Genomic DNA, 72,089 nt, shown 5'->3' with positions numbered 1-72,089 from the left:
GTCTCCATGGAGTTTCTTTTTCAGCACAAGAACACACAACACAATCATTCCCAGTCCTGGGAGCTTGTGGAGGTTAAGGGAAGACCAACATGCCCTTTGCAGCTGCCTGGTTTGTGAAGTAACAGCTATGGAGCATGGGAATAGTGGCTCCTCTTCTCCCAGGTGCAGGTTGTGGTGATGCTAAACAAACATTTTTCTATCTTCTAGCAGTGAATGGAGCTTGGAGTGTATTATTTGGGCTTTAATTTGGGGGAAGTCAGATTTCCTCTGAGGACAAGTACATTTTCCAGCTTTGCCTTGAGAGACACTTTCCTCACATATTTTTATTCCTGAGAAGTGCCAAGAAGGGAACCAAAGGCAAGGGCAAAAATGAGGACCTGGAACCAGCTTGCCCAAATACACTGGCACTCAGCTCAGCTGGTGATGAAGGATGATCTGAGACGTGGCTAAAGAACTTAAATGATTTTTGTCTTATCTGCGCTGGTTCATTTGCCCCCCACAGCACAGGGCAAATATCCATCACAGTTTGCATCCAGGTACTCCATTCACAAATTTCCAGTAGCCATTATAAAATAGAGTGGATTTGGTTTGGGGTTTTCCTGGAAAATCTCTTTTGGCACTCTACAAATGATACAGTAAGAGCAGGTATTTAAATAGAGAACCACAATAAAACATAAATCTTCTTAATGAGTTGTACTCAACCAAAAAGCTAATGGGGTTGGGGCAGTTCTTGTGAGTGTCTGAGGAGTCTCAGGCCTGCACAGCAGGCTTTGCATCCACATGGTAAAATCCTTGGGAACCAGGAATTCACGTTGCTTTCATTCCCCTTCAGACAAACCTGGTAAGGTTTCTTTGCTTTTGTAATGATGTACTTCAAATATCTTTTCAATATCTCATTGCTGACTCTAAGGGTTGTATTCTTTGTTTTAATTCAGCCATTTAGGATCCTAAGCATTAACATTCAGTTGATTTATATTTCTGTGCTTACTAATTGATAATTCCTTAAAATTTATGGGCTTCTTTTTCATCAGATTCAAGGTATGAAGGGAAACATGGCTACAGGGAATGCAAACTTTGTTACTTGAGCTGCTATTCCCTCTTTACCTTTCCATTCTCTCTTCTGGTTTTCACCACTGTCTTTTGTTTTCCAGGGAAACTGTCTTTAAGCTGTATGTTCTAAGAAACATGTACTTTTCTGTTTTCTGCTGTTTAATTAATACCTCACCAACTTTGGCTGAGGCTGTGAAATGAGACATAACCTGTCCTTGTTTGACTATAACCAGGTCTTTTTTTATATTACCAAAATAATGGGTGCTAGGAAACTGCATAATCCTCAAGGAATCTCAGCAAGCCTGCAAAAGAATCTGCCACCTCACACCTTGAGCTCTGCTAAAGGCTGGCTTTAGTGTCAAAGCATGAGATCAAAAATCCTTTCCAAGCTTTGAGGTGCACATTGTAGTAAATCTGGGTGCTCTAAATCCATTACAATGGTGGCATCTCCTATGAGCTCATTATGTATAAGGTATTGCCTTTTTAACCCCTATGGAGTCTCTTTTCTTTCCATTCCATTATATGATCTATTATACCCTTTTAAAAATTTATTTATTTTTATGAGAAATCAGTGATTTCTTATCTTCCTTCTCTTTCCATGCATAACTTAAGATAATTTATTTTGTTCTTTTTTTTTTTTTCTATAGTAAATAGCTCTGCTTTTTAGGTATTGGTGCTTCAGCTCTATATAATTTTTGTCTCCCTTCTCTAGGGTTACACTGCAAGGAGTTTCTTTCTCTGAAGATGGAGTAATCAACAATATTCTGCAAATGTCTACAGAGTTTCTTGCAAGGTAACATAGATTAGACAGATGTAGATAAACCAGAGCTGTCCTATATTTACTCATTCTACACACCAGTATTTGGAAGTTACAAAAAAAAGCTCCTGCATGTTGAAGAGAAGTTTTTAATTAAGCTATACACAGTGGCATGCTCATTGAATAATAACAGTTTTTTTAAAGAATAATAAACATGGAACCCTGTAAGATTTGTAGGTAATTCAGTTGTTCCTTTGGCTGACTGAGTACTCCCAGCTGAACAGTTTGCTCCATAGGTTTGTCTAACTGGAAGGCAGAATGAAAGCATTTTCCTCAAAGTGCTTCCCATTTAGCTATGGCCAAACCTCATGAGAACTGTGGCTCTTAAAAAGCAGCACTAAATTATTCCACATTGGGTGGTTCTGACTACTTCTAGAACATGGAAATGTCTTGAATGTAAAACCAGATTTGCATAGGTCAGATTTGTGCAAACAATGTGTTATTACATTTTTTTAAGTCATGTAATAGTTTTAAATACTGCACTTGAGTTTACTGAGGAGATAATTAGAATTCTAAAAACTTCTATCAGGGACATCCCTTAAATATAAATCAACGGTGGATAAGAACCCAAAATTTTTCAAAGACAAGGTTTTATTTCCTCAAGAAGATCTGAAATGTACTTTTCCTCACAGGGTAAAAGTAAAATGTAACATTATTTTTACTACTACCCAGTGGTGTATCATGCAGACAGCGTATACACCACCACCTGTGATTTTGCCTGCTGCATGCTCAGTGTTCAGGAAATAAGCCAGAATAAATTTATTTTCCATCTGCTGTATGCTTGAGTGTGGGAGCAGCATGCCTATATTTAAAGAAAATTCATGAGGAAAAAGAAGTGTTTCAGAGCCTAAATAAACAGACTTTGTTCACTTGACTGATGCTCAGTGATGACTTTTGGAATTGGCTGAGAACCTTCCAAAATGGCTTTTCATGGCTGTAGGACTGAGCTTGGGGGGTTTTGATTTTGGGGAGAAGGGTGGGGTATGGATACAATTGCAGTGCAATGGTATCATCATCTATGTGCCAATGTAAACATTTCTAACGCCATCAAATTCACTGCAGGGGGGAGCACAAAACCTTGCTTGTAGTTTTCTCCTAGGGAGAACTGAGAAGCTGTATCAATACCCAAAAGGATGCAGACAGCTTTTCACTAAATTCTTTATTCATGCCTGTAATACAGACAGAGTCCAAATCAGAGATATCATAATATGAAGTGGCTTTCTCCTTTCTAAAGATGAAATAACAGTATACTTGAAGCATGGTAAAGGTACAAGAAAGTCACAATGCTGGTTGTAGAGATCAAATCTTGTGTGCAGTTCTGTTCTTTAAGAAGCACATACACAAAGCCATGAGTAAATACCAATAAAACCTGGCAAAATATCACAGAAGACAAAATATTCCAAAGGCGATGTTATCAAAATCCTTTAAAAGTGAATTAAAAGATCATATGGACTTGCAAAAGCTGTGTGGATCAGGGCCCAAGAGAAGTCAACTCTAGACTTTAGTTTCCAGTGTCCTTTGCCCTTTTGCATCAAGCAGGAGCTTCTTCCAAAAATAATTTCCTGAATGCAAATGACCTGTTATAGCCCTTATTACTTGGGGTATAATGTTCGAAGCAGGAGTGACCCTTAAATTAGTTGAGGAACACGTATGAAACTTGCAACTTCTAATAATAGTGAGGCAAGTCTTCCATATGTTGTTATAAATTTCAGTCCAAGATGATTAACGTGGCTCACAGGCTACTCTTGTAAGATGATAGAAGAGATATTTTTGCTGCCTCTCCTGAGAGGGCTAGTGTTTCAAATTATTTCCAAACAAGCTTCTTCCAAGTGAGAGATGGTTCTCATTTTTTTGTCACCTTAATAAAAAGGTGATGAACACTCTCTTCTTAACTGTGCCCTTATATGAACATCAAACAAATATTATGACAGTATGATGTGATAGCAGCGTGTATGTGCCAGCCATGAAATATTGTTATATTCATAAATACAAGTCATTAATTTATTGTGCCTGTCAGTATGTTTGGAGTGGAGTGCTTGTATTGTAAGCCTGCAGGAAATCTCAGAAGTGAATTCAGCAGCTACATCTTTGTTCAAAATTATTTTTACTTATAGTAGGTCTCTATCTAGTATATTTTACATCAATTCTGTCCAAAGACTTCTGAAGAAAAAAATCTTATTAATTCCTTTATTAATTAAAATCAAGGCAATAATAAATAGGTATGAAATTGTTCACAGCCACAAACAAGATGAAATGGCCCAGGATCTTTTTCTGGTATAGAAAAGGTGACTGATGAAGCTCAAAGGATCATATTTTGTAATTTATTTATTTATTTGTGGATTAGTTATTTATTTATTTACTAATACTATGTGATACTGTTCCTAGATGAGATACATAAAACCTCTAAATGTTCTTGTTTGGCTGAAACTATCCATCCTGATTTATCCTGTCTGATTCAGAAGAAGTGAGGCTTGAAATGCCTGTCTGTCTGTGGATACTGTTGACGCTGGGTGAAAAGAATTTGTCAGACTGTGTGTGTTTGTGAGCTCTTAGCCGAACAATTCCTTTAGTTCACTAAATGCAGGCTTTTTTTGAAGCTAAATGACACAAGTTTTGCTGTGGAAACTGCATCCAATTGTTGGCCTCTCATCACAAAGCCTGTATTTGAGTAAAGTTTTCCAGCTAGTAAGAGGTCATGCCACATACGAGCAGGATCTTGAACTTCGAACTGTGTGAGATGAACAATCTTTCATTCAGACATCAAAAAGCAGACTTCTGACTTGAGGGAAGGGGGAAGAAGGGACAGCCAGAAAGAGAGTGAGAAGTTATTCGAGATAATATTAAGCTTTAGGGTTGTTGGGAGATCACCTGGGATCAAATGGCCTTCCTGGGTTTTTTGTAAATTTGTCTCTCAGAGATTATTTTATTTTCCTATATTAACTACTTTATTAAAACATAACTATATAATCCTACTGAAAACCCCTGCAAGGCATGTTCTAGTTTTAGGAGCTATTGGATTATAGATTATTAGGCTACAAAACTCCATGTGTGTGCATGTGTTTGTCTGTGCATATCTGTCCTCATTAAAACTCAGAGCCACATCCCAAACCAATGTGATACAGGATATCTGCACCCTTAAATAGCCAGAGGCTTATCCAAAGAGGTTTCATTCTCATGTAATACTCATGACATTTTTCTCAAATATACTTCTGCTTGGATAACAAAACCAGGCATCAGTTCATACTGCCCAAGGTATGCTCTTTTGTAAGCCAGACCTGGCTGGAAAATGGATAGAGATTGGAGCTCCCGCCATTAAACTTCCACAGATAAATTTTGGAGCCTTGGTGGTTTTTTGGCAGGCTTCTGTAGACAAGATTTTGCCTTAGATCCAAGTTTTCTTGCAGCCTAAACCCTATTTGTCTTTGCCTAACCCAGTGCTTAGGCATCACTTCTCAGGGCACATTGGCCGTGTACTTGTGGATGTTTGTTTTTACTGTACGTCTGACCTGCCCCTAGCTCCAGCCCTGGCTCAGCTCAGCAGCCTCTGCCACTCCCAAAGCTGTAGGTGCACCCACCTCCTGTCAAAGGTGAACACTGTATCTCAATTAACACTAAAACTGAGGTATTCATCCTGCTGTTATTCCATCCCAAAGCTTATGCCATAAACCCTTTACTATTCAAATCATGCTTTCTCAATTTTTAGATCTTTTTAACAGTAGATGATCTTAAGCTTCAATTGCCTGTTTAGAATGATGCATATTAACAGATCAAATACTTTGAGCCTTTTTAGTGGTAAATTTTTTTTACATGCACTCAAGATTAGCTTTTCTTCAAAGCCCTGCCTTAATGAAGTAAATGTGTAGCAATCTTATGCCATCTAACTCCATATTCCAGCTGAAATATTCTTTCCACTGCTATATTTAACATAGGAATGGGTATCATAAAATTAATGAGAAATTGGGAAAAAATGAGACTTGAAGCAGAACTCTAGTTCCAAAAGGGCTCCTGAAGTATGAGCTCTGTGGAATCTCTGAGCATTGAGTAAGTGTTACACAGACCATCCATAACTAACATTATTTCAGCAGAGTTGTTCTATTGCTTATGTTGTCCTCAAGACAGCTGTGTCCCCCCAAATAGATGACTTTTCCCCTGTTAAAAGTTATTTTTTTCTCTTGAAATCAGATTGCAAAGTTATGTGTATGGGCATCTACCGATAGCATGAATTAAATTTGTTACTTTCTTCTTTGCCATTATGTGGTTAGAGGTAATATTTCTAGTTATGACCTCTAAAAACTATTATTGTATCTTTCTAGTTGATCTATATAATGTCATAAATTTCCCTGTGTACAAGAGTTCTGATTTGAAGATGATGCAGCTGAAAAACCTAATGATAGAGTGGTAAGGACATTTAATATTGGATGCTATCTCAGATAAGATCATTTGGGTATTGAATAATGTCTAGAGATATCAAATTATTTATTATGTGAGGTAATAATGATGACATTGTTGGTAAATTAGACTCTTCTAAAAATTAATTTCAAATTTATCTTTTCATTTCAGTGACAGTTGAAGTAATTTTGTGACTTTATAAAGGAATTTATTTGCCATTAGCGCTGCAAAAGGTGATGTTGGTGTATGAGAAACAGTACAGAGGGCTTGAGTTCAGCCAGCAAGGCAATTTAAGGAAATGGAAGTTTTCAACAGCAGCAATAGCTCAGATTCAGTCACCCATAAATCTCCCCAAGGGTTGCAATTCCTCAGCATCTGTATCCTTCAGTCCCCTGTCTTTGCTTTAATGTATCCTCTGAGGGAGTCACTACCCCAGCTTCTTTCTAAGGCATCCTCTGGCTCATTTCTTCTGGCTAATTTGAAAATCCATTTGTCCTGTGCTCAAAGGGAGCCAGTTTTATTGCCCACCTCCTGAGCACACTGACCAGTTCTGCATGGCAGAACAGAGTTCTTTGGTGCTCTCTCCATGGGCTGCCTGTGATATCCCTGAAAGCCAGGGGGATGCAGGCCTGCCCTCAAGGAGCATTGACAGAAGTGGTCCAGGCTCTTAAAGCAGCAAAAGCCATCACCACTGCTCTCGTGGCAGCAAGAGTTCACCCTTTCACATATTTGTACTGCTTAATCTTTCAAGGTGGAGAAACTGATCTGATAGAGAAAGCCCCTGGTTTGGGGGCTTACTGTAGGTACTAGGAAAAACTCTGCATTTCACACCCGTTCATCTTCTTTGGCCTTGTCCCTAAAAACACATGAAGAACTGGTTCCTAGGGGCAGGATGTGCCTCACTCTGAACAAAGCTGGGATAAAATAATGTGGTGGGTTAAGGTCAGTTAACAGCCACACACCCACCTGGCTGCTCATGCCCTCCCCTCTCCTGCTGGATCTGAAGAAAGGAGGAGGAAGGAAAGATTTATGGATGGACATAAAGATAGGCAGGTGCAGCCAAAGCAAGCTGTGAAAGCAAAGCAGAGGAGGAGGAAAAGGGAGGAGTTGTTGCTCATAATAATGTTGATCTCAGTGTGAAAATTTGGAGACGCAGACGTGGGTACAACATTGCTCTGAAACACATGACTTCCCTACATTAAGTACATTAATGTCCACAGATGTCACAAAATTGGTAGGAGCAGGGTTTTAGTGTGTCACTGCTCTGCTGATCCACAACCTTGCCTGCAGTGATGTCTGTCTTTATCTCTGCTGGGAGGCAATTTCCTGTTTAATAATTAATTTTAATATCATTTTGGAGTGGGAACACCAACAGTGACTTTTATTTTGTAGAAGGAAATGTTGTGGCAAGATTAGGCCCTAAGTTCCTCTTACTTCTCTGCGTTGTTTCCTTTTGTATGGCAGTTTTTGTACAGCAACTGCTTTGTTGCTGCCCTCAGGGCTCTTTGTTTTAGGCATGCCAGCGACCATATTTCAATGTGGTTCTTGCTTTTTTCCAGCTAATATCTGACTGTCACAAAGCTATGATTTTCAGTGTAGAAAGAAAGTGGCTTTGTTTGCATCTCCATGCCACAGGGAAGCCTGATCTGGTGTTGTATTGCAGTGCACATCCTGAAGTTGAAGTTTATTCTAGCAGACATCTAAATGCAAAACATTTACCCACTTTCTCTCAGTCCAGCTTCTCAGCTGACTGTAATTCTGGTGGGTGGCTTTTCAGTCACAAATCTCTTTTGATCCTCTTTGCAATATTCTAATGCCTCATGTTTGGTTAATCCTCTTGCTGTGCTGCTGCCTGGGTTTTCCAGGGCTGCAGTTTGCATGTCTGCCTAGGCTTCATGCCTTAGTGCTGTTAGGTACTGATAAAAAATGAAGTAAAAGAGGACTTGCATATAAATTAGGAATATTCTGTGGCTGGTATGCTGCCTTATTTGAAAAAAATGTGAATAAGATTTGGTATTTATTATATCTAATTATGTTTTCCAGCCCTGCACATGGGATAGGGATGGCCTCTGCTCAGCAGGAGGTAAGTGCCTGAGAGCACAGGCTGGTGCAAACCACATCAGGGCTGCTGCTGGACCCTGGGCGTGCACTTTGCCTCTCCCAGTCAGTGTGTGCTCAGACTCACTGTGCCCTCCTGCCAAACACAATCTTCAGTTTCATAAACAGACTGAACAAAAGCTAGAGCTGCCTCTTCCCCGGACAGAGCTCCCAGGGAGAGGGGGGTTATTGCTGCTGTTTCTGTTTTGCTCCTCCATGAATGTGCGGTGCTGCTGTGGTGATTTAGCACCCGGCTTCTGTGGACGCCACGGAAGGAGCCCTCATGCAGAAAGGTTTCTTAGGGAAAACAACCCTAGTTCTTGCTATGGCCTCCAGATCAGCCCTGGACCCGAGGTCAGTGTGAGCAGGGGAGCAGGCTGCACTCCTCTGGCAGTGCAGAGCCCAGGTCGGGCTCACTGCAATCTCCCCCTGCTGGAAGAAATTCCCCTCTTCTGGAAAACTGTCATCTCCAGTCAGAATTAATACTCAATTTCTTGTCTGCTTCTGAATTCCTTGGGTGTCTTTGCTCTGTGGTTACTCAGAGACATTGTCCTTACTGACCCTGGGGAGAGTTTGGAGAGACCCAGGGGAGTCAGCACCACTGTCCATTCCAGGACACAAAACCTGGAAAGCCCCAGGAGCAAAAATTTCATTTTAAAGATTCCTAAATTTGCCCAAATAATTTCCATTAAAATTTTTCTAATAATTTCTGGGTTAATTACACAAATTGAAACAACAGGATCTAACAACTATTACATTCAGTTGGATAAACATTTGTGCTGTGTAGAAACAGCACAAATTTATTTTAATCCTCTTCTTGATTAGCTTAGAAGCTTCTCAGACTAAATAATTCTGTGATTCTGGTTTCTTCTTTTTTACTTTAATGCTAAGTATAGGTTGTTCTATGGGAGGAAAAAATCCCACATATTCTATCTCATATTTTTGAGCAGAGTGCCTTTATAGTATAACTTTGTCATAATTATCTTCTTAGTACATTTTCAAGCATCTAAGTAGATAATGTTGGGTTTTTTTCCTGGAAATTTTTGCAAATTCGGTGACTTAAGCAGTTCTAAATATCTTTGCACAGGTGTTGCTGACTGGATGAAATGAATTTCTGCAACTCAGCCCCTATCCAATGAATCCTGCAGGACACACTGAAGTGTAAGTACATGGGTGAAACTGAGCATGTTCTTTAAATTCTGCTGCTAAATGAGGCCTTTTATCATAAACCACCCCCCCGCCAAAAAAACAAGTCCTTCCCAAATGTCTCACTGTGATAATCACAAAGGGCTGGGATTTCTTTAATGGGTACAGAGTTCAGTGCACACACTGATTTTGTGTTTTTCCTTTGAGTTTTAGCAGTATATGCACATCCAGCTAACACCAAAAGAAGTAAAACTAATAGCAACATGTTAAAACTATTTTAAATATTCAGGATCTCTTCATACAAGAAGGTGGAATTAGGCTTTACATCTATATTCTATTGTATTTTAACTTAAATGTAAAAGCTATCAAGCCTTTTTTTGAGAGCAGGAGGATGGGACATTCCAAAAATAATCATGATCTAGAAATCAATGTTGTGCCCTAAGGTTTGGAGCAGTCGTGCAATCCCCACTGTCATGTACTTTTGGTAGTAACAGAGTTGAAAACTAGGGCAGCACTGAGGGACTGCCATGGCATGTGCTGGGGCATCCTGCAATCATATTTGGCCTTACTTTTAATCAACGTGGTTGCAAACACCAAGGAAATATTTTAAGAGAATAAAAGCTCTGAGAAATGGCTTTGGTAAATCTTGGTTTTGTGTAGAACAGCAAGAGCAGCTGAGAACAGTGTATAATGAAAGAAGAATTAGGTAAACAAAAGAAAAATCCATAGCTGAGGAAAACAACACCTTTCCCATGCACAAAGCTTTTAAAAATAGAGCCTTTATTTAGATGGTGGTTCCTTAGTCTATAAAGCTGTGTTGCAGTGACCTTCTTTGCATCATGGGCTTAATTCTGAAACTCTACTGAAGTACATATTAGAAGGTATTCACAGCATATCAGGTACAACTTGAAGGCTTTTAGATTACTAGGAGGTTTCAGTCAATAACAAAAATTTTCAGGGCTTTATACCTCTTTAGACTTTATATTGGTTCTTCTCAGACTGTGCAACATTTTCCAACCCGTGCAGTTAGTGGATTACTGCACGTATGAATAGATTTGGTAAAGTCACCCTGTGGCTGTGGGCATGCTGGGGGGAGCTCCTGGGGCAGAGAGTGCTTGTCATGGCTTCCCTTTAATTCTTCAGCTGAATTAGAAATATGTGCCTCAGTGAAGCCCTCCCTAATACCAGGGTCTGTTTGTGCAGTTAAAAATGAATTGAGAAACAGAGCAAGTGTTTCAGCCTGTGACCTCTGACTAGGGATTGAATTGCTGGTTGGATTTGGATAAATTCATAGGGTCTTGTAGTCCTTTTTTGAATGCCACATCAGTGACTTGTCAGTGGGTTCTTAAATGAACTTAAGCACTGCTTGGGAAAAATGATTGTGTTTTCTCTGCTTTCTGTTGGAAAGGCAAGGCAGGGGGAATCTCACCCAGCATCTGTGGTGAGCAGGGTGGATGGACTGAGCATCTGAGCAGCACCTTGACAAAACCTGAGCAGGTGCTACTGCTGCCAACCACACAGCTCAGGTCAGAAGATGTGGAAGAAAGCTGGGGTTACTGGAAATTGGGCACTATTTACAGGTGAAATGGGAGGGAGCTGAGCCAGAAGTGCATGTGAGTAGTCCAGAAATGAGAGTAGGATATTGTGGGTGTGTGAGACAGAGAAGAGGAATTGAAGGCTTGGAGGGGGGTTCACAGACGTGGAGGAACTAAGAAGGGTAGCAAGGGCAGGAACTGTGAAATTGTGTCAGAGGGAGGGAGAAACCAGATTTCATTTATTCTGTTACCCTTGGACAACCTCATTAAAACTTTGCCATCTGGTGCAGAGGTTGTTAAGTTACAAATTTTAACCCAAAAGAAGTAGGTTAGCAGTTTCTTAGCCAGGTTCCTCTGAAGTTTTAGCATAGCTGAGCCATTCTGTCTGGGTACCATTCCAGCAGTTCCAGTGCTAACACCATTCCCTGACTTCTGTGGTTCAGTTTGCACCAGTTTTCCCCATTGCAGCTGGATTGATGCTGCATCCACATCACTCTGAGGTGAACACGTGCACACAGAGCAGGGCATGCCAAGAATTTAGAGGGTTTGGGCTACATTATAGGAAGAACTAGCAAACTCCAATAAGCAAATAATGAACAAAAATAGCTAATAAAATAAATACCAGGTCTTATGACAACAAAAAGTCAAACTTGCTTTAAAGCTATTTCTTCTGGAGGGGAGAGTGCTTTCCTTACCCCTACAGGAAAATGCTTTCAGACACTGAAATCTGGGAGAAGGGTGCAAGAGGCAGCATTATCCAGCAAGTGTAGTTGCAGGAAAGGCTTTGATGCCTGTGCCCTCCCAAACTAGTCCGTGTCCAACAAGGGCTCCTGCACCCTGGTACGGGGGGGGGACCTTGAAGCCCCATAGCCCCACTCCCTGGGAGACCTCTGAGGCCTCCATGTTGAGGGCTGGGGCACCTCAGATTTGGGTATTGTGGTTTTCAACATTACAGCACCCATGTCTGGCCCCAGCCTTGCAGGCTGAAATACTTTACAAGCTAAATATTTCATTGACTGCCTAGCCCATGCCTGGCTGTAGTCATTTCAAATGGATGCTCTGCATTTAAAAACACTGACTGCTTTGCCTCAGCTCAGCATAATCAGCTGTCTTACAAACTCCACAGCTAATAAAATATTAAATCTGTTTTGGCACCTAGAAATAAATATGGGCTCGAGATTCTTGTCACATGTATCACCCTCTCCTTAGCTCCCTGTCCCTGCCACATCACACTGAGGTGCTGCTCAGGACAAACTTGTTGTTGGGTGGTGGCACAGGAGATGAGCAGTGCACTAGACCAGACTGTTATCTCTTGGGATGCAGTGAAGTGATCCAGTCAGGCACCAGCTGTGCTTGCAGCCTGTGGAATGTCTGCCCCACGGCACCAAGTTGCTCAGTGGGAGCTGCATTCATTTAAAAGCTGAAGATAAAAGTAGAAACTTGCATTAGAAACCAGGCTAGAATAATAAAGAGCACAGTAGGCATAAGCCTATACAAAGATATTTATAATTTAGTCACAAAATTCTTGTTTAAAAACAGGATGTAGTTTAAAAGTCACTGTTGTAGCAATACCACTGTGTTAATGCAAGGTAACCATGCCTTTCCAGTACTTCATCTTGTTTTAATTCTCAGGGCTAGGAGTTTATTTGATTTTCTCCTCTGGCCACCTACAGATGAGCTAAAACAGTAATAAAACATTTGCACAAGATCTGCCCAGGTCAGCAGGTCCCAAGTCAAAGCTCCTTGAAACCAGAGGGCCAAGTGTCACCAGCTTTAAGAGGTTTTGGGTCGAGCTCCTCAGACCTACCCTTGCAGCATGTGCTGAGTGCCCAAGGGCATTAATCCTGCCTGGGGTCCTTGTCACTTAAAAATCACACTTGCGAGGACCTGAGGTTGCCTGCCCTGGCTACTGTTGCTAAGGATTGAGCTTTGGTCTCCTGTTGCACCCCAGTCCCAGAAATTCTGCCTTTGGTCTCTAAGGGAGCAGGGGGTCCCATTAGAGCAGGATGAAATGACACAGCACACACAGTGTGTACAAACCCTGCACCCAGCACTTGGCAGCACAATGCTTTCTCCAGGCCCCAAGGCAATAATTAGTGACAGATGTGGGGTTTTTAATTCACAGGTGGACTGTTTGCAAGTAATGAGTGTAATATCTTGTGCTGTTGTTGGGTGGTCACAACAGCTCTAGCAGCAGTCGTTTCATACAAGGAGCTGCTGGATTTTGTTGGTGCTGTGTGCAGGGGTGTCTGCCTGCTCCCTGTTTCGCAGCTTTCCAGGCTAGGGAAGGTTTCCCAGCCACTGGAGGAGCCAGAGGGATGTTGTTCTTATTTTTGTGTACCTGTCCATCCCCTGGCTCTGCCTGCCCTGCACAGCCCCTCCAGCACATGGATAATCTGTGACCAGCAGCTACAGTTACAGTGGTGCTTCCCTTGATGAATGTTACCAGTGCAGTGTTTTCTTTGGCTTTGAAAGCACTGCAAGAAATTCCTTGGCAAGTCAATGACTGACTGGAAGTGTGTTAGAAACCTACTTGACAACTGGAGGCTTGCTTGGAAATAAGGTGCTGCAGTTGTGCCCAGGAGCAGGCAGTAGAGCTGGGTGAAGGGATTAGGGAGTCAGTCATGTAAGGAGGGGCTGAGGGAGCTGGGGGTGTCCAGTCTGGAGAAAAGCAAGCTCAGGGGAGACCTTACTGTTCCCTAGAACTACCTGAAAGGAGGCTGTAGTGAGATGGCTTGGCCTCTTCTCCCAAACAACAGCAACAGATCCAGGGGAAAATACCTCAGGTTGTGCCAGGAGAGGTTTAGGTTGAATATTAGAAAAAAATCCTTCATCAAAGGGATGGCCAAGCATTGTAACAATCTGCACAGGGCAGTGGTGGAGTCACCATCCCTGGAGGTATTGAAAAGCTGTGTAGGTGTGGCACGAAGGGACATGTTTTTGGGGTGTGGTGGACTTGGCAGTGCCAGGTTATCAGCTGGACTTGATGACCTCGGAGGTCTTTTCCAATCTAAATGATTCTCTGATTCTATAAAACCTGCCTAAATAGATGGGAGACTTAGCCAGAGCTCAGCACAGGCACTGAAAGTGAGTGCTGACTGCAGTGAGGGGCACGAGCACAGTGCCCAGCCCTGCAGCACCCCTGGCTTTTAGCCTGCTGCTGTAGGACAAGCCAGGGCCAGCATGAGCCTTGTGTCCCCAGGCCTGTCCCCATCAGGGCCAGGAGACTCCTGCGAGTCCTGGGGTGCTGTTTGCCAGCCCCAGCCAGGCGTGAGCTCTGTGACAGCCTCACAGAGGGGATGCCCAGGCATGCTTGTGTCTATTGTACAGTAGTTTGGGTGTCAAGAACTCCCCAAAAGCAGGAATGCTTTACCCAGGGTGTCTGTTTGCAGCCTCTCTTACGAAGCCTCTCAGTTTTAGCATAGCTTTTATTTTTGAAAAATTGAAAATGCTATTTTAGTTGGCTCAGCTATCATTCTGGAATCTTTCCTTTGGAATGGGGGTGTTTCCTAAAAAGCTTTGGTATAATTAATACTTCTCTGTGGTTGTACATGATTTGATGCTGCCTGACAGGATAAAATCAGAGAAGCATCACCCAGGTCTCTCCCCCAGTCTTTTCCACTGTTTTCTTTGCTTTAAAGCTCACCAGTCCTTGTGTGCTCAAATGTGTTCTGGCACCTCAGTGCTGTCCCAGGGCTGAGGAGAACACGCAATGGTGATGGCCCTAAGCTTTTATATGGCAACTCCATTCTTTAAACATCTTTTCCACATTTCACAGAATTGTTAGGGTTGTTGGAAGGGGCCTCTGGAGAGCATCCAGCCTCCTGCCAAGGCAGGGTCACCTGGAGCAGGGGCACAGGAATGCACCCAGGTGGGTTTGGAATGTCTCTGGAGAAGCAGACTCCGTGACCTCACTGGGAAACTGTTCCAGTGCTCTGGCACCCTCAGTGTAAAGTTCTTCCTCATGTTGAGGTGGAATTTGTGTTTTAGTTTGTGGCTGGGCATCACTGAAAAGAGTCTGGCACCATCCTCTTGGCAGCTGCCTTTGAGATATTTATATGCATTAATGACATTTCCTCTCCATCTCTTCTTCTCTGGAGTAAACAGGTCCAGCTCCCGCACTTTCTGCTTGTAAGAGAGTGCTCCAGATCCCTCATCATCTTTCTGCCCTCGGCTGGACCCCCTCCAGTAGCTCCTCGTGTTTTGTACCGAGGAGCCCAGACCTGGACACAGCACTCCAGATGTGCCTCACTAGGGCCGAGTAGAGAGGGAGGAGGATTTAAAGGAGGAGAAGCCAATGAGAGGCGGCTTTCCTGCCTGGGTGATTTTTTTCCCCTTTTCCCCTTATTTTAAATGGCAGGGCCGGTGCCGCGCTGAGGCGCCGCTGTGCCCGGGCGGGGCAGGAGCGCCGGGGCCGGGGGCGCTCGGGGATGCGGGGCGGCCGCAGGTGCCGGCGGGGGGCTGGGGGGGGACAGCTCGGGGCCGCGGCGGCGCTCCCGGGTTCGGCGGCGCTCCCGCCCCCCGGCCCCGCCCGGCCCCGCCGCCCCCGCCCCGGGGAGGGCGGGGAGCGCCCGGCGGAGCGGCGGGAGCGGCGTGAGCGGCGGCGGGCGCGGGGCCCCTCCCGGCGCTACCTGTGCGAGCGCCGCGGGGCCGGGCGGGGGGCCGGGAGGCGCTCCCAGCATGGACTTTGACGGTGGGTTTGCGTCTTTGCCGTTCAGGAGCCTGGAGGAGGCGGCGGCGTCGGTGGGACGAGGGCCGGATCCCGCGGGCACCGCCGGAGGAAGGGGCAGCCCGGCGGCCGGGGACCGTGCGCGGCGGGGCCACGCTTCCAGCATGCTGCTCGCACGGACACCGCCCCGCCGCGCCGGTATGTGCCCGGCTCCATCGCCCCGAGCCGCGCCCGGGCCGGGAGGGAGCGGGGATGCGCGGCCGCACCCGCGGGGCCAGCCCGGCCGTGGGCAGCACTGGCCTTCGGGCGCCTCGGGCTGCTGTCGTGCCGGAGAGCGGGGAGAAGGAGCCGTGCTCTGAGGTGGGGTTTGGCAGGACGGCCGGCGGTGCTGCCTTACTCCTCCCATCATCTCGCAGCCAGGTTGCCGGCCACGGACTCCTCCGAACTGAGCAAAGCGGAGGTGCCGTTCCCGCTGGGCACCCTGAGGAAAGGTGGTGCTGCGGACAGCAGTGAGAGCGATGCGGAGTGGGAAGGTGAACGGCGTGGCTGGTTCTCTCCAGGCGCTGTTCCTGCTGTGGGGAAGACGTGAGGCTACTGTATTTGCCGGCCGAGGTGATGTGAGGGTCTGTCAGCCCCTGCTTTGCCATCAGCCCCTTTCCAGGCTTCCAAACTGACCCTTATACAGAGCAGGTTACCTTCATCTGCCATGTTACAAAATACAGATTTAATAATGCAAGACCCGTCATGGCAAAGATTCTGAAATATTTTATGCTTTCTCATAGTTCAGTAAGTAGCAGTCCAAATTAGTTTTCTAAATATAGTAATTTTAAAAAAGGAAAAAATGCGGGGATTTATCCTATAGGCTTAACAAAGCAGCATTTTTAACCTTCAAGTACATACAAATTAGTTTTCTTCCGAGCATCGCGTTCTGCTGGGAACGTTCTCGCTTTAAAATCACCCTGGTTTGTACAAGTTGCCCAAGGGGTTGGGCAGAGCCTCAGGACGCTCCTGTCCCTGGGGCAAGGTGTTTCCGTGGGCAGGGTCCTGGGGGACAGGGCTGGCAGCGGTGCCAGGCTGTGCGGGCACGGCTGCCTCACCTGGCTGCCGGCCTTCCCGCTTCCCAGGCGCGAAGGCGGCAACTGCTGGAAGCAGGAGCTGGCACGTCAGGAGTGATGGAATTCAAGAAACAAATACCGGGGGAGAGCTGTGAGACAGAGTGATTTTTAAGGCTGACATAGTTCTGTGTTGCAATTCGGGGCAGTTTTTGTACAGCTGGAGCATCTGGTTGTTAACTCCTCGCTTTGTCCTCTTACACCTCAGTTTGTGTGAATCAGTAGTAAGATAGTTGTGATTTTAAAATGTGGGGCTGTGTTTTCCTGTGCCTTCCTGAGATGTGGGAAAATGGCTTTCCTGGTGCATTCCTAATTCCCATTTCTCTTTTTATAATGGGCTTCTGGAGATTAAATGGGGTTGTGTGCTGCCTTTATTGTGCTCTTCTGTGATTCATCTTGGGCAGATCTCGACCGTCTCCTTCCTTCTGACTTTCATTTGTGTTAATCCAGTGGAGCCTTCAGCTTCCTGAGGGTGTCACAAAGGCAGGCAGTGTCCCTCATTCATACCTTCTGCTCTGCAGCTCCATATGCTCGTCGTTGAATATTGTGACAGCCACTACAATAAAACCCGACCCCGTCAGCCTGAGCCACCGATCCGCTGCTCTAGCTGCTGCTGCTGCTCCTCAGTTCCTGCTGGCAGGATCCCCAGGCTGGGCAGCAGCCAGCAATAGCTGCAGGAGGGGCTTTTCTTGCTCGTAAAGATTTGTGCATCCCTTTTCATTGTCTGCAGCTCTGTCTCTGCCAGGCACCTGTGGAGGACAGTAATGCACCTTTACAAACCTGAGCCTTAATGTGAGAGCTAGTAGCTTAATGCTTCAATGTATTCCTGAAGAGGACTGTTAGTAGGAAGGCTGTGACTCCATAATTGAGTTGTTGGGATGAAGTTTTGTGGTATATGTAGGAAAATTTCCTGTTTCCACTCTAGTTCATTACAGTGTTGGAGCATTGAAATAAACCAAGAGGCTGCTCTGTCTGGGCCCAGTGCTGTGCCTTAGAGCAGTCTAAACTCAGTGCAGGACTTGGCCAGTGTCTCTGACACCTTTGCTCATGTGCTTTGTGTTTTCCCCTGCTCTGGGGATGGACTCCAGGCCATGGATTTGCAGCTAGTATAGATGGGAGGGGTTGATAATTACAAGACCTGTGGGCTTTGCTGAAAGAAATGTTGAACCTGCATGTGTTACACAGGGCAAGGAAACAGCTGTACATATAGGTCAAAAACATTATATCTGTTTCTGGTATTTTGTTTCTGTTCACTCACCAGTTTTGAGCATTGTTTTGTATTTGGGGTCTTGGAGAATTTTGGATCTCCTCATTCACTATTAGCTTTCCCTTCCACAGGCATTCATCGATAGTTTCTATAGTTAGGTTCCTTAAGTCTTGGCTAAACTTCCTGCAGATGGAGTTTCTGAGAAGTCCTGATCTTCTTCATGCCCTTTCTTCTCCAGCCTCACTCCAAGGCCTTAATTGCTAAGGAAATCCATTGGTTCACTGTTACCCGCCTAGAAAACAGGCTTCCATCAATGGTAGGTGTCCTTCTCTTGTTCCTGTGGGGGTAGGAAATTAATTAAATTAATGTTTCCTTTTGTCCATGGTTTGGCAGTCTGTACTGGTGCATGCATGTGTTCTGAGACACTGGGGGAAAAACCATCAATACATTGTAAGCATTTCTGTCCAAATTTGGGCTATACATCTGTACATCTGTTTGGACAAGCAGCTGAGATAAAATATGAACAGAACCTTTAAGAGGTTTTTAGCATCCTGTTCTCCAATGGCCTTTGGGCTGCTCCCTGAGCTGTGTTGTTGAACAGGGGCACTCCACACTGTGTGTGCAGCTCTGGTGAATAAACTGCTGCACAGGAGGGAGGATTTCAGGACAGGCCGACTGGGTACAGTTTTACTTTCATGAAATTAGACAGCTACCAAGCACACAGTGTTCTTAGCTTTTAACAAGACTACTTCTTCCTGGATGAAGAATAACACTGTGGCTGCTGAGGGCTGTACCTACTGGCATTGCTGTTCTCTGAACTATTGGTATTTTCACCCAAAGATTTCTTTTGGTATTTCATCTTGGTTTGCTGCTCCCAAAGTTTGGGTAAGATTGCTAGAATAGTGCAAAAAGCGATTGTTTTTATCCCTGGCTTTTGGTTGTGTCTTGGGGAGGGGCCAGACTGTTTCTTGATTTTATGGGGGCTTTTGCCTTTTTTATTTATTATTTTAAATCAGGGCTAGTTTTAGAGTTCCAGATTTTGTCAGCATAAAAGCTCACATCGATACAGCTGTACTATTTAGCAGCAAAAACACCCCACTTGCACTGAGCATGTAAATCATAGAGTGAAGTAAGAAGAAACATTTTCTTCTTTCTTGTTTTTCCCTCTAGTTTGAAGATTTTTATGTTCCTTAACTACATTGCTAAATTGCTTGAGAGATGAAATTTGACATGGAAATTGCTTCCATTAAGTAACTCAGTGCTCTTACAAAGGAGTTTGTAGGCAGGTGGGGCTCAGTCTCTTCTCTCAGGTAACAAGCAATAGATCCTGAGGAAAATACCTCAGGTTGTGCCAGGAGAGGTTTAGGTTGGATATTAGCGAAGATTCTTCACTGCAAGGGTGATCCAAGATTGGAACAGGCTGCCCAGAATGTGGAGATGTGGCCCTTAGGGACAGGTTTTAGCTGTGGACGTGGCAGTGCTGGGATAATGGTAGGACTTGATCTGAAAGGCCTTTTCTAAACAAACCAAATTTATGATTCTGTGACCAGCTATGCTCTTGTTGAACAACCTGTTAAAGTAAACTAGAGGTGTGCCTGGTTTGGAAAAGGAAATGTATAATTCCCCCATTCAGTTAGAAACTGGCTTAGGAGCCTGGAAAAGCTTTATCAATTCTGGCCATGGAGGGGAAAAACCCAAGCCTTTGAAATTCCAGGACGTTCCTTGAGACAGATAACCAGGAGACTTTCCCTTCCATGCTAATCCTGCACAGCAGTTGTTTGCAGTTGCTGCATCCAGCCTTTTCCAATCTGTAGCTCTTATCTCTTGTTGGCACTAAGCGACAGGAGAGGGAGGGGATAGCTCTGAGAGGAATGAGAGCTCCATTTTTGCTTTTCATGTCCTGAGCTGTTTTGGGATATTTGGGTATCAGTGATTGCCTGAGGCAGCAGAATCTTTGATATTGTACTTGTCTTAAAGTAACTGTAGCTGTTTAAAACTTCCTTTTCCTACAATTAGGACGAGTTTTTATAATAAATGTTGTGCCGTGCATCTCCCCTGTAGGATTTGCAGGGAGCTGGATGTTCAGGAGAGCAGAACTGAAGGCCTGGTGGGTTGGACTGCTCTGGGAGCCCCTGCCTGGGGCTGCTTTGCACAGGGATGGAGGGGATGCTGTGCACTGAGTGAATGATTCATCCCGCTGCCAGTTGTGTGCTGCTGCTCTGCTCACAGCTGCAGAGGATCCCAAGGCCAGTGCCACGAGTGCTCCTGAATTACAGCCCTCCTTGGCAGGGAGAGGGGGTGCTCTGGGTTTCCTCTCTGTTATTACATGGAGGGTGTGAATATTTTAAGTGATTGGGTGCAGTTCAGAGGGGCGGATGTCTGAGTGCTGTTTGGTAGGTCACCTGCCCGAACTCCAGCTTTGAATAGCTTTGTTCCAGAGTTTTTTATTTCCATGATAATGGTAGCACTGGGATTGTCTGACTGTTCTCCCTGTGCCCTTGGATGATCCAGGTCTCAGCAGAAGCTTTGAGAGGGAGAAGGGAAAACGGGAGAGAACTTTTGAGGTCAAGCAACAGATGGGCACAACACCTTCCCCATATCCTTCCTGAAATCCTCCTGACCTGGACTTGCTGTGGGAAGAGGTTGGCATCCTAAAGATGGTCAGGAGCCACTTGCCCAAGCAGTGGCCCCACTCTGAGCCCAGCATTAGGTGCTGTGTATAAATTGTTGCAGCCTGTCATTCAATCTAATTTATTAAGTGCTGTATCATCCTTTTACCTCTGTCAAAGTCAAGTTCTGTGTGGGAGAAAAGGCAGGCAGCCTTGTGCAAGGCCAGCACTACAGATCCATCACCTTGGTGGTGGATATTGTGCACCTCTGACATCCTGGAGAGTGCTAAGCTCTGTTCCTGGGTTCCCTTTGCAGAGTCCCAGATGTGAAGCTCTCTGTGCTCTCCTGGGGACGAGGTGACAACCTGTTACAAGCCGATGTGGTTCTGGTAAGTGGCACTCTGAGCTTCTCCTGCAGATACCCAGGGGAAAACTGAAAGCCTCCCTGCTGGAGGAGGAGTCATATTTGAATCAAAAAGTTTGGCCCTGTCACAGCAGGAATTAGTTGCTGCCTTCAGCTGGGCAAAGCTGCACATGTTAAAGCTATTTTGAAAACTTTGACTTATTTTTAATCTGGTGACTGTTGTAACATAAAGTGTTGCAGAAAGCAGTTTCTTATAGCAGTATATTGAACTTCAAGGTTTTTTCCTGAGGTTCTCATGGATGGAAAACATATAGATGATAGCAGGAATTCACCTGCTTATGATGGCTACAGATGTTGCATAACAGCAAAATGCTTGCTTTTCTGCCTGTTTTCATCATATGCTGGTGTATTCCAGAGGCCAGTGAAACTCTTAATTTTTGATATCACATGTTTACCTTTCTGCAATTATTTTTATTGATTATTTTAATGCTTTAAAAAATCCTGTTTGTTTTTTTTTTAAATAGCAGTTATGTGATTAATGGTTTTTTTTCTTCTATCTTAGATTGTCTAATAGTGAATTGCAGATCCTTTCATCATCTTTTTGTTTCCTTCAGTAGTTAGAAATGAACTTACCTTGGCAGGAAACACTTTGCCAGGCTGGCAAAGAGACTGCTTAGCCCTAGTGTGCCTGCTGAGTTCAGCTACCACCCCCTCAATATTTTCTCTCTCCTAGTATTACCACAGTAAATAAAGTATTGGGTGAAAAAACATCTGAACTTAACCTTGGAAACTTCCAATTCCAATATGGAATTGATTGTTTTAAAGTCTTCCATTAAAGTCATGCACAGTATTGTGTGAAGTTAAATGAAGCATTTAAAAACATTTTGACTGTACATCCAGTAAAATTGAGCACAACTAGTAGCCTATATTATTCAGATTAATAAATCAACATTTCACCTACTGTAAAAGAAGATGAGTCTCTGTCTCTAAAAGGAGATGAGTTCTGGTTTCACATGGTGCTGCTTTAGCTCCTGGTCGAGAGTGAGCAGAGCAGCAGAGCTCGCTGACCCCTGGCTCCAGCTAAGCCCAGCGGCTTTGTCACGTGAGGAACTGCAGAGCTCTTGGCCTGCAGCGATGGCTGAGGCACAACTGGCCACAGAGCAGAGCTTGGGCACTGACACAAGCAGGCTCCTATCACACAGGTTTGCCTTGTGCAGTTACAGGGTGCAGCATCGTGCTGGGAGTAAAATGAGCAGGATTAATTTGTTGGGTTTTTCCCTCTCAGGGTATGAGCGTTGTGAGGAAAAGTAGAGACGTTAAAATCTGTCAGAACTTAACACTCTGGAGATGAGTTAGGCAGAGAAGACTTAAACAGCATTTCACCATGTGTGTGCAGGCAAGGGCTGTCAGCAAAACAAGGAAGCAGGCAGAAGGTTGAGGGCAGCTTCATTTGCAATTATTTCTGTGCCAACAATTATTAACTCCAGTAGACCAGGCAAACTGTAACACTCACTGCAGTGGCTTGGAAAGTACTGAGCTCTGTAAAGAATGAAATGAGCAACAGGCAAGAATTTAAACTAGGGTGCAGAACTTGGCTTTGAAGCTCAACTGATTTGGAACAGTTTAATTGTATTGTGAATTGCCTTGCTGTCTGCAAGCTTTAGAGCCACCCTGTCCTCTGTGTAAGACAGTCCCAGGAACATTAGACTTGGCCCAGCTGAAGAAGTAGAGGTGGTGAGTTTGCAGAGGAAGATGCTGACCTTAGGGAATTTCTCCCTACCTGCTTTAAGGAGAAGTTTATCCTCCCTCTACTCACATTCTGTCCTTTCCATTGGACAGTGACTCATCTGCTGGTATCCCCTAACAGAAATCTCCAGCTGCACGAGGGAAACATTAAAGCAGTGATAAAATCCTAACTAAAGATAGCTTCTGTTTAACAGTCCTTCATAAAGAAAGCTTAAAAAAAAAAAAGAAAAAAAAAAGGAAAACTACAGCTCCAGACTTGGATTAAAAAATCCAAATCTGAATAGTCTTTTTTAAGGAAAGTGTCAAGGATAAACTCTGATAAAAATACACTGCAGCTGTGCATTACCTTGGCTGGATCAAGACTGCAGCTTTCAGGCATCAGCAGTGCTGGGTGGTACCTGCTGTCAGTGATTCTTTACCATGTACTGAGATCTACATATTTGTCCAGAAGAGCAAGTGGAAGTGATTAGTATTAATGTTTTATTGATGGTAAATATTGAAATTAGACAGCACAAGATATTACTATTAAAGCTTTGAATTATTCAGCTGCCTGAATTGCTTTCAGGCCTCTCCTTGGCCTCTGGTCTGGAGGCAGGTTAAGTTTGATGAGTGTATGTGATGGAAGATGGGTACAGACATAGGGATAAATGTAGTTTTTTGTGCAGTGAAGGGAATCCTGCTGTTTACTTATCTCATGGCAAGTTATCCATCCAGTCTTTACTCATTTAATGATGAGTTATTGATATAAAAATCTGACAGCTTGGCTCTCCTCTGCGTTGGGTAAAACTGCTAGTAGAGGTCAGCCCTTGGCAGCAGGGTTTGTGTTACAGGCCTGTCTGTGGACTACAGTGCCTGTCCCAAAGCTCTGGGCATGTGCAGCACAGGTCAGTGTGCACAGAGAGACTCACTGAACTTCACTGAGGTGGTCTACAAGCATTCCTCTACAATGCTGAAATGTCCTGCTACAAAGCTAAAGGTATGGCATTGTTTGTGTGGAAGTGGTGGTTTCTGGAGCCCTTTAGGACTGACTGCCTGCCAGGAGATCCAGCCACTCCTTCTGTGCTGCACTTCAGCCCTACAAACAGGTAGTAATGGTTTTTATGAAGTAGCAAAGAGAGGACAGGAGTTCATCCCAGGAATCTGGTTCTCCTGAGAGAGAACTGGGGAAGTCCCATCCTACCTATGAAGCACCATTTGCCTGCAAATTGGATTGATTTCCTCTGCAAATATTTGCCTGTGATCAGGTTACTGGACAGGAGCCCCTATTTCCTCCACTGTATAAAGGAAATAAATAAGGCTTAACATCTTTGCCACGATTGTGTTTTCAAAGGCTATTTACAAAAAATCTTTAACTTTGGCTGACCTTAGTACAACGTCATTGGGTGAAGCTGCAGGGAACAGTTGGTTTCTGTGCTGTGCAGCCTTTATTTTGGCTGGCAGTCTGTTAACTCTGATAAGTGGGTAAGCGCATGCCAGGCAAAGTCAGGCATATCGTGAGACTCTGCTTTGCCTGAGAGGAAGTAGCCCCAGAAACAGCTTTGTAGGCCAGTAAACAAAACCCATATTTGGAGCTGACCAGTTCTGGATCTTGAGGACTTGAACAGGACTCTGCCAGGTGTTTTGTTGGTCACTTTCCCTTCTCTGGGTGTAAAGTTGTCCTGCTCTAGTGAGAATGGTGCTCTGGCTCTGTTGGAACTGCCTTGATCACAGCAGGCTGCTGCTGCTTTCTCTATCCTCTCCAGGGAAAAAACAAAACCAGCTCTTGTTCCTTGTGAATACCTTCTGGTGGTTGCCCTGCTCCAGCCTCTTTGAGCAACAGCAGAGTGACACTGGGAATTAGTGTCATTGTGCCCAGAGGGCGTGTGACAGCCATGACACGGGACTCTGGCTATGGTGGTTGTGTGGTGCCGTTGTGGGGTGGTTTTGGTGTTTATTTCCAGCAGCACCAGTCCCTGGAGCTAAGCAGCATTTGTTTGCAGTTTCAGGAGAAGCATGACGCATTGTCAGCTTGGAAGAAACAGACTTTATTTTTTTTTAAGACTTTTACATTCCTAGATGGCCTACATCCCGTACTGGGAATTGCATTCAAAGGCAGCGTGAATTCAGGTCAAACTTTGCCTACTTGTAGTAGATGGATGTTACCGATAAAAACATTTTACGCACGCTGGGCAGAGATTTACTTAAGCCGCTTCTCCAAGCGCCTGTAGTGAACTGAGGTTTCCTTTGAGCTCACTGAGAATGGTAACGTATTTATTGCCTTTGTATGAAACACTGTTTTGACAGATTTCCTCAGAAGAAGCACAAAAGGAGATGTTCTGTTCTTTGAAAATAACTGGAGCCACTGGCAAGAAGCAGCAACACCGCATCGAACAAGGGAACCACTTCCAGGTTATCACAACATGCTGCTGAACTGACTTTTGCGGCTGCATTTTCCAATGTACCATGGGATGCATCAAATCCAAGGCTGCCTTCCAAGGTTCCAACGCTGTCCAGGATGAGAGGATCGGGGGAGGCGGCGAGGGCTGCGCTGGGGAGAAGTCGTCGCTGCTGGCGGTGCAGGCGGAGGAGAAGGGCCCCTCGAGCGCCATCGTGCTGGACTACGCGCACCGGCTGTCACGGGAGATCCTGGAGCAGGCGGTCAAGCAGTGGGCGGTGACCGAGAGCAAGTACAGCGACATCCCCTTCATCGAGAGCGACGTGCCCTGAGCCTCCTGCCAGCGCAGAGAACGCAGCCCCTGCTGTCCCCTGAGCATCACCGTGGGGAGGTGTCTGCAGGGGGAGCCTGAGAAAATCTGCCTTTTAGCCTAGATTGCTAACAAACTACTTGGATCGCAGTAGAACCTGTTCGTCAAGTGTCATTCGTTGTCAGCCACGTGTTGAGTATACTCTGTCTTTGTACGTGTTGGATGTGAGCAGAAATCGGCGTTAAAAGGAGGATGAGAAGACTGTGGCTGCCCTGCACCTCTACAAGCACTGCCACAGAGGAAAAAACGTGGATTATTTCTATGTTCTGCATAAAAGATCAGTGGTCTGTCTGTAGGTGAGATCAACTCTCTGTGCTTGGTGAATCTGTCTGCGTTTTGCTAAAGTGAAATCAAGGTCTGCATCTAGCAAAGGTTACTGCTATCATAAATTTTACTTTTGATTCTGTGACCTAACTAAATCTGTAAAATCACAAAACGATGAAGGTGATGGGAGGCGCTTTGCAAACCCCAGTGGTATTCAGGGAGCCATTTGGATGATGATGCTATTCACCTTCCATGGAAGTGGACCAGTGAGAAACGTGCCAGTGTCGATAAGCAGTGCATTATCATTAACAGATGCTTCTGTAAATGCATGAGAGCTTGTCTCTAAAACCCTGCAGTAAGATAGGTTAATGACATCTGGTGCTGTGTTCAGACCTAAGCTGTTTGGTTTTTTGGTTTTGTTTGGGGTTTTTTGTGTTAGGGTGCCGGTTTGGGAGGATTTGGTTTTGTTGTTTTACTGTAACCCAGAGAGATGTGCAAAAACTACTGATGGTAACTAGTGAAAGGAACCTTCAGAGGTGTGGCAGTGCTTTAGGACAGTTTGCTTCGTGGCAGCTGTGGCTGCATCACACTGAAATTCCACTCTGTAGCACCACCCTTGGGACAGGACGTCTTCCTTCAGCTTCTGTAGGCTGCTGCTAACCATGGGAAACTCTGTTGATGGCAATGCCAGCAGGAGCCACAGGAGCCCCAGCCCTGAGCAGTGCCCACAGTGCAGAGTTAGGGACCAAGCCTTAGAGCCAAAGCTCAGGGGCTGTGTCTCTCCCCCAGTGCATCCACACACAGCTCCCTGCTAGCCCAGGACTCACAGCCTGATCCACCGCACTCACAGCTGCTGTTTGACGCATCAGGACACCCACGGATTGTTTCATTCATCCCAAAGGTACAACGCTGCTGATGTTTTATACAAAGTGAAGGCCTTCTAACAGCTTGGCCTTTACACCTGTTTGTTCCTTTCTCTGAGATGCCCAGTTTAAAAGACATCGTTCTTTTTCCTAGATCAAAATGTTTTCCATTTTGTTTTCATTTTACAGAGAAATGCTTTCCATACTGGCTAAAGCTGTTACTATTTTTAAAAGGTACACATAGTTCTAGTAAATGATCCAAAGCATGATCTTTCAAGCAATGGGAAGCAAGCAGAAAGAGGACCATGTCAAATGCTGTAGAAAGAGAGTCTATGGATTGAGCTGTTTTGCAAATGTTGTGACACAAACTTAGGTATTTGAAATTCACCTATATGGGGAAGTGGTTTTATCAGGAATGAAGGGTGAAAAATGCTTCTCTGTGACACAGCACGAGGCTGCCATTAAATCCCAGTGACCAGACTAGATTCCCAGTGACCTGCTATTAAGGCTGTTCTCAGGCTTTTGCTGGAAAAGGGAACAAAATCAGCTTATGCTGTAATGTTGTCCTCTTTGAAGTTACGTAGTTGTCCTCAAAGCCATTTGCAAAGTGGGACTAAGGTTTTATGGTTCACTTAAATTCTTCTGGTAAGTGACATTCCTTCAAGTTCTACAGCACATATTTGATCATACTCTGTTTGCTTTAAAATACTTCCATATATTAGTGTGAGTTGGAAAGCAAAGCCAAAACACTGATCAGGTCAGTACATATCAATTGGATATTGCTTTACCACAGTATTAAAGAATATTAATAATCTTATTCTAGCTGAAATAAAGCTTTATTACAAAAAAGAAAAAAAGGGCCAACCTTTCTCACATGAGTGTGGGCTTGAGAATGTGAACGCTGCTTACCACAGTAATTAAAATTAAAAAGCCAAAGCTGCACAGCCATTGTTGGCCAGGCAGGTGAGGAGCAGGTAGAAAACTGCACTCACTGCCAGAGCACCTCGAGGTGGATCTGCCCTGGCCCCTGTACAAGGCACTTACAGGCAGTGAAGTGCTGCAGTGCTTCCTGTTGCCACGTCTCAAATCCTTCCTCTGGATGTAGCCTTAGCACCTGACACTCTTCAGGAATATCAGATGCCCTTTTGAGAGCAGTTCCCTGCTGGCAGGCAGCCACTGCACGGTCCAACAGCAGGCAGAGTTACAGCACAGCTGAGGTTGCACCAGAGCATCCCCTGTGATCTGCACTCGGCATTTCCCTGGAGCGGGGGTCACCAGGCATCCTGACCGTGCCCCTGGGATCGCTCCCCTGTGGGGTGGCTGCCCTGCCTGCCCCAGGGCTGCCCATGGGGGGACTCAGCACCAGCTGCTTGGTGGCCCAGCCAGTCCCACACCTGCAGCCACCAACCTTTGCCCTCGCTGGTGCCTGAAGGTTCCAGCAGCTCCAGAGTGGCCCCAAGTGCAATTCCAGCTGCTTTAGGATGCTTTCCATGACACTGGCACTTCAGGGAAGGCACGCAGCAAATGGAAAGCAAACAACAGGGAGACTGCTTCTCACCAGGAAAATCATCTCTTTTACAGGATGCTGTCCTTATAAATAATGCACTTACCCTTAATAGAAAATAAATCTGTTCAGTGCTACAGTCTGGTAAGAGATGGAGGGAGATCTCTCTCCAGAGCTCTGCTGTACATTTAATAGGCACAATACTAATACATTGTAAAAATAAAGACTTCTTCACCAAAATAAATTTATGCTAAGCTGTGCTAGAGTTTTAGAGCCACTGACAGTGGGTTTCCAGCTAAGTTACCATTGATTTTTTGACTTCATTTTGTGTAATAAAGGCACTCCTGTTTGGGACTGGCATACTCTGCAAAACTGTTTACTTCTATTTAGGAGTTAAAAATACATTTGCTTTATATTTTCTCCAGGAAACAAGATTAATCTGAGTGGGTATGATGTGACTGACTTGATATTCTAATAATGGTTCAAAATACATTAACTGCAGCACAACTTTGTAAAGTTGACGTTTCTGGACTAAGGCACATCAGTATTCCCAAATGAAACACACTACAATATATTTTTACAATATTTTTTGTGGAAAATATTTTCTTGTGGACCAAATAAAATTCAACTTACCATCTGCTTGTATGCCTTTTATTTGAAAAAAACACAAGATTGCAAAGATTGGACAGGATCTCGTTACCTCGAGCTTGGGATAATTCCTGTTCACATAAATTCTGGAAGCAACTGAACATGCAAGTCAGTTTATTAATTCAAAAGTATGTTCTTCCTAAGATCTTGTACAATCAGAGGAGGCATGATCCCTACTCCCTGGGAATTACTGTGTTTTTTCTTTAACACAGTTGGCTGAATATTGCTCCTTTTATACAAAAATAATGGCATTATTAAGATAAAAAATCTTGAAAAAATAAATTTAAAACAGCAATTGGGTATGAATGTAAAACATAAGAATTTTAAATAACACAGGGGGAGGTTTGCACTTCTTATGGGACCAGCTTGAGGTAGGAAGTCATGTGACACTTTCAGAATTACCCTAGAGGTTTTAATGAAATCTCAATTACTTTTGGAACTAAACTCAAGGGCAGTCCCATAACAAATATGTCCACAGTAACATAAACTCACAGCTGAAATTTTAATAATTTTATCTTACAAGACTCTAGTGCCAAAGCAAGGTGCCATTTTTTTTTTATTTAGCTCTCCATTGGCTCACCTCTGATTTTTTGAAAGTCACTCTTGGAAGTTCACCTTGATGCCTGAATTTCCTGGACTTTGTTTCCAGGCAACAGCTCTTGGAAAGGAAGGAGCCTTAAGCCATTGCAGACCATTGCTGTTGGTCATAAAAACTGCCCAACATTGAAAACTCCACAATGGTTTTGCTGCAGCTCTGACTTTTTCATTCCCCACTGCTGACTATGGCATTTAAACAGAAGTTTTCTTCCTTTGGTCTTCGAGGAAGCCAAGATTTGTACCTGTGACCTGCATGTAAGTGCAGAAGTAAGCAGAAAGAAACACTGCTACGTGCTTTGATCAAGCATAAAAAAGAAGGCATAATGTTGAAGAAAGATTGGTAGCTGTTTGTATACAAAAGAAAAAATAATTTCCCTCCCACAAATACTTGTATCAAGGGGTTCTGGTTATATTGTGTAACTTCATGTATTATCAGCATCAGAACCCCACCACCTTGAATGCACTAGAAATTGCTGCTTGGTGTTCACAGCACGGTTTGAGGCACTTGTTTCTTCACCACTGTAAGACTAAGAAAAACCAGCAATTTTGTGAAATCGTGAAATACTGATTATGCAGCTGAATCAGACATAATGACATTTTAAAAAGTGGGCTATGTGAGCAAAGAGAAGCATGCTTCAGGCTCTGGCAAGATTATTACATTTGAAACAATGTTTACATCACACAGCAAGGCTGAAAACTGACAAACGTTTAATCAATAGAACAACTTCTTATTCTAAGACTAATAATGTATCAGTCTGAGCTTTTATTTAAAAGGATATTTAACACCATGGATTCTGTCTTGCATTTTCCTCTGTAGCTCTGACTGCATTAAAGGTTTAACCATATTTTATTTTCATTGTACACAGAAGAATCTGTGGCACAATCCCAATTTACCAGATCAGTGACAAAACCAAGAACACAAAAGGTCTCTTGACTTTTTGCTTATTAGGTCACCCCTTAAACTGTGCTCTTTTCCCCAAGGGCTCCTCCTAAACTAAGAGTTGATGCAAAAAATTAAATGTTAATCACTATGTAAAGCAGTAAAAATAACAATTTGCCTTGAAGTGATTTTTCCCATTATTAACCAGAGATACAATTATTTTCTCATTACAGAGAATGTTCCTGAATGCAAAAAAAAAAAAAGAAAAATAGACTTGTGAATCTCAGGCTAGCTAAAAATGCCTTGTCCAAATGGATCACACTGCAGTTAATTTTTGTATCACAGAACTAAGCAGATAGATAAGATGTCAATAGGTTTGATCTTTACAGCTTGAGATCATCATTTCCCAGTGGTTTAAAACAATTGTCCACAAATTCATCGCTGACTTCTTCCAGAGCAGCTGGCTTCCATTTGGGGGACTGGTCTTTGTCAATCAGCACTGCCAGGTGAACAGAGAAACACCAAAGTTACTCATAAACTTCCTCTAAATAAAATTACTTAAGATGGCATCAAGACAGATCACTGCAGTGATTCCATGGGGGAGACAAGTCTCTGTGCTCTGGAGAAGGCAGAGTTTCTGTAACACAGATGTTTCTACACTAACAGAAGTTCCTGAGTTGTGACCTGCCCAGAGATGTCTCTGGAGTTGCTGGATGACACAAAGAATAGTGAATCATTTCAGAGCAGCCCAAGATTTGAAGGAACAGACCTGAATTGAGTGGTTTAGTCAGACCTGCCACTCTTGGCTGACTTACACTTCATGGGAGCCTGTGAACGGCACTTCACGGTGTTGCTTTTGGACAAGGCTTTCACACCTCTGTGCAAAATCTGACTCTTGGGAGAGTACAGGAGATGACTCAGTGGTGCTAAGTGCCTAAAGCTAATTTAAACACATCACATTAATAATGAAATAACTCAGGAGGAGAGAGTAAAGCAGGGTATCTTTGTGGGAACTGAGGGTGTTTATTTGTAAATACTGACAGCTGCTGAGGCCTGGGTAGATTTAACTGTGACAATCTGTATAGCCTTATTACACAAACTTTATGCTGCAGCCTGGGAAATACATCACTGAAGATAAAAACTGCCACTGAATGAATCACATGTAAAAGGCTAACAAGAAAATGCCAATTCCCAAAGAACATTCCCTGTGTCACAGGAATGTTGAAGGCATGTCAGCAATGGCTGCATTAGCAAACAATAAAGAGGGAGTTAATTTGTGTGTAAAAATTACCAGTATGAATGGAATTCCAGAGCATCCTTCCAAGCACCTTTCAGGCTTTAAGAAACCCATAAAGGTGCTACTGAAAATGTGACATTTTTGTAAGAACTGCAGCTCTCTAGGGTGCACTGATTGCCAACAACCCTCACAACACACATTCCCTTGGGATGAGTGAGATCAGCACCTGATCTGGAGATGCACCTGTGGCCTGGGGGAACCTCCTGACCAACACAGCCCACAGCATATAACAGAGGATGGGCAGGAAGAGGGAGCACGTTTCCAATTTCTCTCCTGAGAATGGCTTGTATTTGTTTGTTTTCTGACAAAGAGTTTAGAGGAGAATGTTTCTAAAGGCAGGTGAACTATGACACTCACAGAGACCAGATATTTCCAAGAATAACAGCTATTTTTGGGTAAGTTGTTATGTTTTCCTAAACTGATTTTGTTCTTATTGAGTGAACTAGAAATACCCAAGATGAAGAATGTTTAAGGGGGTGGAATGTTATGTTTAGTGAAAAGAATACCTACCTAGAGACTGTCCTTATCAAAAAAACAGGCATTATGGTCTGCCTACCAACTTGTAGTAAGAAAATATGTGACCTGAAAACTTCTCTTTAACTTTTCTGTCTTTAACCAATGGTTGAGAGTGGCTACAAAATACAAACCAATCAAATGACAACTTCAGTAATTAATATTTGTGTAGCTGAAGATACACAGGCATATGTCCCCACAGAGAAAGGCAAATCAGAGCCCTACACCTATTTACTTGTAAATAGGGAACTAAGGACTCCTTAGAAACAAATTAGTTGTAAAAGCTAACCCATTATATGGGAAATTGCAATTCCACTGAAAACAGAATCCATGAGGACAATTCTTTAGAAGAAAAGTCCTGTAAAAGAGTGCTTTTACTATGATGTTCAACTGGGTAACTTACTGAAAAGCTGTGATCTTGCAGGGTATTTCTGAACACAGTGAAACCACTGGTTTGCTTGGGTGAAAAGATGTAACTATCCCAAATCAACTATATTTATTCCATTAGAATAGTAGTTATTTACACATTTTCTTCAATTTTAGTTGAAGTTCACGGTTTAACTGTTATCCAGTAAAGTCACCAGTGACTAGAGATGGTTTAAATTAAAGAGGAAAAAGTGTCCATATGTATGTTAGTACAGCTTCCCCTCTGCCATGCTGCCAGTTCTCCACTCCAGGGTACTGCTGTCTATTCAAGATCATTTTTCTGTTTGGATGTGTGGCCAGTTTTACTCTGGAGGATAAACTCAATGCTCCTAATGGTCTCTCCAGTAGAGTCTTTAATCTTGTATGAGTCCAAATATTTGTTTTCTAGTAGAAACATGAAAATATTCCCTTTCTGCATTGACTTCTTTGCATTTTGTATCTCTCCAGCTTGAGATCAATCATTAAGAAAACAGAAATTCTGAAGACTTCTAAGGTAGGCTATGAGAATTCATTATGATAAAAGTAACCGAGCACAAATATCATGTTAAGGGTTTGTTCTTGTGTTTCACCTTTTTTAATCAAAATCCCAAACCTCTCTGTTCAGTAGCAGTGACTTTACCAGACTTCAGTTAGTGCTCTGTTCCTGAGCTTCCTCCAGCACAGTCAAAACTCTGGTATTTCCAAGCCCCTGACATTCTGTTTGCTGCCATAAAATCTCTCAGCTCATGCAGGGCCCTGGGGTGCCCAGGGTACAGCTCACATCTGCCAGCCCTGCAGGGGAGGTGGCAGAAGCTGCACAGAAATATCATCTTTGCAGCATCAGCAAGATGTAGAAGACCTTTACAGTTCCATTTCAAGTGCACATTCCTGCATCAAGAGTTAGGAGGGTGAGTTAACAGGTATTTGCTGCTGAGATTGTATCCTACCTGGATGTGATTGAGCACTGACTCCAAAAGGGACCACTTTTCTTAGCAGTAAGATTTGAAAAACAATTCTTGGCAACTACCCAGACCTATGCATTTCTTAGTTGACATATTATTCTATTAATCAAGGTGAATAATTGATACCTAATGTGTTCCAAGTCCACATTTACCATTTTATAGGAAAATGCTGATGAAATATGATCCGTGTGTTTTACGCCTTAAGAGTTTTGGCTTTTCTTTAATCACTCCAATCACAGGAATCATAAACAGGGAAGACTGCCACAGCAGATTTTCAGGTTGAAAGAAAACTGGCTAAAAAAAAAAGAAATTTTGACCTCAGGTCAAAGCAGGTTTAAAAAGCTTTAAAACTACTCCCTAGAAAGCCTTTTAAAATTATGGTTTGAAGCAGATGAAAGGTATTAGTAAAACCTGACCTGTGGCCATTGGCTGCCGAGAAACATTCTTAAACTAAAATTTGATTGTTGTAACTCAACTTCTTTTGATGGCAGATCTTTTGTGGTACAGAGGGTCAAACAACTGGCTCTTAAATGCTTGTAATGTAAGGCTTTAAGAAAGAGAAAGCTAATACGTAACACTTTTATCAATTTTATTTACAATGGTTGGTCCTGTGATGTACTTAATAAACTCCCATCCTGTTAAAAAGGATGCTCAGCACATTGATGGATAATGATTTTTATGAAATTAGACCAAACTACAAAAGTGATCTTGAGTCAGATTCTACACTCCTCTGCAACAAGAGGAAACAATGCTAAGACTGAAAATTTGAGAACAAGATCTATGCAGTAAGCGGAGAATAAAAGTGCTTCAGGAACAAATTATTATTATAAGCAATCTCCTCAGTGCAGTTGGATCTTTGGTGGGTTTTTTTTTTCCCTTCCCCTGATACAGTTACACTTTTGCTACATCACCCTGTATAAAAGAGAAGTTTCCCAACTGCTGTTCTTGCAGCCTCTCTCTTTACAAGCAGTTTGTGTATTTCCTGGCCATACTGATGAGGGATTTGCCTTTGTACTGTACTGCAGTCCCAGATGGTTTCATGACCTTGTGCCTTGGAAGGAGAAATTCAGTTGGTGCTCCTCTGACTCTCAGACTTAGAGTTTGTCACTTTCTGAATAACTACATTTCAGCAGCTTACTTGCTGATCTAGACTATATACCAGGAACAGTATTTTTAAGATATCCTTGTCCTCATTACCAACATAATGAAAACCACTTCTCAACATGTGTGGTAAATTCTTCAAAGGAGTGTCTGCTAATAAGTGCTAAAGACTAATTAATTGAAGTCAGAAACCTTCCCCATGCTGTATGAATGAATTTTGCATCTCTCACCCCAGGCTATCTTTAGTACAGTGTTACTAATAGCAGCCACTCCAACTAATATCCATTCCTCAAGTAGAATTTAACTGCTTATAAAGACAGATATAAAACAGTGAGGAGGAGGTGATAATACTTGAGTAAGTAACTGTGTGAATTAAAAGTCCAACCAAAAGTTATCCATCCAAATGCCTTGTACTGTAAGCTCCTTGGAAAAACCTGTGCTTTATTTCATCTCGTGATGAACAGTACATAAATAATTGCTACAGCTCCTAACAGATGTGACTTTGGGTTTGAAAAACTGCACAGTGAATCAGCAGTAGGATCAAGGACAGGCTTGAAGTCTGTCCCCTGGATGAACTTGCTGAGCCATTGCTCTACTTTTACCTCTACCTCTCTTGACCAATGCCTTAAAATGCTGAATTAGTTAAAGTTAAGTTTATGTATATAGTTTTTTAGTAGTAAGACGCTGCCATTCAGAGATATTCTGGACAGGGGGAAAGTAAGTTTTTGTTCTAAGAGTTTTCTATACAAACAGTTGTTTTTGATTTTGAGTCTCAAAGCATTATGTAGCCGGCTGAACCAGCTCTATGGCAACACTAAACCTGGACACAAGTGATAAATGCAGCTATTCACTACTGTCAGTGTTCAATGTGAAATGGTGCAACCAGGTGGATAAATAACATTAGGGAACTGAGTTTGCACAAAGAAACAACATGGCTCTTGTGCTTTGGAACAATAACGAATTTTGGCCACACAGAAATCCAATAAGCAAAACCGATGGAAAGTTGGGAAGTTTTTTCTGGGCTGTTGCTGCAAGCACTTGTAGTGATTTCCAGAGAAGCACCACAATTGTGAATTGGTGTGCTATGAGGCTTGAGGAGTGTTTCTGGTGTGGATACTTACCTGCTCGAACCCCTTCATAGAAGTCATGGCCTTTCTGAAAGATTATAAAAAAGAAAGCTGTAACGACAGGTTCTATTTATCCCATCTTTCCCTATCCCACTTCTGCTTGAAATGCAAGTTCTCAAGATTCAGTTAAATTCCACTTGTACTGCTCTTTTCTAGGCCTACTTCGTCTTTACTTATTAAAGAGCTCTGTATCTTCTTGCTTAAATGCAGCCATGTCTCTCAAAATCAGTTTGTTGACCTGTAGCTGTGCCACAGTCCAAGTTCTCTGTGTAGCACCTCAGATCTTTTTCTAAAGAGGTTCACATAATGGGGCTAAGGTGTGTAGCATCAGAAATTCTTTTGAGAAAGGCCAGTCTTCAGGAATTGCGATGTATTCTGCAAACTTGGAAGCCTTTGCAGTTAAATGGAATCCTATAAACATCCAATTCTTTTTAAAAAAAGGGTAATGTAACACTTAAATCTGTAAGCATGCTTCATTAGTAATGGAGCCACAATCTTAGTTTTAGTCAGACATTAGAACATCAGAATTAGACAAATTTTCACTTCTTTAAGTATTTACTTTGACTATCACAAATAATTTAATTGGACACATAAAAACCTTATTTTAAAATGTGCCAAAACTAATAATAAGGATGCCATGGCAAACCCTGTAAGACATTTGTTCAGGTAATTCAGTTAGCAGCTCTGTTCCACTGCAAGGATCACTTTCTCATATGCTATCCAAGTACTCAGCACTTAGTACAAATAGCACTAAAATCTCTTGCTGTGATAAATTTTTCATAGACAACACTCTTGAAAGGCAGTGATAAACAACTATTTGCACCCTGCTGCTGGGAACTGAGGCACTGAGGGCTAAGTAATTTGAATAGAAAACTTGTTCAAGATCCCAGTTTTAAAATTACAATCCAAATATAAAACTATCTATATATTAATGTTTTCATATTTTTAACTGAAGTCTTCTACATTCCCACCTGACCATCATTAATGCAGTGTCCTTTGCATTCCATATAATAACATGAAACGAGGAAAAAGTGACAGCCTCACCAACACACAAAGATGATATTGAAAATGAAAACCTATAAATTATAAACTCTTGATGAAATCTACATAGAATGTTTAGTCTCTGGAAAATTGTTCCCCCCCTGTGGCTGGAAAGGGACAAGGGGCTCAGCTGTTGCTTACCATGCATGCTTGGCTCAGTCTGTATTCCATCTGAAGTACCTCCTGTAAGCTCATGGAAGCTCCTTCTCTGAGCTGTCTGAGAGTCAGCTTTAAAGATGTAGGTGACATCTTATTAATAGTCTGGGGAAGACATTAACATTATTTTTATTTTCTTCAATTTGGACACTTTTGCAAGTCTGTCTTTTGTGCATTTTAAACTTTCTGAAGTAAATGATGGCTCTCTTCTCCCTGAGCTCCCCTCTGTGACACCTATTCCTCCTGCTCGCTCCCACCAAGCTGTCACATTAAATGGATTTTCCTGCATAAGCTTTGATCAGCAAGATCTCTGGGATGTGTGCCATCCCTTGTGAAAAGCCTAGAACTCCTAAGGTCCCATCATTTGAGATAAAATTACTACTAGCCAGAGAAATTACTATAGTTTCAAAGACATTTTCAAGGAGAATCTTTTGATAAGTGAAGGCAAGTGTTACAAGCAATTATACTTTCATTTTGAATATCATATATATATTTAGTGTTAATTACTCTTAGATTTACTGATATTGTAGGTGATATTAGTATTGCTTAGCATTTAAGTTTTATTTGGTACTAATAAGGTAGTAATAGAGAGATTGGCAACGAATTTCAAGTCGTTGCTTCACCATCATTGGCAAAGACCAAATGATATGCAAAGAAGAAATCTGTGGAAGAAAATATCAGAATAAACCAAACATATTTATTCAGGTTTCTTGTATAGGATTAACAGATACTGAAGTAGTTTAGCCCTAAATTACTCTGCTGACAGGAAGCTTGGAGGTCTTGCCTTCTTTTGACAGAAGCACAGGCTAAAAATATTGTGCCACAGACCGGATTCTTGTAAAGCACGCAAACAAATGCTGTAAATCTGGCTCTCAGGAGTATCCTTTGGTGAACTGCATGCCAGTAAACAGCAGGGGAAAGTGGGGAGAAAGACAAAATTCCTAGTTAAGAGAAAAGAACTGAGCTTTAAAGCTTCATGGGGTGGTGGGGAAAAGGAGCTAAATCTTATTGTTGCTTATCACTGTTTTCTTACTCTAAACACAACCCTCCCTTCTCTGTAAACCCAAATAAAAGATATGTATCATTCATGGTACAACAGACATTTCCTGATAATTAGGACATTTTCATCACTATTAAAAAGCAGCAGATGGTACGATTTGCCTCTTTACATTATTTTCATTGCAGACATTAGGCTCCTTACCACAGCCTGAAATGGCAGGTTTCCAGTCATCAGAAGCAACATTTTTTTTCTAGCTCCCAATTACTCTTCATCCCTCCAGACACCAGCTGATACAGCAGTGACCCATTTTGCCTAGTTAAGCTGGAAAACATGTGATTGCTACACAAGCAGGAGTATGTGGAATTGTGCCTTCAAAGCACTGCCTCTGTTGTTCTGTAACTTGCATCTAATGACTGCAGTTGAGAGAGAAGCTGGCAAAGAATGAGCCAACACTGGCTCCAAGTGCCAGCAGTTCCCCAGTTCTGGTCAAGCTCTCCAACAATGAGCTGCCTTTCAGCAGATTAAGAAATCTGCTGTACCTCTAAGGACATCACTCTGTAGGTCCCAGATGGGTGGCAGCTTTTAACTGGGCCCCTTATTTCTTGTAAGATGCTCTTGCTGGCCTTATCTTTCAGCTGGACCTTTCCTCCTTTGAGTTCCATATTTTGTCATTTAGATTAGGAAGTCTTTGCTCAGACCAGGTTAAATGCTAAGCATGGTATAGCCAGGTGGCTCCAGGGGTGAAATGGTCATGGCAAGTTCTGGTCAAAGCAAGCACTGGAATGGGGAAGATCTGAAAACAGCACTTAAGGCAGCTGCTGGATGCACTAGACTGGTTATCTTGGCATATCAATGAGGCTGATGGTGGAGGAGGTACTGACATAAATCAAGCTGGAGGAAGAGGAACACGCCAAGAAAATGGGTAGGTGTAATTGCAGAAAAATGAGTCATCAGTGTAACTATAAATACATTCTCTGTACAAAGAGGAGGGGATTGGTGCTAGGGAACAAGCCTGAAAAAGAGACAGGATAGGCTGGAGTAGGGAGTACTAAAATGCAAAGAAGTCTTAATAGAAGTATTTGACATCTATTCCAGTATCTTTCAAACCATCTTGATTTTGACACAATGATCCCAAAAGCTCTAAGCTGAATTTGCAGTAGACTGAACACCAATAAAATGCTAACAGAAGGTGACTGAATTAAGAGGCACTGACACAGCAGATTCCCTTATAAGCATCTAAGTGGGAGTAGTGACTTTCTTTCACTTAAAAACCCCAAAACCTCCCAGAGGTCCAGTGCATCACTCCCCTTGCAATAGATGAAGACATCCATCACTTACTTATGTGAAAACCAAGTCCAGTATCTGATGCTTTTCAGGTTTAGAACTTGCATTTATTTCATCCCACTAGAAATGGCACACCTGCCCCTCAGATTAAAGGTTTTTGGCTCATGTAAATCCTGAAAACTAAGTAGCACTACAAAGTTAAAGGTTCGAAAACCACTGAGTTCAAAGTGTTAGTTCTCTAGCTTTCTACCTGTTTGTAGCTGGATTCAAAATGTGGTGTAAATCATGAAGCCATTCTCAAGTAGAATTTTAACAACTTTATATTCTTCATGCAATATTTCAGTGACAACCTGCCAAGCAAGCATGTTTTGAAAGTAAAAAGCAGGAGTATTGTAGGTCAAAGAGAACAGGCTCCATGGGATAGCATGGCTCAAAGCATACTTGGATTATTGTGGAATTAGGAGTTCAATTTTATTAACCTTGTTAATTCAAGGTACAAGGTGGATGTACCAAGGGGTACCTCCAAATTAGGATATTTGCATTAAAATTTCAGTTAGGGCTTATTCCATAAGCTCACTTATACATATAATAAACACAGGAGCAAACTAGGATAATAAGCACAGACATTGCTGTTACTAAATCAGCTGCTATTATATTTATCAGGTGGATCTGCTGCTGTTCCTGTACCTGGACACTAAAGTGAAACCTTGGTTTCACAACCTTGCCTAATCCTACTGCTTAGCACAGCATGTCTGCTGTCAGAAACCACTCTGAAATTTAAGTATTTGTTCACACTAAAGTCTTGTATCTGCTAGAAAATGTGGGATTTGTTTCGTAGGGTTTTTCCCATGAATTTCTGTATGGACTGAAGCAAGTCATACTAACAGAGTATATTCTCTTGAACAGAACAGACAATTGTTCTGAAACTCTGGTCAACTCCAAGGACATTCATTTATGAATCCCATGAAAGAAAAAAGTTGTTATGAAGTCCTATTAAAGACATAAGAGAACTGAAGAAGCAATAAAATAGCCTTTTTTGTTGTTGTTGTTGTTCAGGAATTTAAAAAATCAGTTACACAAAATCATAACTTTGAAGCAGATGACCTAATTTAGTCATCAATAGATAACTTAGTTTTAAGTTCTGAATTGAAACTGTTAAACAGATGTACTATCATCAACAAAAAGGAAAAAGAACAAATAATTCTTTGTTTTCACCATCCACTGAACCTAATCAATATAATATGAACAGATAATGTTTTTATTCTGGCACCAATTCATTTGACTGCTTTATCCAATGAAACTTGGAATAGCAGAGTCAAAAATCATCTTTCCCCTGTATTCAATTTTGCTTTTATATGACATATGCTAAACTTCTTGCAGTGTACTAGATGTACTGGTTGGCACAAAAATAGTCTTAGACCTTCCTTTCTCAAAAACTGTTTGATAGTTCCAGTGACAATGTGTTACATTTTGAATTAATTTTTTTTTAAAGTGACAGGGTGCCTAATGTGAATACTACCTTATGAAATTCCTTCTGCTCATATCAAAGTCAGAGATGATGGAAGTTTTATTTTACTATGAAAGGAGGATTTCTTCTGTGAGCTGTAACTAATGTTAAAACAACCCTTTTGCTGCAGGAACACTTCAGTTCTATCCAGTTGGAATATTTCACCAGCTCCATACAAAACTTTTACAAGGCACCTGAACAAAGATACTTCAAAGGAAAAAAAGAAAATACACACATTTATAAATGAATGTAAGTTGCTTCTTGCTTTTGAGGCTGGAGTATGAATTATGTGTGTAGCATTGCTGCACAGTTTTTGAGTAGTAACTACATCCAACACTCAGAAATGCATTAGGAAAATCAAAAAATATTTTGTGATTATAATTTTTTTTCCTCTTTACCCAAATGAGATATCTGGAATGGAAGAAAAATAACAACACAGTTTTGGCACTGTTTTATTCCAAGCCTTGGCAATATAATGAGAAGCTATAAAGGGAACACTTGTTCCCAACAACCCCCTAACTATGGAGAGGGGAAAAGGAAGGGGAGTTTGTTTTTTTACTAAACTACAATTTCATGCCCCACATGATGGTGCTCACATTGTGTGATTTTAGAGGGATACCCTTGTCTGAGTAGAACTACTGAGAATCCCTCAGGACTGTGTATGAGAACCTGAGGCTCTCAGTCCAAAGCCGTATAGGGTAACTGCAGTCTGCCCTATGATAAGAAACCATAAAAGCATACTTAAAATCTCTAACAAAAATGACAGAGGAGACTTTACCTCTAGCTGCTTCATGGCAAAAGGAGAACCATCTTGCTTTAACTTTTTAACAATTTCTTCCATACTATTTGCTGAAAAAAGACTAGAAGGAAAAAAATCAGTTAACAAGCTGATTCAGTCTCTGTGGCTCTTCTTAGCAATGCCTTCCATGTTGTTCAGTTTCAAATAATTCAGGCCTCTCCTTTTCCTTTACAAATCTCCAGTGTTTCAATAAACCTTACTAACAAACTCTGGTATTTATCTAAAAACTTCAATTACTACCATCAGTCTTAGCTGTATTTTTATAACATAGTAAATCTTTAGCTATCAGTTCCATTCTATTGGTTTGCTGTCAGCATCTTTTATCTCTAAATGTAGTTACTGCCATCCTCTTGCAGAGATTTAGCTCTTTCTTATCACTCTCACTTATTTCTCCTTTCCTTAAGTTCCAAGCTATCCTTGGCCTTTACCCAATGAATACTGTAAATGTGTTAGGTTACATTTCCTGTTCAATGGAATAGTTACTCTCACAAATTCCCATCCAATATCTACAGAAAATGTTCATTTTAATGTGCCATAGGCTATGAATCAGGTTACTTTGCCCAAGTATTTAATGTACTGATGAGTGAAATATTTAATGAGCTTCAGGATAAAGCTCCCTAAAGACATAATATTACTTAAACTTGGAGGTAATTTCTCTCACCTTATCTGTGAAATACTGTTACTACTAGATTGAACTTCGTTTTTTCTACACACAAGAATAAAAATTTTTAGAAGTTTACTGAATATACCTGTTAATCTTCTCCATATGTTCATCAAGTGTAAACTCCTTTTCTTGATCAATTGTGCACTATTTAAAAAGCAAGTAAGTATTTTAGTTGGTTGTTTTAGACTGGAAAGTGTATCAGTACCAAAAAATTTCAGTGACTTATGTTCCAGAAATATCGTATCATAAATGAACACCTAAAGTTCATAAGACAGCAATTTTTAATGAATTAGGAATTTGCAGTGTATATATATGAACTTGGCACTATCCTGTGACGGTTAAAGAGGTTGCCTCATACTGCAGTGCTTGCTCTGAGCTACTTGGTATGCACATTCGTCTGGGTGGTTATCTTGTACAGAACTAATTCTGATTATTTATCAAAACACTTCTGTGCAATACACTAAGAATGTCAGTGCAGATAAATCTACTCAAGAATCAGAGATTATTTTTAAAAACAACCTTTCATTTTCTTTAAAAATATACAGGCCTATGTTTAGGCCTTTTTAATGACCAAGGAAAAAAAAAAGGCATTTCTCTTCCTTCTCTTTTCTATATAATTAAACAAAATTTTATTTAGACATACAAAGTGTGTGATAGATACATTGGCCTTCTGTGGGAAGGCTGTCAAATGTTTCACATCTTCTGGCATTAAGGGGTTTGGGACATAACCAGATGTTTCAGGAACAGCAGCTGAAGCTGAAAAGGTTCCCTGGCATTTCAGCTCTGATAACTAAAAATAAAGTTTCCTTTTCCACTCAGTGTAGTCTTGTAAAGCAGGGTACTGCAACATATAATCACTCCTATTTCACAGCATTCTGTTTTGTCAAAATAATCAGTACTATGATGTCAATTAGCTTATCCCATTTATTTTTCCAATTAATCTTATTTATGAACTTAGTAATTACAAAACAGAAATAACAAGAGTAGACACAGCTCATTTTAAAGCTGAACAACAGAAGAGTAATTGAGTAACACTGAATACTGGCTTGATTCTAGAGGTTTTCTTTTGAAAGAGAACTGCAATGCACATCAAAAGAGTTAAAATAGCCACTGATTGTAAAGGCAAAACCTTTTATTTTCATGCCCATTGTTACATGGGGCTAACACAAGTATTACGGAGAGAGTGCAATGAGTTTGGAAAATCATTACTTTTAAACACAGAAAAAGATAATCAGTAACATGGATAAAAAAATAATGTCTACATATATTTTACAATTTTGCTTGATTTCAGTAATTTCAGATTACCTTCATGTGGTAAGAGTTCAATAAATCTGCAATTTTTTCTTTTGAAGGAGATTTCAGTGCTATCAGGTCTTTCTCCAAGGCAGGTAGCTGTTAAAAATAAGATTTAATTGCAAGTAAGTAAAACAAAACATACTACTTGGGTTATTACTATGGTAATAGTAGGATATTCATATATAAACACTCCCTCATTCTCCCCAACTTTCTGACAGACCTTAAAGAATTACAAAGCAAACAACACAAGGACACAAGAGTTCATGTGTCAGTGTTGAACCACCCCAATTTAATTGTCTGCAGTGACCAGCAAAATACTACTTCCCAAGCAGCCCCCTAAAGCAGTGCTAAAGCCAGGCTGCATCAGCCTGAGAGGAAAGAACATTTTAATGGAGTGTTACCATCACTGCAAACTTTGCAGTTGTACAAATCTCTAGTTCCATACACTGTTGTTTAAACTGCACAATTTTTTAAGCAGCTTCATTCTGCTGAGTAGATCATGCCCTTCCAACAGTGGAATTGTAAAAACAGCACCATTTGCTCCTTCCTTCAAGCAAAGCTGTCACCAGCTGGCAAGTGTTAGAAGGACAGCTTGAGAGTGTCTCACCATGCCTGTTTGCAGGGCAGCTAATGGAAGTGCACCTCTGCAGACATGGGTGTTGGTAACAGGGTACTGGGGTGCCAAAACCCCAAAGCTCTCAGTGTGGCTGTGGGCTGTGCCCTGGCCAGCACTGCTGGCACCTTACCTTTTCAGATTCTACAAAATGTGTGGCGATGCCAGCTTTTAGCACATCTCTTCCTTTCAGCCTGCAGCCTGTCAGTGCGAGGTAATAGCCAATCTTTCCTGAGAGCCTTGGCAGGAAATAGCCTCCACCTACATCAGGGAAAAGGCCTGCAATAAACAACACAAAACAAAAGTAAAGGGAGGAGATCTTTGACTAATCATCACTAGCAGCAATGTTTTTCTTGTCTCGCTTTCATCTTCCTTACATAGGCACAGCAACCTTGCCCAAATTTCTCCTTGACTTGGCTTGACATTTCTGGCATCAAAACCCTTCCTAAAAGCAAACTCTTGAACACTTTCCAAATTTCATCTTTTCCACTGGCACATACTTTACAAACATATACCAAAGAAGAATATTTATTCTATTTGCCAACAACCTGAGACAATTTTAGATGCTTGAAAAATCAAGTGTTCTGAGCAAGGAAACAGAAGTGACCCAAAGAATTGTGAAATCATTTGTGCAAGCTCAAACTGGATGCTGCTTTTTCACTGAAATCCTTTATTATGATCAAAATATTAAACACTGATGAGGTGCCTTTTGCACAGCTTAGTTTCAACAAATTTGGGGGATGAGAATTCAATATAGTTCAACAATATTGCGAGGGCCTTCCTGAAGGTGGAGGCACAAGATGCTTAGTACTTGGCTCTTTGACAGGATTGTGACTAAGCTAAAAATTAAAAAATAATATTAAATTCTCCAGTTTAGTAAATTTATAGTTTTTTAAATCTATATATCAGGGTAATTTTCTTTAAGAATTTAAAGCGGTGACTGGAATTTCAAATACTTTTAGAAGTTGTATTGGAAAGTATCTACCTTATCTACCTTCTATTATATAAACTGATCACCAAAAAATAAATTTAGACATCTTTTTAAACGTACCTACACTTGAGAAAACTTTAGTTTAGCTATTGATTTCAGTATTTAGTCTTGGTTTCAGAAATTTGAATGCATAGAAGCAGGGTCCAGTTACTACCTTGAAATCATGCCAATGGTGCATTCATGAAACTGAAGTCTTCTAAAGAAATTAAAGGTGTGGTGGATTTTTTTCACTTTTAGAGAATGAATCAAATTAATCATGAAAACAAATGAAAAAGAATACAAATGAGTAATAATAAACTTGTAAGGCAGTTGCCAAAGAAGAGATATTAACTGGGAAAATTCAGATGTACCTAAGGAGTTTAAATGGGGTTCTGATAGAAGATGGTAATTTTTCACTCACCTGTAATTACTTTTGTTCACGACAGAAAGACCCTATTCCAAGTATTCTGAGACATAAGAAATCAGCGCTCCCTGAATAGTCCTCCCTCTTGGATGCAATAAGGGGAGGTTTCTTTCAGACAGCTTCTCTTCAGTGTTTCCCTCTTAATAATCTTAATATCTAACCCAACTCCTCCTCTGGTTCTCTCCTGGTCCTCTTTTTGTTCTGCTGCTTCTACTCCATCAAAAGGTTGGGTTTAGGAGTCACTTCCTATCAGTTACAGCTGTATTCTATTCCTACTGATGTGTGTGCTGTCATTAATTGATTTATCCCTCGTCTCCCAGGCTACTGAGACATACAGCTCTTCTGAAATGCTGAATGCCTTGCTGATAGCCTTTAAAAGCCCTAAGCTGTATTAACTCCAATTCATCACTTACCTTTTTTTTATATGTACTCACATTCTCAAATACTCTATTCTACATTTTACCTTCTCAGCTTGAGCTATCACAACAGTGATGCCAAGACTTCTATTTAGTTTTATGTTTCTATTCATCTGTCTCCCCTTGGATATCCTTCTACTGCAATAAAAAAACCAAACCCAACCTCATTTAAAAGTAAAACATATCTTAAAAATGCCCTCTAAAGCAAAAAGGCAATTACATTATTCTCTCAATCCACCAGAGCAACAACAGCAACAATATTTTTTCTTTTTTTTTTTTCTTTTTGCTATGCTTAAAATAATACTGATGCTGGACTACTTTCCCCCCACACTCCAGCACATTTCCAGAGGAAAAACATCTTTCTATTGGGATCCATAGTGTCCTTCCACTTGGCCATACACAGGAAATCAGTTCTAAATAAACCGTGAAGTTGATTAGCTTAAGTAGCTTTAGGGCAAATAAACCTAAATTGAATGAAGGTTTCTTTAATTAAGGAATTTACAAACAGGATTATTGAAGGTCTACCTAATCCACTTTAAACTTACTTGGTTGCATAGTCTGCTATAGCTTCTACTGTATCCTTTTCAATTTTCCTGTCTTTCTTTTTCTCTTATGATTTTACTCCTGTTGTCCATGTTCTACACATTACCCCTCTCTCAGTAACACTTCCCATATGTTTGTCTTTGCTGCTGGGGTTCTCTTAATGTAATCCACACCTGATTTTTGGGTTTTTTGTTAGCATTTAGCAATCATATCTCAATTTCAATTCTCAATTAGTGAAGTTAGAGAAGAGCTGTGTTACTGCTGGGCTGTCCACGCCATGAGCCTGTGCCTGTACTGCTGACTTGCAGTCTGTGCTCTCACACAGATGCAACATGCTCTGCTGGCGTCCCAAAGGTGCAACTCTGCATTTGCCAGGCAGAAGAAAGGAACTGCTGCTACATTCTTATCTTGTCTGGCAGAGAGGGTTGGGAATTTATTAGTATTGACTTTTAGAAAGCTAAAAACTTAGCAGGGATATGCAAGAAAGTATCCATCGCCTCAAAGCCCATACCTTATACTTTCATCCTTTGTTCTCCCCACAAGTGGCTTTTCCACACCTTCCTACTTCTACTGGGAAGTACAATGCTTCCCAGTGCTTTATCTTATCTATGTCAAACTCCTATAGTCTAGAACAGCCTTTTCTTTCTATTTGCTAAGTGGCATATTTATCTATATCCTTTCATTTCTGGTGCTGTACAAATGCAGAATAATTGTGTGAAAACAGAGCAGCTGAATGAATGCTTTGTTTTCATTTCACAGCAAAGGTGTCATGCCTACTGAAATAAGTGAGCACATGGAAAAAAAAAAACAATTAATACAGTATCTAGAGAGCCAGACATTTTAAACACACCCCACAGAGATCAAAACAGCTAATCCTTTAAATCCAAACAGATTTCAGTGGTTTTACTTCTAAGTGATCCTAAAAGGGGTTTAATTACTTTCTTTCCTAAGCAAGTTCTAAGCTTTTCCTTCACATCTTCACAGTCTATTTTTGTTTAAATAAGTCCTTGTCAACACAATAAATCTGTGTAAAGTACATAGTTCTTGTTAATATAAAACTACTCATATCTTTCCCTTTGAAGAAGAAAGTGAAGGTGCTTTTATTATTAGAGTAATTTCATACACCAGTGAACCTCCGTTTAGTTAAAAAAAAATACAAATACAAATTGTTAACTTCAAATGGCTTTCTTATACAACAACTGATTATTAACTTCAGAGCTTAGAAAACTCATGTTGTATTAAAGTTTAGTTTACTATGCTTTTTTTCAGCAATAAAACAATACTTGGAGGGCAGAAGTAGTTTTTGGTTTTCATCTCAACTTTACTTGTTCTGAAAAATTACAATACATTTATCAGCTAGCAGGAATTGCTCTAATCTTTCTCTCAGGAATTAAAATGGTAACGAGCTTGCTTGTATTTGGGAGGTTTATTATGCTTTATTGTGCTTGACAGTTGCATCAGAAGAGTTTCTTTTAATCTGACTCATTTTTCTTGAGCCATACCTGTATCTTTTATGTAGCTCTGGGATACATTTCTTTTTTGTACCCCTCAGAATTGACAAAGAAACTGGATCAAACATTAGAAAACATAATGTACATGTTGCTGTTTAAAACAAAAAAAGGTCACACTGAAGACACTGTGATCTTGCCTAGGTACACTCTGTGCACAGTTGTAATGGGTCTACATTAATAATCTACATGAAAAGCTGGAATTCCAAAATCTGTCTCATTAATGTTGCAGAGCAGCTTGTGGTACACCCAGTTTGACTCATACAGAGTTCCCAAGGTAAAGCTGGTGTACCTGCACCGGGAGCTTCAGACTTTATCTTCCCCTATCTGTAGCACGACTTTGTTCTTTTTAAAAATAGTTTTATCCTGACATCCTTTGTGTCAATCTACACAGTTAAGAGACCCAATGATCAACTCCTAGAACACAGAGAAGCTTCTGATAATTTAACAGAACATACCTTCTATATACGGTCAATCTCAAATTCCCTTTTAAAATTCTTTCCCTGCTACCAAAGCATTCAGTCAAAGACATTTCACCCTGATTACACAAACAGTGAAACCCTAAACACATCAACATTTGATAATTTCTTCAAACACTTACCTATTGCTGTTTCTGGCATGGCAAAAACAGTCTTTTCTGTAGCAACTCGAAAATGTCCATGGACTGAGACACCAACTCCCTATATAGGCAAAGAACAGTTATAAAATTACTGATAAAAATAATCATAACCACAATTATGGTAATGATTAATCATAAAAATAACAATAAAAATAATAATTCTATGTAACATACCTCTTGTTTTGCTTTATAATTTAAATAATACTAGATTTACTATGTGCAGCTCAACAAAATCTTAAAACCCCTTTTATGGTTCAAACACTAATAAAGCATCATATTATCTTCATTTGGCTGAAATAGCTTTTTCTATTCTTTGAAAGATGGGTGAATCATACAGAGAATAACTGCAAAAAGCCATGAGTGACTCTGTTATCTCCACTGGACTACTAAGGGAGTTGACATCCTTTTGCTAATGTTACTCCATCTATAATTTTTGCACATACTTCAAATCACCACCAAAAAAAAACCACCCCAATACTTTTGAAAAATACATAAATTTCACAAAGTTGTCATCCTAATACTTTCAAAAGATTAAATAATTAACTATTCTTCTTATGTGATAATTACCTACATTATAAACACAAAATATTTCAAGCAGAAAAAGCCTTTAGCACTATTGATTTAAATTCAAAATACATGGTTAGAAACTAATTTTTTTATCCTGGGCACTTGTGTTCACCAAGTCAGTAACAGTATTCACATTTCTAACTATCTAGCACAATTCTCTAGCAGCCTGTCACAATGAAACCCTTCCCTCAAAAGCAGAAGAGTTTCTGGTGTTGTCTGTGCCATATTTTTGGATTTAGGTAGTAAGCAGCAGTAAGTTCTAGTTAAAAAAAAATCACTTTGCACAAAATAAGTTTAATTTAGATAAATCTTCAAGAAGCAAACTGATAAATAAAACAAAAATATTCAATGTAATCCAAGAATACTTAGATTATAGGGCACAACCACAACATACATATTAAGGTCTCATTTCTCAAAGGTTACCTACATTATGCTTGTCAATAGAAGTGTGTGTTTGATCCTATCTGGAGACAAGACCCTCTGCTGAATAATTCACAAGTAGTTATTTCACACAAATATTCTCCCTTTCATCCTTTCCACCATTTCAGTTTACTTCCCTTCCTCACTGTTAATTTTCCCTTTACCAAGACCTTGCAGCCATCCATGTTTCATGCTAAAACTAAGGTATCTTAAAAATTATTAGCCAAAAGAAGCCAGTGTCTGATGAGGATATCATAGATTTTAAACAACATTTTAAATTGTTCAAATACAAGAAAAAGGGCACTTTACCCAACTAAGGCTATTAGTCTTCACAAACAGCTTCACAGTATTTCATACTTCCCATCAAAAACAGTGGGATTAATTGGGTGCTACTCCCTTGGACAAGCAATATGTAAGCAAAAACTTCTTTTGCTTATCTACAGAGATCTTTGATTGGGTTTTATGTCAAAAATTTTTAAAAGTTATCTCAATTTAATATAAAGTAAATTTCTTCTCACCCTTCCCTGGCCTCTCATACAATTCTGCCCAAGAAAAAAATAATTTATTCCACTAGAGTGATACACAACTAAATCTGAAAATATTTTCAAGTTTCCTCTGTGTAATGACTATCTGCCACTCTCAGGTTTTAATATAGATGTAAGAAGTTTTTAAGATTCCAGTTTAATTTCCTGAGAAATGCACCCATAGGGTGAGTGGTTATCAAACTCAAATTTTATATTCAGGAACTAAGCCAAATGTATTCACAGGAAGCACTGCTGTTCCAGGGAGGCAAATGGGATTTGAGCAAACATCTGAATCTTATTTGCACAGGGAAAAACCCTATGTCCCAACCCTTATCTGTCCTTTAGCCCTTTCTCTGAGCACTGATCACATCTCATCTGAGCAGCAGCAAGAGCAGCAATGGGCCTGTGTATAGTTGTTCTGAAAATCCAAAGCTGTGGGAAAAGCTGCCTTCACTCCTAAAACAGCTCCAGAACTCTTTAATGAAATGGAAATGTGACTTCATCACTTCCAGCTTCTTTAATGTCATAATAGCATATTTTCACTGCATTAAGTAAAGCCTGCTGCTATTTTTATGCATGTTCAGCAATAACTATGCCTTTTTTCTAAAGATAATGAAATAACAATCATGCCCATTTTGGTCTTTCTAATGCTTAAATTAGTATTTTCTAATCCCATATCTAAAAATACAAATACCATCTATCTCAGAGCATTTTTTCTGGCTTGTTTTCTTGACAATCAGAATTTTGTTTAAGGATTCATATTTTTGGCTTGAGTATTAAGTACCAAAGATTTGAGTGTGAATTCCATGAAGGGAGCTTCTCTTCCAAGCTTGTTCTTTTTTTAGAGTGATAAAAATAAATGGCGGGTTCTAATAATAGAAAGCTGAAAGATGTAATTTTCTTTTCAAAGAAGTAATTAAATCAGATTTCACTTTCTCAAGTGCTTTAGCCATAACTGGATTTTTTCCTAGATAACCTTCAAGTTTTATACAGCCTTATTTCAGATGTATATTTAAAAGACTAAAACTCTTATTTTCTTTTTATTCATTATAAAGAAAGAGGTGCAAATATGTTCTTGATTCTTTGAAGATCATTTCCAAATAATCCAGTACTGAGATAAAATTTTGAATGAAAAATTAGTTAATGGTGCAAATCCCAGTAATTTCTTTACCCATGTGCTTTTTTGTTTATTTGTAACTTCCCAAGTGGTTAGCATACCACTGCATGCTTAACCTTCTAGATCTAACACCAAGGACAGATACTCATTAGTTTAATAAATCCTGTGAAAAGAAAAAACAGAAGTCTAAATGCATTCCTCTTTCATTTCTAGATTTTCTAATTTTATTTTGCTTTCATTTAGCTGAACTCTTACGTAGCTGGAGTCCCCCCCCAAGAAGGCCCTTCACACCATTAAAAAATCTTTTGTGTTCACTTCACCAGGTACCTCCAGCATATACATAAAAATAGTTTTAAGACATAAAAGTCTTAAAACTATAATATCTTTATTAAAATACACTTTATTCTGCACTGTCAAGAGTTCTGCTTTTCATGATCTTATATACCAAAGCTGATGTCTTCCTTCAGACTTCTCCAGGGTAATAATACACTCCCATGGTCAATCAGGCTTTTACTGCTGGAAACTTCTTTTTTCAATGACAGCTGAATTTTGTAAAGGGTACTTACAGAATGTTAAGGAGAATACAGAAATTAACAAGAAACCAATTTAAACTACTGGGCTGGTTTTGGCTGATATAAAGTTGATTTTCTTCACAGTAGCTTCTTCATAGCATGGGGCTGTGTTAGTCTCAGCATACCTCAGGGAGGCACACCTTTTTACAGTCAGTACAGTCTGAATTCATCAACAAGCTTATAAAAAAGAATGTAGAGTATCTGAATTCCATTCCCCATACAAGACTGCCCACTCAATGCTGTATTTCAAAAGTCATTATGTGACTGTGTATAGAAACTTCATCACTGATTTCCATTTTTTTTCCCATGATGAATACAGAACCCCATTACAAGTATTTTTCTAATGAAAATCAACACGACCAGGAGATGCAGAAATTAAATACAACCACTGTGACTCTTTTGTGTCCCAAAGGCTGTATTATATTAAATTGAGAACAACCCACCTTTTGTAAATCAGAGAATTTAGAGAAGTTATTCAGAAATTTAGGGCCACCACAACAGAGAACTATACAGAGGGAAATAAATACTCCCTTCTGGTCACATATAGAAAAGCAGACCTGTGTCACAGCAAAACCACATAACACTTGGCTATTTACTAAATAATCTACTCACAATGTAAAGGAATCACTGCCTAGGAATGCTTAGGCAGTAAGAATAAAAGAAACATAAACAGAAAAGGTCTTGAGGGATGTTGCTTGTGTCACCTTCACCAGGCTGGTAAATAATTTTGTGTCTGTTTGAGTAAGCAGTGTTATGATAATACCAATACTGACTGCAGTGAAAGTCCTTTTGTAACAGCTCCCATCAAGCGACTACACTTCCTACATTTTTAACTGCATGAGAATAGCTTCTGGTAAAGCTAAAATCAAAAAGAAATGTAGCAATCAACTGAGCATAACTGAGCATAACACAACAAAGGGCAAATATGTCTGCATACAAATGTGCAAAAATAGCCAACATGCGGCAAAAATGTTTTCAAAGGCAAAATGAGTGAGTGGAATTGATTCAGGAAGCAGCAGGAGCTTATGGCTACAGTGGATCAAAAATCATGGATGTAAGAGCATTAACCACTGCATCCAGACACAATGAATCTTAAACTGAATCAAAATTAATCTTTGTTTATCATTAATTTTATGGCCCACTCCAAAGAGTATAATCCATTTTCATCTGTAGATACTAACAGACAAGATGACACAGTGAGCCAGAGCAATGCAGTGTGACAGATCAATCTGGACACAGAATATCACCTTCTTTGGCTGCTGACATATAAATCAACCCTATGCAAGTGTTTTAAAAATATAATTAAAAACAGGGGGTATTGTGAACATTTCAATAATTCAGTGTGGTATTTTAAAACATAAAATATTGATGTTATATAATTTAAATAAAAATATTTATTTCCATATACTGATTATGTATTAGAGAGTCTCAGTCCAAATTGCTACAGACACATAGAAGCACAACAAGCTGACAGGAGACAGATCATCTCTAGTAATATCTGATGTCTCAGACTTGTTCTTCTGACCCCTAAGTATTTAAATAAATTGAGCCAACTACATGAATAGTAATCATGTAGGTCAGGTTCTTCTTACAAGGAAACTTAGGGGAAAAGACACATAGGCCATTCTATGCAGCAATGCTGCTACAGTGAGTGTCCTTTATCAACCAGATTTAGATTGACTTTTTAAAATCCCTTGTTTTCAGTCATCACAAACAATTTTTACTAGGGTAGCTATCATAATCTGCACAATTTTTTAGGGACACAAGACCTGTGCTGCAACACAAAGAAAAGAGAAGATGCTAGAAGTCCTGGATCTGAAAAGCCTATAGCTCTCAATTGGTAAGAAGTGCAACTTTTTCTAGTTTCACATTTGAAAATATTCCTTTTATCTCAATTTTGTTTCTTTATACATAACTGGCCATGTGTATTCAGAAAAAAAGATAGCAAGTGCAGTTTTTTTATTGTTTCTAAAATTCTGGAAGAATTGTTCCTCTGTATCACCTAAAAATTTAGCTACTGCAAGAAATCCCTGTGTCCAGCTCATCAAGTCTTGATGTCTGCAGGGAGGGCAGGCAAGTGGGAGGGAACCTGTTCCAGCACCTTGCATCAGTGCATAACTCACCTTTTAGGTTTTATCTTAAAATTGAAGAAACACTTCTTGTTCTTGAAGACAGGTATGTGCATCAGAACTTTATTTAAACAGTGGCACAGTTATTTAGGATAACAGGAGTGAATCCAGAGGATTTTTGTAATGATGTTCTATTTAGCTGAAAAAAGTGCTTGGAAAGTATAAGACCAATTGAAAGTCTTACAACTCAAGGAGAAAATGAGCACTCAAATTCCTCAGGAATTGAGGAAAATGAGCAGAAATATGAAAGGATGGAGAAGCAGGCAAAGATAATTCCTTTTAGAACATTTACTCTTTGATCTGTAATAAAGGGAAGGGGAGGGAAATAATGAGATAACTCTCAATATGAGGCTAGGTAGGTACATGAAGGCCTAGAATTAGAGAAAAATAGAGAGACTTTCAGCATGCAAGGGTTTTGCACTAAATGGAAAGAACAAATCTGTGCAGAAGCCAGCAAAAATCTCAGTCAATGTAGAGCAAGGAGAGGGAGAGAAAAGGAGTTTTACTTACTGTACCAGTACTGAGCTATAATTTAAAATACTTGTATTCAAGACAGTGCTTTATGATTCCCCTTTGGGGAATAACATCAAGTGCAAATGACAGAACCACTGAATGCTCATTCTGTTGATGTCAAGAGCTGCTGCCATTTTGTGGTCCGATTAGCCACAAAATGAAGAGCACCATTTATCCCTGGGATCACACACCAGAGCTAAGCAGGGAGCAGCGTAGCCAGATGGCAAAGGGGCTGGAACAGCAGCAAGGAGTGAACCCTTTCTTAGGATTGCCTCAGCACTGAAACAACACCCCATTATTGAAGGAGGTAAGTGGTGCACAAGTCAATCTCAAAACTATTTGTTTGTACTTGCAAAATCTGTATTCTATTTCACAGTAAAAGCTGCCTTCAGCTTTGAAGCACTGGCAACAAAACAGGCCAGAAGCTTCTCCATGGTACACAGGCACGAGGGAGGGGGAGAGGAGGAGAGGCAGAGAGAGGACTGGAAAGCAGCTTATCTAGGTTTAGTATGACAATTACTTTTACTCCAGGGCAGATTTTAGAGTGTAAATTAAAACAAAACCAAAGATGTTCCAGAGCGTGATGGTTGACAAGAGGCATGACATACTTATAAAAAGGAAGAAAAAGAATAAGAACTGGGAGAAGTCCCAAGAAGTACTGACATTTCTAGGTTCCAGTTTCCTAGCTTTACAAAGGCCTAAAGGGGTAATAATATTCATTACAGTAGAGAAGTACTATGTAAAATCATAATATTTCGTGAGCTTTCATATGCTGCAGCTAGTCAGCCCAAGGCCCATATATATACATGTGTGTATATACATTGATAACTATTAAGCAGTATTTCCATGATGCGCCATAAAATTTGCACCCCAAATTAAACCACAAATGAATAGATTTGTTCTGTGGGCAATATCCACTTGTAAATGCACATTCCTGTAATTAAAAATTGCATCACACATTGGCAAAAAAGTGATATTTTAATCCTAACGTTTCCTAGTTTTTGAATGTTAGTGTCAAATGCTGCTATCCACACTTCTGAGTAGAAGTTACATGCACACAACTTATATGACTAGATATATGTGGGTAGTGAAAGGAACATTCCTGAAGAGTTACAGCTGCACAATCTGGATAAAAATGGGAAAGGACAAAGACAGTTATTGGTCAACTCCAGCCCCTTGGTGTACTAAAATTCTGTAGACTAAAATGGATAACATAAAAGCTGCTTATGACATCACTACTATTTTACTTGAGAACAAATATTAATTTAATAAGGATTGTTGACCAAATCCTGCTAAAGTGGAAATGTAGATGTTTGTAACTATTGGTAGATGTGCTGTCAGGTCCTGAGATCTGATTTACAAGGAAAGGCAGATCCCTCTAGCAATTAGACAACAGGCCTGAAAGAGCAACAAGTTGCTTTTGCTAAAGCACAACATTCAACTCTGAAATCTGAGGCCTTTCTGAAGAGCAAGACTACTTATTGTCAAAAAGTATGAGATGTACAGAGAGGTGAGTGTGACCACTGATGGTTATTTAGCACTGTGGTTCTGAAATAAAGCCTGGCTCAGGAAGTTTCTAAATCCTGCATGCTCTAGAATATGATATTACAAAACAGGGCACTTCATTCATGTGTTACAGATTCTTCTATAAACTAAAAGTTTAAAAAGCCTTTCTTCTTGAAAATGTACTTCTCATTTTGAAAAGCTACTTAAGTTTTTTTACAGATTTTTAAACTGTATTAAGTTATTCCAGTGACCTTGACCATTTTCACCAACTTCCAAAGTCTATGCCCAGTTTTTCTTTTTTTCCCCTCTGTCAAACAGTCTCCTTGAATTCCAAGCCAAATCATTGAAAAGCCACCACTCAGTCTGTCTAGTGTGCTTTATTTGGCTCTGAAACAGGTGTGTCAAAAACAATTTTATGAACCTTTTTGTCTGTCAGAGAGAGTACGTGACGCAGTAACTTACTTTGTGCCAAAGCCTTTTTTTAAAACCATAGCTTTGGCCTGATCTTATAAATCACCTTTATTCATCTCCAAAGAACTTAAGACTGTGACTTTTCTAAACCAGAAGACCAAGCTTAGGATGTCATTTGCAGACAATATCTTTTAAAGCCCCAACATCTGAATTTCTAGTCAACTTTTCAGGTACTTAATTTCAAGGCAAAGAAAATTAACATATAGAAATAAGCTAAATTTAAACTAGTTTTCAGCAATGTGAGAGTGTGCGCCCAGTGTTCCTTTTGACAGAGCACATCCTTTAGCAGTAAATGGGATATTTATAACTCATTTCAGTATTTTTCAGTAAACTGCAGTCACCTTTGCCTCTAACAAATTTGTCTTACAAATCTCAACTTACTGCTCCAAATAAGTACAAAAAGATGAAAAGCTAAATTTATATTCAACATCAATTTTTGATGAACTACAGGAGAAGAGACAAGAAGGTGCTTAGAACAAGCTCCACAGCCCCATCTGTTGGCTAATGAAGATCCCAAAACCATCGACCAGCCCCTAGCCAATAATTAAGTAGAACCAATTAATTTTTTTGGATAAAATTCCAGGTTTTACTATCACAGATCTGTGGCATCTGTGCACCGATAGCAACTTTTACTATCCAAGCACATAGTAACTGAGTTTCTAACACACTTCTGTGATTTTTTTTACTTATTTCCCCTAAATTAGGCTGCATACTTTCTGAGTCAAAATCTAATCCCCTACCCCCAAGTAAAGATGATACTTCTAGTATATGATAAGCAAGTTAAGTTGTCATTCAACTAAACCCTAATGGCAGTTAAATTGTGTCACAGTCCCACTGAAATTTAGCTATCCTGCACTAAAATTTGGTTACCCAAAATAAAGTTTCAGGCTAATTGCTGTCTTTTAAAAGCTCTTTAGAGGAAAGAGAATTCATAAAAAATCTTAGTAATGCAGGATCATCTGACTCCATTATGTTCTTTTCAGTCCAAAAATACACTTTCTTTTCAAAGGACAAAATTCTATTCCTGCTCAGGCCACAGTCATAACAAGCCATCTGCAGGACCTTTTAAAAGATATTGGCTGCTGGGCAGTTTTGCTCATTCATTGCTCTCCATCCTATTATTCAAAAGTCCATAAAATAAATGGACTCCATATCTCTTATCTACGAGCCTTCAGGACTCCTATGGTCAATAAAGCAGTTTTTCTGCAAGAAGAGCTACAGAAAAAGTCCCCTTTATGCTGGAAACAATGTATGTGAGCTAGGCTGGGGGAATGGCTCTCTAGTGAGATCTTTGGGGCTTGGTACCAAAAAAGCAAAGGGCAAGAGAGCCACTACGTGTTTAGATCAAAAGCTGAGAAGAGCAAAATAGACAAATGAAATGTGTAAGGAAAGATGAAAAGGAAAGAGTCATGACAGGTCATGGATCATGTAGTGTTCCACTTCTCACATCCATCTTGGACAAACTTTATTTAAATAGACACTACACCCACATCATAGGGACATGCCAGAAAACAATGCAAATCTAAGCAGTGACACGGTGGGCAGGCTTCATTGTTAAACTCAGTGTTAAAAATAACTGAAGATTATTTTAATCCACTCTCTGATGTGTGGCAAATATATCCTACAGATGTGAAACTCACTAAAACAGAATTTTAGCATGTAAAAAAAGCATGGCATTGCCCTGTTATCTACTTATGGTGTTTACAGACAGCAATTGCTGAAAAAAATTATTAACACTGAGTATAACTAGCAATATGATGGAGTCTTCTCTATTCTGCTTTAGTAATAAGGTGCAGCCCTGATTGAATTGTGTGTGGAATCAGTATCCCACAAATGATGTTTTAAAAGTATTACAGAGGTGAGAAAGTAGATGCATTTCCAGATTATTTGCTGGAAAAATACTGAACTCATGAATGTCTGCTAAGGTGTAGCTTAGAATTTTCCCAATTTCTCAAAGAGCTGCTCTTTAAATGTATTTTTATATAATTCTATTTTTAATACACTTAGAATGGAGAATTGTTCTCAGATTTTGTATGATATATAAACTCCCCCTAGGTATTCTGAGAACCTTTGTAGGGCTATTTCCAGCAGTGAGGGGATTCTGCTCCTTTCCAAGAGAAAGCACTTGTATTAGCTATCAAGGAACAGCAGGGGCCCTACAGGGGCATCAGTGCACCCAGACAAGCAAGAGACAAAGGTTCCAATTATGATGTTTGTTCTTCAATTGACAGGTTGGAAATGCCTTGTGTGTGCTTCATTCAACTCACATTAGATGACTTTAAAACAATCTATCAGGTATCAGGTAAGGTCCTTAACTTACCCCTCCCATTGTAATGCCATCAATAAGTGCCACATACGGCTTCTTGCAGGTGCCTGTAAAAAACATCAAGGAAAAACAATCATCCATCTTTTTCAAGACTTCCCCTGTGACTAGCTGCCACATGACAGGTTCCCCTACATCTTACTTCAGCAAGGGCAGCAGAAAATAAATGGGAATTTAAGCAGTAATCATATTATCATCTTACAATGAAGGTACCTCATGTAATTCTTAAGTAATGCAAAGAAACACCAGTTTCTGATTTACTGGATTGTGAGTGTTGTAAGAGAACATTATCCAACCATCAAGCATTGGACTGTTTGTTATGTGAGTACCTGACAGTTTAGCCAGTACAAATAGCTTTGTCTGATGCTGGGACACAGCAGATGCCCTTTCACCCCCTCTCACAGTTTGGATTAAGAGCAGGGGTGTGTTCCAGCCCTTCAGTGCTTTATTACAAAGCCAGAAGTATGGGTGGGTTCCAGCCACAATGTGACTATAAATTCTGCAATGCAGGAATGTTCTGTCAAGGCAGCTCTTGCATGCAGCCCTGAACGTGGTGCAGGCAGGTTCAGATGACAATGTCCTGAATTACCAACTTCATCTGTTGGGCCCTTTAGAAGGTATAAAACTAAACCAAATGCTTTCAATTACCATTCATGGAAAGACTCAGAACTTAACTGTGAATGAAACAGCTGCCTTTTATTCAGTGTTTTCAGGTCAGAATTACAGTCCTAAGAGATTGCTGATACAGGTATCCTTTGCAACTATGTTTTGAGTTTTCCTGTAACAACTATATAGAGCCTTGTTTAAAATGGTGTAAAAATGGGATATGTTATATTACTGGTATTGAACTTGGTAAAAAAATAAATTACTACTTCTCTGATGTTACCACGGTCTTTAAGAGATTATCAAAGAGATAAATTTACATTTGAAGCCAGTGTTATGAGAACTGTACTGTTTCAGAAATTGCTGTTAACATACCAATGGCATTGTTCAGCCTATATTCTCCTATGAAGAAATCTTGTATCAGTTTATCTCCAACTTTTCCCGCTTCTGTGATGGCTTAAGAGAAACAAAAATTCCGAAGATAACTGTAAGTTTAATAGAAAATACAAGTAAAAGAAAATAATGCCTCATAAGTTGGGTCTTTTCCTACAGCAAATAGAGACCTACTTAATCCTGCTTTATTATATTTGAGAAAATTTGCTCAAATTTAAATATGAACATAAGTCTCAAATTTGATTTAAATGTATTTTGCTGGACACTTTGTCCCATACTGGTGAGAGTATTGTCCATTTTCTAACCCCTCCTAATGTCTAGTACTCACTTGTGATATTTTTCACACCAACATTTAGAACAGTCACTTAAAACTGACTATTCTAAAGACTATAAATACTAAAAATGAGAAGCCAATTAGAGCATGACATAAAAATATCTTTTTATATATTGTAAAAACAATAACCTGTGCTGGTTGTTTACATACAGTTTACAACAATTTTGCTAATTTTGACACTTTGGAGATTTCCTGCAGTTCATTGCTAAAAAATAATCACAGGCACCTTGATCATCCTTGTCAGATCTGTATCTAGCCATCTAAAATATTAGACACAAATTATCCAATACTATCAGTGCTACCTTTAGGGTCCTTCAAATTTCTTGGTAAGAAACTGTGAGTAATGAAAATCAGGGAAGAGAAATGTAGAGACAAGAACCCTTTCCTCCTGGAATGACTGGCTGATATTATCAGTTTTTCATTAAAATGTAATTTTACTCTTTTATACACTGTCCTGACAGTTGTCTCCAGACAAATACCTTAAACAGCATCTGCACATCAAGGGGTCCTAAAAGTCAGCACAACTGATCTCTTGTGTAGCAAGATGTTGCTTACCCAAGTCACAGTAAGCAAAGGAAATCAACACAAAGTAGTGACTGGGAAAGACATCAAATATTTAAGTAAGGATAGTCCTTACCTCGGATGTCACCCCCAGCACAAAAAGCTTTTCCTCCAGTTCCCTTTATAATTATTAGAAAAGTTTCAGGATCTTGCTCCCATGTCTAAAAAATAAGCAAATATTTCCACATAAGACTAAAAGAGTAAATAATGCTTGTTCTGTTTAGTGTCTATAGCTCTTACTTCACTTTTTCAAAAAGCAAATCAAACCATAGTTGAAAATAGATTGTCTTAAACTGAAGTTTGAAATCTAAATGTCTTTCTGCCACTTCTGCATCCTATTCAGCCATGAGAGCAGAGATCAGCAGAGCAGCCTTTCCTATTTCAGAAGAACACCTGTGCACAGCTCTCAGCCTCTGAAGAAAGGCAGCACCCCACAAAACAGGGCCTGACAGAAATCAACAACTATGACATCTTTTCAGGCTGTGCTTCAAAAATGTCTAATAAACACCAAAAGGCATCAGACAATTATCCAACAAATACTGGTATCCAATGAATTTGACTGTGTGCATATGATAAATAGCATCATTAAATTAAAAGAGACTATTTTCATGCTTAAAATCTCATGGTACTTCACTAGCTTGTAGAAACAGGGCCTGCAAATCCATGAGTTCTCATTTAAGGAATGACACGGACAGCCCCCTGCTTCCTAGTGGCTGGTATCTCTTATTTTCAGCCATGAAAATGGTATTGCACTCTTGATGGAGTGCAACACCATGCAGTGCTATTGCGCTCCATCAAGAAGCAACACCACTGTATGGGCTGAAATTTGTGCCAACTGACCAGGTGGGTGCTGCCAAAAGGAACACAGAAATGCTGAGCACTGCCTGCTCTCAATTCAGTCCTGGTATTAACATGGATGTGCATTTACCTATGAAGATGGTAAATTTCACTCTGTCTGATAGCCTGTTCTTTGATGTGTCCCCTCTTTCTAGCTTGCTTGACACTGCCTGGTTTTTCCCATGCTCTAAATCTGAGCTCACTGTACTCACACAAAATTTCATCCTTTCAATCAGAACACTAAGAAGTGTCTAACTGCATTTTAAAATTGGTTTCAAATAACATATGTATAGTGGATAGGTAGAAGTGGAGCTACTAACCTTTATTTGAGGATAAATTTTTTGGATCATAGACAGATTTAGTGCATTGAGAGCCTTGGGTCTATTCAGAGTTATTATTCCTGCACCTCCTTTCTTTTCCAGCAACACTTCTGCTGCCGAATCTGTCTGCTTAGACATTTTCTGTGCATGCAAAAACAAATAAATAAAGCAAATGTCATCAGTTAGGTAACTTGAGTAACATATTTACGGAAGTGTTTATGGAAATATATTCTCAAAACACACTATCAAGGATCACAAAACATGCATTCTGGAATTGTATGCTAAGTTTTTTCCCCCTCTACTTCTATTTGCATTTCCTAAACAGTTCTTTGGAAACTACTTTGAGTCTTTTAGAGTAATAGAACTCAGACAAGTTTTTGGACCACACATTGTTTTACAGTAACATTTTGAATTCAGTTAGATAAAATTTACAACAGAAACACACATACAAACGCACAAAAAAACCAAACCAAACAAAAAATTCCCCACCCTACTAATAAAACACAAATCCCTGATTCCTTAAAATTGACATTCTGAAAATACTTGCAACAATTAGAACAATGAGAGTTCCATATATCCTTACTGGTAGTTGGACACTGCAAACCCAAATGTATCCCATGCTTTGTCTTTAAGTAACTTTTAACAGTAGCAAACAAATCCCCTCAACTATTTTCACACTCACAGTGGGATGATATTTAAGGAATTTACAGAAGCTAACACAGAAACTATCTATAAACTAAAGTATCTATAAAATAAAGCCAAAACAATCAAGCTTTAATTTACAGTATAACAGACACCTGTAACCAAGTGCTCAAAGATGTGGGCAATACCATGCCTGAGCAATAATGTCAGAGTTCAGAACCACTGTGTTCTGAACACAGTGACACAGAAGTTGCATGTGCTGTGTGCCTCAGGGGAGTTAAAGAGTCCTGAAAGCTTCCAACTCAATCAAACATGATGCTGTCCTTACCAAATGTTGCAATATTACTTGCAGCCTGTTCAGTGCCCTCAGCCTGAAAAAAAAAAAACATTAAAAAAACAGTCAAAACCATAAATGAGCCAAACAGTTCCGCGAATATCTGACTGCCAAGTTAAGCAAAGCAGTGGCAGAAAAATTTGGGAACACAACTGCTTGACATTCTCCTCATAAGAATCAATTAAACTAGGGCAAAATTTTGTTATTGAAACTGTAGGAAATTCTTTGCTTACTAGTAAATAAATAGTAGATACCAATGTCAGCTACTAATGTTTTCAAGTTAGGAGAACCTGAAAATACCAGGACAGAGGGGCTGGGGATATGATTGACATTCTGTCTTTTAAAGATTGACAGCCCTTTTGCGGGCACGTTTAAATGTTGACATTTAGAAAAAAAAAAGTCTTGTCAAAACCTTCGTCTATTTCCAAAAGCTTCAACGACACAAACCTGCCCTCATGTGTACACATTTCACATACATTTACACAAGGTTTGTGTAAGAGATCAACAGCACTTGCGTTTTTGTGGGTGACAGGAGAGACCGAGGCTGGGAAAACTTTGTGAACACGCCACAGGTTTTGAGCAGTGAGGCTGTAATTTATTAATGGCCACTGAGGAAGGCTGTGCTGGCCACACAGCAAAGCTGGAGTGAGAAACTTCACCTTTCAGCCACTTCAGCGCACAAACCCAGCCAACTCCATGTTACGTGTTAGTACCGCGGTATACTACGCCGCTTTTTAATCGCACGCTTGTTTTTGAAGGTGAAAGTTAGTGAAGGCCTGGCTGCTCTAGGCCCGAACTATAACTCGCAGCAGCTGTGGGGCTGCCATCCCGGGCCGGCTCGGCCGGCGCTCCCCTCGCTCCCCGCCGCCGCCGCTGCCGCCCCTCAGGGCGGCCCCCGTTACCTGGGCAGCGCCTGCAGCGCCCGGCCCGCCATGGCGGCACCGCTCCCTCACCGGCTCCGCCGCCCGGCACAGCGCGGCGCGCATGCGCGGCGCCCTCACCGGCTCCGCTACCGGCCCCGGAGCGGCTCATGAGGGGCGGCCGCCCGCTGGCCACCACGAGCGGCCCTTCTGCAGTAACCAAGGCAGATTTCTTACCTGGGCAGGGAAAGGGAGCTGCTCCCCGTCTTGGATACGGCCGGGCGGTCTGAGGGCATCTGGAGATGCAGCTGCTTTGGCGGTGAAGCGAGCAATGCCGCGTGTGGTAGCAGTAACATCGGCCGTGGGGCTGGCTGCTCAAGGCGGGGAAAGGTCGCATTGCCAAACTGCCCTCCGAGCGCCGCAGCTGCATTCAGCCTGCTTGTTATTTTCAGCAGTAAGACTGGTTTCTTAATTTCTGCCCTCCCGGCTTCTCTTCACCCTTTGCAGCTGAAACACCGGGCACACCTGTACTGCCCTCGCGGCTGCTGACACACGGAGAGCGGCTGGGGCGGGATTAAGGAGCCGCTCTAGTGAAACATCCCACCAAGAACTGCTTATCCGTGAAGGTAAATACAGGGAGAACATGTACTTATGTAAATGTAAATACGTGGAGAACGTGTATTTATATTTACATTTAGAGCTAGCACGTTTACTGCCCTAACAGTAGCTACAGACGACGGTGAGCCCAAACACAGCCTGTGCGTTCGGCATAAATAGACTCAGAAATTGCAACTGTGAAAATGGCCTTTTTTTAAAAAAATAAAATATTAAGGCACTTGAGAATTTTTCACGCTAGGAGTCAATAATACAAAATTCACTTAGATTTCAGTAGCTAAGACCATTCCATAACTGGGTTTTTTTAGGCTGACACATAGAAAATATGAGACTGCTATTGAAAAGACATGATGAGCCATGGGGTAAATGACAATACAGTGCATTAGGTTGAAAAATGTAGCTTCATCACGTCTTGGTGTAACAAGTTCTTAGCATCAGCTGCCTTGACTCATATTTCAATTTAAAAGAAAAAAAAAAAACTTTAAATCTTTTCGTAAATTTATTTTTCTGGAAGAAGAAAAAAAAAGTCCTAGCTCTCAGAAGCACTTCTAGAGAAGTCTCCAGAGGGCAACCTTGCTCTTTATTTCTAAAATGATTCAGACCCTGCTTATATCAGCGTCATCTGTGTTGGCATTTCCGTTGCAGTGACTCTCAGAGTATATTTAATCTGGTTGTAAAAATTTTAATCAAACTAAATAGGCACAAAAAAAAAAAAGCAGAACATTTCTGTATTAATGCAGTCTCAGTTTTCAGTCTTGTACAATGTGAACAAAAAATAACTGGGAACAGGACATGAGGTGATTTTGCAGACACTGGGAGACTGTCTACTGCAAACTGATTAATTGCAAGAATTCATTAGGCAATCCTGACTATTCAAACTTTCACCTACAGGTTATATGATTATCAGTGATGCAGCTTATTGGTGTCATTTTGTGTGCAGACAGCCCTATATGCTGCACTATATCAAGGGCCATGCAATTAAATCTAAACCAGGCTAAATGACACCAAATTATCACACTTGGCAAACCTGAACCCTGACTTACATAATTATTTTAAAATTTGTTTTTGAGGATTACTCTGCAGCTCTCATCCATGCATTGCTAATTAGAGGGTTCGATAAGCAGGTAACATTTTTGTTTCTCATTTCCTGTGAGTGAAAGTCTCTACATTTCACAGACAAATATGAAAAGAACTTTTCTGTGGGATAATCTCTTTGTTAGTGTTGTTGTGAAAATGAAGAGATGGGTGTGTGGAAGCTAACCTTGGGTAAGAGCAGGTGGAGGCTGTTTGAGAGCCCTGGAAATCTCCTAATAAATTCCACCTGCACATGGGCAAGGCTGTGATCAGGACATGATTACATGGGATGTCTGTTTCTGGGGGTCCAAAATAGAAGCTGGTGATCTGATTCATCTTTTACTTATGCTGATTTTGATCTCTTCTCCTCCTGTCCTTACTGTAAGTAATGGAAGTCTTCCAGCTTTGGAGTCTTCCAGCTGTAGGTCTGATTTAGGACACAAGTGGGGCCTACTCCTTTGTAAACAATGAAGTAACAGCAAGCCTTGCCTTGAGACAACTACTGATTTCTCTCCACGGTGCTGACATTGAATTTATATTTAATGTTTTCTTTAAAATCTTTCCTTTTTTTTTTTTTTTTTTTTAAGAAGAGGGAGTGGTAGCGTAAGAGCCATCTTCCTTGAGCCTTCATTTTTAAACCTGCTGGTGATGGCTTGAATTTACCTATAGTTTTTTTAGGGGCAGAGGATTTCCAAAAAGCAACTCAGATATCATCTTATTTTTCCATAGTCCTCCTGCACGCCCCATTTTATTCAGAGTGGAATATCTAAGTGAAAATACTTTCTAAAAAGTAATAAAATACTTTTCTAAGTAGGTGGTGGCAAAAGAGTGAAAATAATGGAGTTGCCTGAGAATGAACAGAATGAGATGACCTTTAACCTGGGAGTTTATGAATTATTTTACTATTGGCAAAGAGGGCTGCACAATACTGGACCAAGCCAGGAACTGAGAGTCTAAATGCAATAGCCAGAAGGATAAGCAGGTTGTAATTCCTCTCCCTGGAGAAGTTTCCTGGCAGCACCTTCAGCAGGTTTGAAAAGAGAAAACAAGTTGCCGACTGTAGGAGGTCTGTAGAGTTGAGCAGATGTTTTCAGGTTTTGTTTCTGGTTTGGGTGGGTTTTTCTGGGGTTTTTTTTTTGTTTCTTTTCCAGAAAAATATGTAACTTTGGAATGTGGGAGCTCTTGCTCTCAAGAAGGTTTCCAGAAGCAGCTCAGCTGCATTCTGTTTGCACCTGTACACCCCTAGTTAACCATTAATTTGTGCCTCACATTTGCCTCTGAGAGCTCCCAGAGTAGTTGACCAAGACCAGATAATAAATGGTACAAGGTACTTCATCATGTCCCATGCTGCTGTTTCCAGGTTTGCTGTAAATTCAGTCTGTTCCTCTGCTGGTCTAACAGCTGGCATCTCATTTCTGTACGTGTGGGTAGTAAGTGCATCCTTACAGCCTGTGAAGGTTAAGGGAAAATGAGTCTGTGAAGGTTTGAGGAACAGAATGGGAAAATTTCCAGTTCATGCCTGCTAACTGGTGCTGACAAACAATCCTCACATTGTTATTTCTCAGCCCAGACTCCGTTGACAGCCCTTGAAAACAAGTGATACAGGCTGAAATTTCCTTGTGCCAGCTTGGCTACCTAATAGTAAAGGTTCAGGTCTGCAGTAGAGTCTTCCAGGGACATCACTAAGAGCAGAAGTAGACTTGAGAAGAAAACAAATCTGTTTCTTCACTCTCTAACAGCAGGCCAACCCAGAGAAGGACTGAAACACCTATGTAATATGGAGAAACAAATTTTTGCTTTTGTCTGTAACCTGAGTCATCTCATGTGAACAGCGTGTCTTCCCCAGGGCTTTTGGTCAGAGACCTTTCAGATCATGCATTCACACAACATCTTTAGTCATCGATTTGGGATGAGGGCATACAGCTAATGGCATGCAATATAGTGAATTTCTCTTGTAACAAGGGAGCGTGTGAGGGAGGGAGAAAAAAAACCAACTTTTTTTTTCTTCACCAGTTAATCTGCATCTTATCAGTGGGGAACTAGAAAGTGTTTGGAAAAGGCTGAAAGCAAATCCATAATGAAACTGTGTGAGTGAAATAGTTTTCCTTTTCTTTTGGCCTCAGAGAGCACCGGGGAAAGTGTGGGAGTGGCAGTGTGCTGCTGCAGATGCTGCCGCGTCGATGAGACGACGAGAGAGGATCCAAGCGAGGTCCATCCAGCAGTGAGCTCCTCTCCTCCCACCAGCCCGGCTTAGACATAGCACTCGTGCTGCAGCCACCCTGCCAGAACCCCCTGGGTGAGACGGGACCCTGGGCAAACACCCTCCCACATCTTTCTTCCCTGCTGCCACCAGCAATCTGTCACTCCTCTCCCCGAACCACCCTCCACCTACGTAGAAAGCCATAACTGTAAGGAACGCCCTCTTCCCTCCTCCTTTGCCTCCACACGAGCCTGTTCTCCGTGGGTGAAAAATGCTGTCTTCCCAGAGATCTGGTCACCCCCGACTTTGGCTTTGAGACCCAAGCTGTTTGATACCTTTTAGGACTACAGCTTGGAAAGCTCTGCTTGCAGATCTATTGTGTGCGTTTTTCAATTGCATATAATTGCACATGTGCAGGTGGGAAGGGGTTATTTGCTTCCCACTCGCTTCGATACGCCTCCCTTCCTAAGAGGACCGCTTCCTTCCCTTTCTGCTCTCAGCCTCCCACGCATTTAGCAATGAGAAATGCTGCAGAAAACTGACCAGCTACCAACCCGCCCACCTGAGGAGGAGGAGCGCCAGCAGCAGCAGCACATTTCTCTCGCTCTCAGCTTTTTAAACACAGTTAAAAAGAGCTGTAGCGTGGGTGGAAATAGCTGTAGGGAGTGTGTGTGGGAATGGGGCTAGAGGAAAGTGCATTTTTTCTTGGTAGGACAGTTAACTTCTAGTGGACCAAAAAAATATCCCAAAGATATCTCACTGCTGAGGGTGTCTTTGGCTGTATAATCAGTCCCTGAGTCTCCCAGGTCTGGAAAGGATGAAGCAAGTGATGGCAGGGAAGCTTACCTTCCAGCCTTCAGGAGTCTGTTAGGAAATGATATCTGTATTGCATCTCGTTTTGTCATCGCGTCTGCTGTTCTGCTCTCAATGTGTGTGCTTGATTCTGTGAGAGTCAGAGCTGCCTGTATGTAGGAAGAGAAAAAGGCATGTGGTTTTCACACCATGTGGGTCTGTATTTCAAAATACTGTCCCTGTTGGACCTCTTGAAATAGTACTGTCCCAGAATATCAGTTAATTCAAGATTTACGCGGTGTGCTTCTATACAAAATTAAAATCAAGCTTATTTGTGTTAACTGGTTGTTATTTGAGGTGCTTTGCTTGTATTACATGAAACTAGCAGTGAAACTAGTGAGGAACTATACACTGGTATAGAGTGCAAAGTGGTAGTGCTGTTTCTTAAGGAATCTCTCTGATAGACTCCAAGAACCAAAGGTCCTCAACAGCTGTGAGTTTCTGACTTGGTTTGACTTAGCTATCTGAAATACAGATTTTACAATATATAATCCTCCTCAGCATTGTCCTCATAGGACTAACCTGCACACATTCTTCTCAAGCCAAAACTCTACCCATGCATTGGTTTTGACTACATTTCTCACCAGCATCAGACCTTCCATATATGTTACTGATGCAGCATCTTATATCAGGATGTGGTCCTTAATGATTCATAATAACAATAACGACAATAACAGCCAAATAATGAATTTGACTCTGAAAGTACTGGAGATACCTGAAAAAAAAAATATTGTGCAGAGCATGTAATTTTCTCCTAGTGAGTAGAAGCCTCAAGCCTGGGAACTGGGCTCACTGACTTCAGTGCCTTCCTCCACAGCTTGTCTCCTGTAGCTCTGAAAATTTTACCTTAATGTTGGAAGGCAAATGTAGGCATAACTTTTAGGCTCTGAAACAAAGGAAGTTATGAATAAGCCTAATTAACACATTTCTATGTGACACAACAGACAGATCAGCTGATGGACTTGTGCTAGAAAGAGGTAGAGCTCTATCAATGGAGATGTAACTTTAATGGAACTAATTATCCTGGTGTTTTAAAAGTCTTATTTGTGACTGGTGAATAATATTTTAAATATATCCTTCTAACCTTTCACTGAATCTTATGTAGCTCATAATTATAATCTACTGGAATCACATACCCAGCCTGAGGAGGAACAATATTCCAAATATTAAGTTCATGTCACTTGACTCATTTACTTTAAAACATTGCAGCAATTCCTTTGTCAGTAGCATTTTGAAGCACTGTTGGCTTGCTTGTAATTCTACCTTATATTTAGCATTGGTTCAGTTAACTTTGGAGGTAGTGCTTTTCCTACCTTTTATATCAATGAATGTACATCAGATTTTAAATGCAGATTGTATGCTTGTCTTGCCAACTACCATTAGCCTGAATTTTTTCTTGTATGATCTATCTGTTGTGGTAGAATTATATTACTTGAGAAGCAGGAAAAAAAAAAAAAAAAGGAAAAATCACTCAAATATTTAGAATCATTAAAAATCTGTTTTAGGAGCTCAGTCCTGTATGTAAGATTCCTCTTGGCCTCCCTTCTCTGTCTGTTGTTCAGCTGGAATGTCACACACTTTGGTCTTGAACCATCTGCTTCCTTCTCAGGGGTTATAGTAAATGACTAGTTACCTATTTTGTCTCTATCAGAATCATAGTGAATTAAGGACAAAAGCATTTGATGCAAATTAGTAGCTTTCTGGCAGACCAGGGAATTGAGGACCTCAGATGTTTATTTCAAGAATTTGTTACTCTAAATTAAAGTGGGGCTCTTCAGCAGTGCAGTTTGGCTGACAGTGTGACAGTCAGTATCCTATTAGATGGATGTGGTGTATCCAAACCTTTCTATGTTTCTAGTCTGGCACGTCACACAAGTATTATTTTCACTTGAAAAGATGTGCATTTTGTTTTAAAAAACAATATTAAGAATATTTTTCAAAATTTCTTTCTGTTTTATTTCATCCTGGAGCACAGTGAAAACTGTTTGTAAAATAATGACTTGAACATTGCCTAGGGAAAGATATCTCACTTAATGCCACAAATGATGCAAAGGACAGCAGAGCAGAGTGGAAAAACTTAATAATGAGGGGAAAAATAGGTCAGTAGAATAAACAGAGGCCTTTAAGCTATTAAATAAGCATCTGTCACTCACTGTTGCAGATATATTCTGTTCAAAGTATAAATTATTCGTGTCCAATATGGGGTAATCATGAGTTTCAATGCAACTCAATTTATCAGCTCTGTGTGTAATGATTAACCTGGCAGAAGGATGTGTAGCAAGTCAGAAGGAGAAGTGTTTATCTTTGTTTTGGCTTTTTTTTCAAGGAAGAAATACGGTCACCCTGGATCATAAACAAACTTGCAATGGCAGTGACAGGGACAGAGTACTTGGTTCCTTGAGCACTTATTGAGAGGATATACTTCCCCTAGGGGTATAGGGCTCAGTGAAGAAAGGCAGTGGCAGCTGGGGCAGGGCACAGCATAGATTTAAATTGTTCCAAAGGAAATACATGATTTCTAGTCTCATTAGCTCCTCTCTGTAATCTCAGTCTTGCATCTGCTCCATGGATTTCATGGTGCCACTGGTTCTCCTGCCCAGACCCAGACAATCCATCACTCTGTGTCTCTGCAGTAGCAGGCTCATGCTGCTAGCAGCTCTGCATGGAAATATATATAATTATTTCAGAAATAACATGGAACTCAAGGTGATTGAGTCATACTTCGACACACCTCTGTCTGCCAAGAAAAATGCAGGCACTCCCTCATAGAGCTGTTGCTAAGAGCACTTCTTCAGGCTCTAGGAGTGAGAAGGTGCTTTATTGTACAGTTAACTGCAGGAGTTAACAGCAGGGTTTCAATCTGGGACCTGCACATAATTAAAGCATGTAATTAAAGGCTGTGCTTCTGCCTAGGAGAAGTTGCACCATGTAGAATTAGTCTGAGACACTATTCTGTAAACGTAAGACCTTTGAAAAGTGATTTTATTGGCATTTATGGGTTTAAAATTAAGAACAGGAAGTTCTGGCCAGCACTAAGACAAAACATTTTTTGTTTGTTTTATGCTAAATTTAAATAATTTCATAAGAAAGCAGAGACTTTATGTAAAAAAAAAAAAAAAAAAGAGCGAGAGAAATTAATTTTCAGTTTGAAATGTTAATAGATTTTTTTTTTCCCCCATGACTGAGCAGGAGCATGATGAAACACACTTGAACTGTGCATTTCCTTTCCTGTGTCACCACTAGCATCCCTTAGCTCTTGTGAGCCTTTTGGAATATTCACCATTGACCAGTTCCCTTCCTAGTAAGAGACAGCTGAATTTTGCAGGTACAGCTCTCTGTCACCTCAATTACAACAGCAACATACAATTTTCAGCGTATTTTGAATAGTCTGAAGAAGCAGGCAATGAGAAATTACTTAGTTGCTTTTTCACTCTTCTGTTTTAGTTCTCACTTCTGTGAAGTAAAGAAAGTCATGTTTCATTGTAATATCTACATTAACCTTTTAGATGACACAGTAGGGCACCATACACTGGTGATAACAAATGGCATCTTGTCATTGCTCCTATTAGTGAGCTAAAACATAAATATAGTTTATCTGTATGTTTGCAGTGCATGTACCAGTAAAAAGCCACATAGCACAATGACCCAGGATTATGGGATCCACAGGAAGAAGGTTCAGATGCTTTGAATTTCTGTGTTGCTTTACAAATCAACACATGGAATATATTTTCCAGTTATATTTTAAAGAAAACTGTTCTGTGAACTGTTACAAACTCATATTTTAAAGGGTCTGTGTTACAAGGGATGTACGCTTTTTCTTTCCAAGAAAATAATTT

At 40.6% G+C, this 72,089-nt stretch overlaps 2 protein-coding genes across 3 annotated transcripts; one reads left to right on the top strand and one right to left on the bottom strand.

The window, feature by feature from the left end:
• Positions 1-15,603: 15,603 nt before the first annotated feature.
• On the top strand, positions 15,604-29,855 carry LOC311156028 (small membrane A-kinase anchor protein). 2 transcript variants are annotated; one of them, XM_084209629.1, is made up of 4 exons: positions 15,642-15,727; positions 18,261-18,338; positions 20,948-21,020; positions 25,025-29,855. In XM_084209629.1, the coding sequence occupies exon 4, from the start codon at positions 25,184-25,186 to the stop codon at positions 25,445-25,447; it is 264 nt and encodes an 87-aa protein (XP_084065755.1). In that variant the 5' UTR covers positions 15,642-15,727; positions 18,261-18,338; positions 20,948-21,020; positions 25,025-25,183; the 3' UTR covers positions 25,448-29,855. The 2 variants fall into 2 exon arrangements, with proteins under 2 accessions (XP_084065756.1, XP_084065755.1); XM_084209630.1 differs by lacking the exon at positions 18,261-18,338 and having other exon boundaries at positions 15,604-15,727.
• A 197-nt stretch (positions 29,856-30,052) lies between these two features.
• Positions 30,053-63,651, bottom strand: HIBCH (3-hydroxyisobutyryl-CoA hydrolase). The gene is made up of 14 exons (XM_084209628.1): positions 63,555-63,651; positions 62,647-62,689; positions 61,677-61,817; positions 60,596-60,680; positions 59,607-59,687; positions 58,626-58,678; positions 48,469-48,547; positions 44,140-44,285; positions 43,403-43,489; positions 42,183-42,241; positions 41,413-41,494; positions 36,829-36,948; positions 35,641-35,674; positions 30,053-30,740 (listed from the first exon to the last, which is right to left on the bottom strand). The coding sequence occupies exons 1-14, from the start codon at positions 63,584-63,586 to the stop codon at positions 30,625-30,627; spliced, it is 1,158 nt and encodes a 385-aa protein (XP_084065754.1). The 5' UTR covers positions 63,587-63,651; the 3' UTR covers positions 30,053-30,624.
• Between the last annotated feature and the right edge of the window lie 8,438 nt (positions 63,652-72,089).

The sequence above is a fragment of the Fringilla coelebs genome (genome assembly GCF_963513975.1).
Source record: "Fringilla coelebs genome assembly, chromosome: 7".
NCBI classification, from domain to species: Eukaryota; Metazoa; Chordata; class Aves; order Passeriformes; family Fringillidae; genus Fringilla; species Fringilla coelebs.
This window is presented reverse-complemented; position numbering and strand designations above follow the sequence as displayed.

Bases quoted from the DNA above. Each gene is read 5' to 3' on its own strand.
- HIBCH (XM_084209628.1), bottom strand. From the start codon at position 63,586: ATGGCGGGCCGGGCGCTGCAGGCGCTGCCCAG. The intron at 43,490-44,139 runs GTAAGGTGCCAG...TATTTTTAACAG, and splicing joins ATTTTGTAGAATCTGAAAAG to CTACCTGCCTTGGAGAAAGA. The intron at 36,949-41,412 runs GTAAAGTCTCCT...TGTCTTCCCCAG, and splicing joins TTGCCATGAAGCAGCTAGAG to ACTATTAATAAGATGTCACC.
- LOC311156028 (XM_084209630.1), top strand. From the start codon at position 25,184: ATGGGATGCATCAAATCCAAGGCTGCCTTCCAAGGTTCCAACGCTGTC.